Source organism: Patella vulgata, chromosome 8 (genome assembly GCF_932274485.2).
Source record: "Patella vulgata chromosome 8, xgPatVulg1.2, whole genome shotgun sequence".
Classification (NCBI taxonomy): Eukaryota; Metazoa; Mollusca; class Gastropoda; family Patellidae; genus Patella; species Patella vulgata.
In genome coordinates, this window is record NC_065886.2 from 9,959,047 (window position 1) to 10,031,135 (window position 72,089).

Sequence of the window (72,089 nt, forward strand, 5' to 3'; positions counted from 1 at the left end):
ATTGCTTTGTACAAATACAAAGAACCAGTGGGTCAATACCGAGTCAAGTTAAAATTATGCCACATTTGATACTATTTGGTACTATTTGAGGATGGAAAATAGCACAGGCACACTTGTAACACAAAGCAGTAAGCGTTCCTCTAAGATTCGCCAAATTTCCAAATTTTCTAGGGCTCGGGGGTATCCCACCTCCCCAGCCCTTAACCCACCCCGGCTTCAGATTCCTTTACAAAATACCCTGATTAACCTCAACCCATGTCTAAAGTATGAAACATCTACAGTAATGACCAACCTCAAGACAGAATCGTCTGTTTTTAGCAGTATGGACAGCAGCTTCCTGTAAACTATGACTCAGTTGTTTTCTCAAGGACGGATGTGACGTATTAATAAGGACGGCAAAATCATCTACAAAAAGAATAAAACAAAACTCCAAAATAACTTGAGTAAAGAAAGAAATAAAAAACAAAAAAAAAACAACGCCATTTCAGGACAAACATATGGTTCAATTTTATATCAATAATTCACTTGCGCGTAGGGGTTATTAGCAATGGGAGGCAATCGAAGAACCCGAAGAAAACCCACGAGGTCGGACAGGCGACCCAACTCCTTGCCACGTACACGCAGGAAATCGAAACCATACCAGTTGATTTAATGACAGACCCTCTGATCTAGTGAACACAATTTAAACCATTTGACCACCCAACCTCCGATTCAACAGCAAGGTAAAAATATTTTTTTTCTTTTTCTTACCTTCCAATATGGAAACCTTCTCCACACTGTATTTACTGGCTATTTCAGTGTGTATCACAGTAATACGCATGAGCAATAATTTCGTCATCATTTCCTTTATGACCTCCGCCATTTCTAAAGTAGATCTCACTAAAATAACTGTCTCATTTCTGAAAAATAAATCCAAATATTATGACATCATGCTTAGATATATTAATTCTGTGTTTGATTCCCAAATTATTTGTTTTTCCAAGTGAGCTGTTTGTATGTTAAACTGGACTTTCGGGACCAAAAAAGGTGCACGTAAGAGAACTCTTGATCGTTGTAATTCGAAATAAAAGTAGACAGTAGTGCCGCTGTCTGGGCAAAATTTCCCAATTAGCACACTGTATGGCGTATGCCCGTTTTCATTAGCCCAGTCGGAGCAGAACAATAGGATGTTGAACCCATTTATTATATTAATTTATCAATTGAAAATAACCTATAAATCTGCCACCACTGTACGATTATTATCGATGCAAGTCTTTCATTGCTTAAATCTATTTTGTATAATATATGCTTTTTCGTGTGCTTATAATTCTGTAAAGATGCATCATGGAAGATTAAGATAAAAATAGCCTAATAATGTAAAACAGAGAAAGAAAACTTAAAATTTAGTTTATTTTCTCGAACAAAACGAAATAAATACGACATGATCCTCTATTCTATATAAAGCCATAAAAAAAAGCAAAACAATAAAATTCAGACATTTTTTCGATGACTTGTTCAGATGATGAACTAAAGTTGAACAGAATGGAACAGTTAATCTAATTTAGTCTGGGTAAAACAGTGTTAATAATGTTTCTAAAAGCTTTGTCTCTTTAAATCCCCCTGCTAATTGTAGATGTGTGAGCTTTCAAAAGACCTTTTGTGCATTTATATGTTGTTAAGCCGCATAGACATCATCTGTATTATATGTCAAGTTGAATCATTGTACTTTTAAAAAGGATTATTCACTGAAAGGAAAGTTATTTATGGTTTAAAATGATGTTATTTTCTATAAATGAAATGGGGTTTAGCGTCCTACTTTTCTATAAGCCCGACAACTAAATCTCTAGGATTACATTTGGAGCACTTAGTAAGGCGGTTACTTAGATTACTAGGTCAATCATGGCATTGACAGAGAAAGAGAGAAAAATGGGGTTTAACGTCCACTCGGAAGGTCTGGAAAGAAACGTTCATTAAAATTTGGTACGAAAAACCGACGTCCAAATAATCTTTTAAATTTTGTATATGGTGTGTAGAATATGCATGTCGATACTAGACAATTACTTGTCCATCATTATTGCAATACTTTGGGCGATATTGTCAAAAGAACAGAGAGAGAGAGAGAGAGAGAGAGAGAGCGAGAGAGAGAGAGAGTTGGGATTTAATGTCTAATCAACACAAACTAGGTCATTTCGGGACTAACACATGGTTCAATTTTATTTCAATAGTTCGCTTGCGCATAGGGGCCTTTAGCAGTGGGAGGAAACCGGAGGACCCACAGAAAGCCCACGAGGTTAGACAGGCGACCCAACTCCTTGTCACGTACAACCGGGTAATCGAAACCACGTCAGTTGACTCAATGACAGTCAAAAGAAATGCCCTTGACGGTGCTTGTCTGTGATAAGTAGGGCCGCACAGTGAAAGCGCAAAAGTCCGGAAAAATATCAATATGTGGAAGCAATGTGCCCGCCGCCTCCTCTATTCACTGCCATCAAAAATTCTTATATCTAGAATGACCTAATGGAATCTTAGGAAAATCTAAGAACAGAATTTTCCATGTTTTTCAAAATAAGCAAACATCGTCAGTCGGTTTATTATCAAGCCTCTCAAATTCTACAGATCACGTATTCATGTTTATACAGCGCCAGGCAATATTTAACATTTATTTCAATTCAACGATTTGGTAAAAAAAAAACCATGTAATAAAACGACTTTCGGAATAATAAGCAGACGCAATTTAATCTTGCACTGAAAACATTTAAGAGGGGATAATCGTGATGTTATCGAATCCAATTTCGTGCAATATATATATTGAAATGAAATGTGTTTTTACGTCTAACTTTTCTGCACCAACGGGGATATTGAAGACGGAGAGACAAAGTATAGTCTTTCGGATGGGACGAAAAACCGTCATCTAATGTACACATTGGCGTGCACGTAAAACAATCTTGGAATTCGATATGAGAGTAGGCCTTAGCGCCGTTGCCTGGGCAACATTTCCCCTCATATCACACTGTATGGCGTATGCCCGTCTCCATTAGCCCAGTTGGAGCAGACCAGTAAGACGTTAAACCCCATTTCATTTTTTCTTATTATTATTCTTGGGACGATGCTTTTGGTCTGCACTTAATATCATAAGCCTTATGACTTGGAGAAGGAATAGGATCGTCTGTCTAAAATCGAAGATTTTGTTAAAGAGGGGTGGGCGCGATGCATCATACGGTCTGTCATTGAGTCATGTGGCGTGGTTTCGACTCTCTCTCTCTCCCCCCCTCTCTCTCTCTCTCTCTCTCTCTCTCTCCTTTCTTTCTTGTACTATTTGTTAATACATGTATATGTATGATGGAGGACGATGAACGGAAGATAAACATATTTACAAGAAGCCATTAGTATGTAATCTTATTAGACGAGATCATTTGTTGTCTTATTATATTATACACATACGTCATGCTTTATACACATATATTATTAAAGAGGAATTGCCATTTATTTCTATTCACATTTTTTTAATTGCCATTTATTACGCAATTTTGGTGTTTTATTGTGATGATATAGATAGCGACTTTATTTTGAGACAATAACTTGATTTGCTAGAGGTAGCGGCAACCTGATCGGCATTGAGGTGTGCCTCGTACCTCGGATCTCCCGTAAATATTTCCCCTTCCTTTTAAATTTGAAAATTGCCACAGTTTGCAAAGTGATATCCGTTCACGAACAGCCCCCCCCCCTCCTCGTACTACATTAAGACGCTTCATCAGATGATTGCTGACAAGGTTTTGGTGCCAGGGGACTTTACTCTAAAATATCCGGTCTACCATTATGGTTTCGAAGACTCTTATCCTTGTCACGTATAAATGGCGTATCGATAACGAGACTGACGAGTACAGAACGAAAAACCGAAGTACACCCGTAATTAAAATATTCTTACACTACATTGCACACGTGACGAAAAAAACCACGTTTTAGTCTCAAAAGGACCGAAGTAATGTGTTGAAAATCTGTAAAACTCTGTTGTTTTCCTTCGTTCTAAAGGGACTCAGTCGTCTAATATTGAGATTTGTTCTACATACTGTTAATGTCTGTACTTTATAGTAAGTACTACGTACTTAAAATAGTTCCCTATCACTATCTCTGGCTAATGAACAATGAACATAATTAGATGGACGATCTCCTTTAAAGCGGCATTATGTAAGATTAGACAGTTGACAGTTAATATAATAGTTAATAAATAAATAATGTAAAGGGAATATGTTGAAAATTACAGTAAAATTACTTCAATCTGAGCCGAGAAATCCTCATTTTAATAACACTATAGCCTCGAGTGTCAATTGCTACCGAAGTCTAGGTTATCCATTTTCACGGTTAATCATCAACCTCCGTTGAACCGCAGATCGGATTTAAATATGTTGATGGCATCGAGTGCTGATTATGGTCCTGGTAAGTTAATTAATGTCTAACTAATAGTTATATAAAATTTAAGGCATAAAGAACGACTTGCAATAGAGAGAGAGAGAGAGAGGGGGGTTAACGTCCACTCGACACAAACTAGGTCATTTCGGGACTAACACATGATTCAATTTTATTTCAATAATTCGCAGGCTCTTTAGTAGTGGAGGAAACCCACGAGGTTGGACAGGCGACCCTATTCGAAACCACGCTAGTTGACTCAATGACAGACCTTATGATACAACGTGCACTGGGTTTCACATCAACGCTACACAAACTATGTGATTTTGTATAAACAAAATGTATTGTAGATTTATTTGCCTGGAGGGAAATGATTGATAGACGAATATCATAAATTATATTACATCGACTACTGAATAACCTTTATAAAAGTTGATAAAATGAAATTATACCACTCACAGAACATCACATTAGAAGTTAATGGGTACAGATAACTTAAACAGGCATTATGTAACGGCTAAATCTACCTATTGCAAGTCGGGGGGTGGATGGCCGAATGGTTAGCACGTGCGTGCCGTATCATAAAGCATGTCATTGAGTCAACTGGCGTGGTTTCGAATCCCCGGTTGTACGTGACAAGGAATAGAGTCGCCTGTCCAACCTCGTGGGTTTTCTCCGGGTCCTCCGGTTTCCTCCCACTGCTAAAGACCCCTACGCGCAAGCGAATTATTGAAATAAAAAAAATAAACCGTATGTTAGTCCCGAAATGACCTAGTTTGTGTCTGTCGAGTGGACGTTAAACCCCATTTCTCTCTCTCTCTCTCTCTCTCTCTCTCTCTCTCTCGCCCCCTTCCTTTGTCTTTCTGTGGTTCTATGTTAGAATGTTTTTTTTAAAAGTAGCAGTTATTTATTAAAAAGGCTATATTCATTCTTATTGGGTCAAGGAGCCACGGTCGCCCACGTGTTCCTGAAGCAACGACCACGAATTTTAGAACATCTAGACGTTGCTAGATGGTCTGCAATTCCCGAACTTATAGCTAAGTTATCTCCCTTAAAGACAGACAGAGCGGGACTTATCACGAGGACGATGGCTGTAATGAATACAATATGATATGTTATGTTCCTGTGTGCTGTATTGGTTGTTATGTAAGTCGTGGAAAATGTGTTATATTATAAAACATACAATTTTTTAATGACGAGCAGAGATATTGTACACCATTTTTCTATAAAATTGTTTTGAGAAAGAATCAGCGCCGCTCTCATTCTGCTCATAGAGAACTATCAACTCTACTTCTAGAATAGATCTTGCCCTAAACGGCCGCCATATCAAACAATTAATATTCTGTCCTACTCCGGTTCACATATTTTATACATAATAAGGGCAAATTTAACCATTTTCAATTTCATTAAATGAAAGTAGATTAAAATATACATAGTGTTTTCGACTAAAATTGTCGATTTAGGACCTAAAATGTCGGTCAACAAGCTTAGTGGCTGTTTTCAAGCTGAGCTAATTGTAGACAAACAGCGTACGTTTAGTATGATTCGCTATTATTAGCAAATTGAGAATTGGATAATATCAGCTTGTCAATATCTTGTGGATAAAAAAACAACATTTCTATAGAAGGACATCGCGTGAAGAGAAACAATATATCGTGAGGGAATATATATATATATCATTATTAACATGGTTATGAATGGGTTACACCACGACAAGACCTGTCTCTGTAAATTGAGAATTATTTAATTTACATGTTAGATCACAATTGTATTATAAAAACTTCAACCAGTCTGTCTTTCATCATTTCGTGTTACAACCAAATCTCTATTCATTTTCACGGAAATGACATTTCCAGAATAACACAAATCTATGTTTTTCATCCTTATGTATTCTGAGATTGTGATTAATGTCACGGACATACTCGCAACGACATGTTGTCGTCAGTAAAAAAACATCTAACTGAGATAGCGATGGCAGTAATGAAGATAGGCACGAACAATAAAAAGAACCATTTTCATTGAAATTTTATTTCAAATGTTTAGGAAAACAACCGCGGATAAAATGTTTGCAAATATGCGATAAATCTGAAAACTGACTAAAGAAATAAAGCACGCTTTAAAAGCTCATTATTTCTTTTTATTCATTTTATCACTCTGTTCATCAGTCACCAGTCAAACTAGTTTATTTTATTAAAGGAGCAAAACCTCCAACTTAATATTATCCATTATATTTGAATTATAATTCAATATCGGTTCATTTCAATCAATTTTGATGTCGTTGTCTTATTTGATGCTAATATTCAATATTCACTACATAATGAACAATTTATTATCAGTACACGAGTCCTGTATTGTATGGTTTCGAGCTCCATTTGTAATGAAAAAGACAACATATCCAACAAGGCAATGCGGAATTAATTCGTATTGCACTGAACATAACTGATTATACATTGACAATCATATTACATGAATATGTGCTTTTAGACCCATTTTCGTATAATTATTGTAATGCTTCAAAGAATAGAGCCACACGCCCTTTAAAGAGGGAAAGCGAATATACCACGCAGAATAATTTGTTATATTAATCAGCTATTAATCATGCTAATTGTTGGATATTTATATCAATTTAGATATTCTAATAGTTTATGCTCCGTTAATTATAGTATTCGTGAATAATGTCCATTGTGTTTATCCCTATAACATAACTTTCCGTATACCAACATTATTATTGAAGTCGACCAATTTAAAATTCAGAGGAATGTAATTAAATGAAACAAAATGGAGTTTAACGCTCTACTGTTCTGCTCAGACTTGGCTAATGAAGATATAGACATTTACCATACAGTGTGCTATGAGGGAAATTTTGCCAGAACAGCGGCGTTACGGCATACTCTTATATCGAATTCCAACTGTCAAGGGATATTTTACGTGCACGCCAATGTGTACACGAGACCTCCGTTTTCCGTACATTCCGAAAGACTAGACAGATGGCATGTCATGCCCCCGTCCTGCACCACTAACAAGGAGACACCTCGGTGGAAAATCCCGATGAACTTTCTCGTCCAACACCGGAAGCGAACGCGCGACCTCCAGGCTAGCGAGACCACTGTAGATACCGAGGATGGTGTAATAATGTTCTAGTTGTAAACAGTCTGGACATAACGTTCCGTTAGAAATTGTTTTAGATATTCTGCTGAGTAAAAAGTAACCCATCAAGAATTGGTAGGATACATAAGTTAACACCAAGTTTTACAATGTAATAAGTTACCATGAGCCACTTGAACGTGACCTAATGTCTACTTAACATTCTCTCTGAATATCCAGTTCCATTAGAAACCTTTCAGTATTGGCTGTAGTTAGGTTTCTATAATCAAATCAGGCTGTTTATTTTACGTTGAGTGGGTTATACTACGGGCTTCTACTTGTATTCTACGATCGCTATTGACAGGCTTTTTACTAACATTACGTATAATAGAGAAATGACCAAAAATAGAATTAGACCAGGTTCTCAAGTCCTTATAATACTGGGTGGTTAGAGTCAAAGTTGATCTGTTTCATAAAAAATTATAGTTAGGCCTAAGGCTTATACCAACAACATTCCTCTCCTTCTAAACCCTGACTTAAGAAATTAATTTGTCCACAGTATCTGGATTGTTATCATCAAGTCGCTTCTAATCCAGAGAGGTGTCACGGGGTACACTTAGAATAATGACTCCACAATAACTTCCGAGCATATGTTTTCTCTTAGGACATTGCATGGTAGAAAGTTAAACCCAAGTTAATTTGATTCCATTTCAAATAGCATAACGGATTGGGAACATTATATAGCCTCAAATCATTGACCCCCAACAAAAGTCTATTCAAAATGGGATTTCACCAGCTATCGTAAAGCACAAAAAAAATCAATATGAGAAATTCTCGCATATCAATTTAAAAATATCCTCAAAACACCCGACATCTTTTAATATAATGAGAAATTTAATACCTATAAAGGCCACTGCTTTAGGTCATTGGTGGTCTTAGCTTTGATTCAGTTGCAAAAAATCAGCCTTAAGAAGCTTAAAGATCTCAGTTTAGAAACGTGACATCGTAAACGAAGGCTTTCTTAGGATTATATAACGAAAAATGAACATCTAATTCGGATGAATTTCACACACAAAAAAATCTTTAATTAACTTTTATAAGACTGATATAGAGATATAAGAATCAGCCTCGAGACGATTAAACGTTTTTTATGTTTTTAAACTAGATTCGTAATGATGTTTTATGTCTAACAATATCTGTTAGTTTATGTCGAATCTTTTTACCAAATAAACATCTTTGGATCTTTTTTGGTATTCAACTGAACTGAACCAAGCCATAATGCATGTGCTTTGGTAACTCAGGCTGGTTGGTGAATGGTGAAAACTTAGATTTTCTGAAGAATTCCCATCTGCATGATAGGTCGGAAAAATAAAACAGTAAACCCCATTTCATTTCTCTCTCTCCCTCATATCCTAACTTATTATTTCGGGTGCATATCTAAGGTTATATAGATTGCGTGTTTGTAATATTAAATTTAGTATTTATTTATTTGTAATTTTTTAACAATTATTTATGTTTCATATTATCTACAACACGATTACAAGACACGCCATCCTTGTCTTTATTTACCCTCACTGTACAGATAGTAATTGTGTAATTTCCTGCTTCAACAAAGTCTTTCAAATCGCCTTCGACCTATTTCAATTACTATAATCAGCTTCAACATCAACTTAATTTATACACATTCCCGGTCCAAGTGGACTCTACAACACGGGACCAGTGAAATGAAAATGACTAATTAAGATGTTACATAGGTTACGTCAAGGACTGTTCCTTGAGGATAATAATAGTATAGCCTATTCTTCAGCGAATTCTAACTAACAAGGGGCGCTTTAAGGTGTGGGGGAAGGGGGTTGGCCGAATCTTTAACGCGTGCGCGTTGCATCATAAGGTCTGTTATTGAGTCAAGTGGCATATAGTTTCGATTCACCGTTGTACGTGACAAGGAGTAGGGTCGATTGCCCAGCCTCGTGGGTTTTCTCCGGGTCCTCCGATTTCGCCCCCCCCCCACTACTAAAGACCCTTACGCACAAGCGAATTATTTAAAAAAAAAATTTGAACCATATGACAGGCCCGAAATGACCTAGTTTGTGTCGAGTGAACGTTAAACCCAATTTCTCTCTCTCGTGAGTCCCACCCAAAAGACTAACCGCTTCTCTTGTCAGATCCCGCACCTCTGTCCTACACCAACGACGACAGGGAAACCAGGTGAAAAAATACCGATGAGCTACGGTGGTTCCCCGGGGCCAATGCATAGATCTGGGTTTTGAATAACTACCTGATACGACTTTCTGTTCGCCCTTTCAATATGAAATATAGGTTCTTGTTTACCTAAACATATCTGTCAGGAACAATACCATGGTACGTCATCTCACCAAATATTTATGACTGGTCCTGGGAGAGTAATGAAGAAATTAACTTGGCTATTTCCATGGATATGTTTAATGCAAGGAGTCCATCATAAATCGTCTTTATGGCGAACATCGTATACGAGTAATCTACCTTGATTGCGCTGTCGTCTAAACTTGTGATCGCAATATGTCGTAAATTATTCTTCAGTCCGGTGGCCAAAGGAATGTTTTATTAATGGTTGTCGTAATTTTAATTAGCTCATTCCGCGAGGTGTAAAATTGACCTACATCTATTTTACCCCCAGGAACAATTACTGTAACTTGTCTTCCGGGTCTGGGCTGCTATATCATAAAATTTGAAGTTTGAAGTAATGAACAGAATTGTTATTGTTATCTACAGAAATATCGCTGCCATAAAATAACTTGTTTCAAAGAATCTAAAATAGCAACCACACTCCATCAATCCAAACACGGAAATTGCCTTATTTTGGTGTTCCGGAACTAATCTTTTCAACTCCCTGAATTCTCGTTAATCTCATTTCTCGCGTGATTCGATTACGGGGATGGGCCATTAAGGGGATAATGCGAGAGTTTAGATTAAAGCTTATTCAGGTCTGATGTAGGGATGTATTACACATTATCTTTATCCGATTTAAGGCTGGATATTAGAGTAATGTAAAGTATTTAGTCGCCAGGTAGGCTGGATAACAGAGCAATATAAAGTATTTAGACACGATGTAAATGAGTTTGGAAAGATAATGGAGTTTTCTTCTTGGGACAAAGACGGTAATGACATCGCTCTGATCAACGATTCATTCGCCAGACCAAACACCCTACTTTCCCTTTAGTTGACCAGATCAGACACTCTACTTTCCCTTTAAAGGCGCTAAATCGCTATTCTTTGGCACCTAGAAATGACACAGATGGGTTGCAACGCATATGATAATGTAATATGAATGTATATAAACTGATTTATATTCATTCGTTTCTAGCATTCTGGAATGCAATTCGTGTGCCAATTTTAAAATTGTCAGAAGCCCATCATTTCACGGTAAGATAACAACATCAATGTTGATTTAAATTGACCAATAAGTCATGTTTACTATGTCGACGACTTGAGATGAAATTGAATTAAATACTTGACTCCTTTAATCGTGTTTATTCCACCAGGACGTTTAAATACGTTCAACGGGTACACTACAGCCGTATTCAATAATTAATAATCGTGTTTATTCCACCAGGACGTTTAATTACGTTCAACAGGTATACTACAATCCTATATGATAATTTATAATCGTGTTTATTCTACGTTTAATTACGTTCAATAGATATACTACAGTCGTATGTAATAATTACGTTCGATGTAATAATTACGTTCAATAGATATACTACAGTCGTATGTAATAATTACGTTCAATAGATATACTACAATCGTATGTAATAATTACGTTCAATGGGTATACTACAGTCGTATGTAATAATTACGTTCAATAGGTATACTACAGTCGCATGTAATAATTACGTTCAATAGGTATACTACAGTCGTATGTAATAATTACGTTCAATAGATATACTACAGTCGTATGTAATAATTACGTTCGATGTAATAATTACGTTCAATAGATATACTACAGTCGTGTGTAATAATTACGTTCAATAGGTATACTACAGTCGTATGTAATAATTACGTTTAATAGGTATACTACAGTCGTATGTAATAGTTACAGTCAATAGGTATACTACAGTCGTATGTAATAATGAATAATCAGCCGTTCATTCTCACTATTTATTTCTTGGGTCGAGAACAATGTAAACTTTTGACGGGAAAACGCGGTCATATGTGTAACCAAATTGATCATGATTTGGAGATTTTGCAAAGCATAATGCTGGAAATACACAGCAACATGGTATTTGGTATGTGAATTATCTCATGACGGGAAACGGTAGAATAAGGAGGTGTAAGCATTCCCGGGTTGGTAGAGGACAACCATTACTACTCAAAACTGGGGCCAATTCCAAACAGTAAGGCTACCTGCAGATTTAGTCAAGATGTAAATAGGTTTAGGGCACGTGATTGTTGATGAGATTGTGGGTTAAGGTGGCCTTAATATTTAGTCCTAACCCCACAAAACTAGTGGCACTAGACAAACTTAATTAAATGTATTGCTATAGCCAACTGTAACATCGGTTTACAAGTGATAAGTGTTTTACAGCGAATATGTGTTACATAAGTGTGGTTTAATGGTCGAGAGCGAGATATTATGTAATATACATCACGCGGGTCCAAATAGTATTAATAGTATAAATAATGTATGCTTGGCACATTGCCCGTACCATCATTTGAAATAATGGTACGACAACATCAAAGGATGGCGTCACATCTGTATTTTAACTTTATTTAACGTCCGCTTCCACCGAAGTGATATCGCAGACAATGGCGGCGAATAACAATGCCTTGCCTCTTACACGACGCCTCGCACAGCTTACTACTTACATCAGATTAGAGCGATAATTTGTACCACGATTCCAGTAGCCTGCGTTTATTAGGTAGAGTATAACCCGACCATACAACAGGATAATTATTGGTGTGTCTAGGATATTAACTGACAGAATACATATTCTGGCTACATGACGATGCGAATCTACGTTTCGGCTACAGCAATAAATGGGGTGCTCATTAATGGTAACTGGTCATGATTAAAAATCTATATGTAGCTTATTATAACTGGACAAGGTTAAAAATATCTATATGGCTAACTGGCTAGGGTTAAAAATATATATGTGGCTAACTTGTAAGGTTTAAAAAAATCTATGTAGCTAACTTGTTAGGGGGTTAAAAATATCTATGTAGCTAACTTGTTAGTGTTAAAAATCTATATGTAGCTAACTGGTTAGATTTAAAAATATATATGTAGCTAACCGGACAGAGTTAAAATTACCTATGTAGCTACTTTGTTAGGGTTAAAAATATCTATATGTAGCTATCTTGTTAGGGTTAAAAATATCTATGTAGCTATCTTGTTAGGGTTAAAAAATATTTATGTAGCTAACTTGGCAGGGTTACAAATCTAAAAGCTATCTATGTAGCTAAGTGGACAGAGTTAAAAATATATATGTAGCTAACTGGTTAGGTTTTAAACATCTACATGTAGCTAACTGGATAGAGTTAAAAAATTACCCATGTAGCTACTTTGTTAGGGGGTTAAAAATATCTATGTAGCTACCTTGTTAGGGGGTTAAACATATCTATGTACCCAACTATCCGCTGAACCATAAATATAATATTTGTAAAACTTATAGCCTAGTTTTGATTCATATTAAATGTACTCTTATATTTTGGAAACATTTGAACCATCACTATTTGGTATTATTATACCATCACTAGGCGGTAAATGACCGTCCACCCACGATACTGTGGTATATTAATCGTGTAAACAGTCTAGAGGGAATATTATATCGTCATATATCGATTGTACACTTAACGATTTTCTTCTATTAAATAACCATTTGTTAACAAGTGGTAGACGGGCAATCTGATAAACGTCACGATTCCAGTTACCGCTTGTTAACCCTTATGGCAATTCGCTCAAACAACCACAAATTACCGTCAGGTGGCACGTGACCTTTTGAAAGGTTGCAGTACGTTATTAAGGTTGTCTTATTAAACAAAATAGCTTGTTCGTTACCGTATGATTCATATAACGTGGTTATAGTGCAAATCTTTCAAGAATCATCTTGGAGAATATAATAACCTAAATCGATGTATACCATAACCGTCTTTTAAACGTTAACAAGGATTAGTGATCAAGTGTAGGTAGGGCGCTAGCAGTCCATTATGGGTGTGTGCGGCGTGGAGGTGGGAAGGCTGCGCTTTGTATCTGATTTGTCTTTCGTTCCTATGGGTATTTCTTGCACTTCTCTTGAATAATAGAAACATAAGTGAAATGGGATGTTAACGACCGACCAGGAGAAAACCCACGATTTTGGACAGTCGACCCTACTCCCTGTCACGTAAACGCGGGGAATTGAAACTATACGTCACATCGGCCAACCCCCTTCCCGCCACACCTTAAAGAGCCCCCTGACAGTTTTATTATTATCTTCATGAAACAGTTCTTGACATAGCGTATGTTACATCTTAATTAGTCATTTTCATTTCACTGGTCCCGTGTTGTAGAGTCCACTTAGACCGGGAATGTGTATAAATTAAGTTGATGTTGAAGCTGATTATAGTAATTGAAATAGGGCGAAGGCGATTTGAAAGATTTTGTCGAAGCAGGAAATTACACAATTACTATCTGTAATTGTTAAAAAAAATAAAGATAAATAAATACTAAATTTAATATATAATAAACACGCAATCTGTGTAACCTTAGATATGCACCTAAAATAATGAGAGAGAGAGAGAGAGAGAGAGAGAGAGAGATGAAATGGGTTTTACCGTTCTATTGTTCCTACTAATCATACAGACGGGATTTTTTTTCCCACAAATCTAACTTTTCACCATTCACCTACCAGTCTGAGTTAGCAAAGCGCATGCATTATGACTTGATTCAGTTCAGTTGCATACCGAAAACAATCCAAAGATGTTTATTTGGTAAAAAGATTCGACATAAACTAACAGATATTGTTAGACATAAAACATCATTACGAATCTAGTTTAAAAACATGAAAAAAACGTTTAATCGTCTCGAGGCTGATTCTTATATCTCTATATCAGTCTTATACAATTTAATTAAAGATTCTTTTGTGTGTGAAATTCATCCGAATTCGGTGCGTTTTTAGTGTTCATTTTTCGTTATATAATCCGAAGAAAGCCTTCGTTTACGATAATCCTTTAGTGGCATTTAGCAATTGGAAACATAACAAAACTATACAGTTATATGGGACAACAATCACTGGTTTATTATACACAAGCACAACGTTTCGATAAGTATTCTCTTATCGTTATCAAGCATATAACTGTATAGTTTTGCTTCGTTTACGATGTCACGTTTTTAAAATGAGATCTTTAAGCTTCTTAAGGCTGATTTTCTGCAACTGAATCCAACCTAAGACCACCCATGACCTCAAGCAGTGGCCTTTATAGTTATTAAATTTCGCATTATATTAAAAGAAGTCAGGTGTTTTGAGTTTTTTTTAAAATTTGCTTGTCCTACAGCGGGTTTTTACGCAAACTCCCATATGTACACGGGTGGAAGTTAGTTTGTCGTCCCTTCCGAAGGACTGGGCGTTTACTCCTTATCAGGTCCCCCATCATGCACCATTGACATGGTGAGACCAGGATAGCAAACTCCGTCTTCCATAGGGCGCTCGCTACAGAAACAGAGGACGTTAAACCATATTTCATTTCAAATGCACTCAAATATCCATCTATTTCAATTATATATTATTATTATTATTACCGGTGATATTAAACCCCCATTATAAACCACTTTCATCTATATATTCTGAAACTATTTGAGAGTTTTTCAAACAAAGAGCCACGAGAAATTCTTTTTATGTTTTGTTTTCAGATGTTCTTCAATCTCCGCAAACCATAATTATTCTAAAGGCAACTGCAATTCATCGCATTGGTCCTAAACATTTGGGATTTATCTCTAAATCTGTAATTAATTAACTGGCTTACATTATCAACTATTTCTATTTCAAAGAATCTCTTTGCCGTTATAGCAACAATAACCCCAGTCCATTAAAAAGATTCGAACATTTGGCTAACGTTTATCATAATAAACCGTATCATTCTTTTGGGATTGACATAATATAATGTAACTTTATTTCAATCGTTCGCGTAGGACTTTGGCAGTGGTGAAAACGGGAGAAGCCCTAGAAACCCTACTAGATTAGGCAAGCTATTTATTTTCATGCACACGCGAGTGATCCAAACTACGAGACATTTTGACTCAACGCTTTAACCACTGGGATACCCACCTTCGCCACCATTTGCAAATACAAACTTCTGTTTGGTTCTTTCTCCTAAAAAATCTGTTCCCGCATACTTAAAGGACAATATTGGTGTCAGTCATTATCACATATAAGATAGAACTGGTTCAACAGGTTCCAAATATAATTTTACCACAGAGATCATTGCTTCATGAGTAATGAAGATTCTTAAAAAAAACGGAAGATTAGAAAGCAAAAGAAAAACACGAGTTACCCTTCTATACTGACTGAAGTGACGAGTGATACCAGATACATGGGAGAACCTCTGCTGACTAATAATTCCTTCGAAGACTAAAAGTTGTTATGTGAGGCTGTGAGAGGATATCCTGACAATTCATAAAAAATAATTGACTGTCACTAAGAGAAAACGAGAAAAATAGAAATAGCCCGTAAATTCCCTGTTTTTATTCATTCTAGGATTAATAAAAACATGGTAATATACGGACTTTTTCTATTTTTTTCGATTTCTCTTATCTTGTAAGTCAATTATTTTTATGAATTGTCAGATACCCCCCCCCCCCCCAGTCTCATATAACAACTTTTGGTCTTCGAAGGAATTATTAGTCAGCAGAAATTCGCCCGTGTATCTGTACTCGTCATTGTAGAAGGATAACTCGTGTTTTCCTTTTGCTTTCGTCACTTCCGTTTTTTGAAATCTTCATTACGCATCTATCGTAGCAATGATCTCTGTGTTAAAATTATATTTGGAGCGTGTTGAACCAGTTCTATCACATATGTGATAATGACTGACACCAATATTGTCCTTTAACTAACTCTTTTTGCATCGTTGCAGCTGGTGATTATTCAAAAGAGTACGTTTGTCCTGTATTACGCCAACGCCGCTTCAGGCGTTGGTTACTTTACAACAGTTTAGACATTCAAATTGGCGATATCTAAATACTGAACTGAATTCTAACGAAGCTGTGATTCTTTAACTCAATTAATAAAGAGTATTTTTGTGTGACGGATGCCGTGGGAATACATAACTAGGGCTCAATTATATTCTGATATTTATTAATACGAAACTGCGACTTAACGACATTCTAAATTTCATTAATGAAAGTGGCTTAACGTGTAAAGAATAATTTAGGAAATTTGTTTCTGAAAATCAAGCTATTTTGTTTTTCCCCCAGTTATAGATTCCATGATTAATACAACTATAATGTATCTGTAAAAGAGTTTCAACGCTTTGAGATTCAAATCAAAAACTGTTTTTGTCGAGGCAAGATCCCCAAGCTCCCAACAGAAATGACTTATAGACAACATACATGTTAGTGCGATCGATTTGTTTCGGCGAATCGCGGATCAATGGGAAATAAAAAAAAGATTTGAACGTCCTTCTTGTGTACACCATCCAGGCTAATGACGATTTGCTATGAGGGTAATTTTACTCGGAGAGAGAGATGGGGTTCAAACGTCCAATCGACACAAACTAGATCATTTCGGGACTAACATATGGTTCAAGCTTATTTCAATAATTCTCTTGTGCGCAGGGGTCTTTAACAGTGGGAGGAGACCGGAGGATTCGAAGAAAACCCACGAGGTTGGACAGGCGACCCTACAACGTACAACCGGGGAATCGAAACCACGCCAGTTGACTCAATGACAGACCTTATGATACAACGCGCACGCGCTAAACATTTAATATCGAGAATTAGTATACTAGGCTTTGGGGAGGAGAAGGATATATCAGAGAACTTCATGGAAAATTCGGTGATTCGAGGTTTTTATTATTAAGTCTTTCTTCGCTTCAAGTCTGTGATTCTCATTTTAGAGATTGAGGAAGCCCTTGAAAAATACGATATTGTACAAGATGGATCTTTAAAAGCGTTGTCAGTATCAAAAATGGTCCAATTTTGTTTAGTTTTTACAAATTGAAATCGACAACCTCTACAAACGATATGGTCAAAATCCTGCATCACTTATAATCTTGGCTATAATCCTTTGATGGGGGGGGGGGGTAGATGGCTGAATGGTTAGCGTGCGCGCTGTATCATAAAATCTGTTATTGAGTCGACTGGCGTGGTTTCGAATCCCTGGTTGTACGTGACAAGGAGTAGGGTCGCCTGTCCAACCTCGTGGGTTTTCTCCGGGTCCTCCGGTTTCCTCCCACTGCTAAAGACCCATCCGCGCAAGCGAATTATTGAAATAAAATTAAACCATATGTTAGTCCCGAAATGACCGAGTCTGTGTCGATCATGCTTATTAAAATTGGTGAATAAATCAGATTAGAGCTTGGGTGGTTTCGAATCCCCGGTTGTCCGTGACAAGGAGTAGGGTTACCTGTCCAACTTCGTGGGTTTTCTCCGGGTCCTCCGGTTTCCTCCCACTGCTAAAGACCCCAACGCGCAAGCGAATTATTGAAATAAAATTAAAACCATATGCTAGTCCCGAAATGACCTAGTTTGTGTCGAGTGGACGTTAAACCCATTCCTCTCTCCCCTCTCTCTCTCTCTCTCTCTCTCTCTCTCTCTCTCGTTTGATAGGCCTCTTGTCAATCCTAGTTGGGTGATAATCAATCTATCGTTGATATTTTCATTTTGTTTTCTTAATTAAATGTTAAATAGTCAATTTGGGTACGATTTAGCATGGATTAAGCCGTAGGAAATTGGATATCTTCTGATAAATGCAAATGCCGGTCACAGACTTTTAAAGTTGACTAATGTCGCACAAAAACAGCCCTAAGGTTCCGGTTAATATCGCAAAAATCAGTTGTGTGAAAAATTAAAGCTAATGACCCATACACACGTGATAAATAACACACATTGTAGCTTTAAGGGCATAATATCGTCAAAAACCACGATGCTCAGGAGTAATTACTGCTTTCGTCAATAACAAACCCTACTTAGCCTACATTAAAACACACGGCTGTCATTTATTTTAATAAACGTTTATAACTTACTTTGATTTGTTTAACACTATTCATTAGAAGTTTAGAATCATTTCAAGTTATAAAAACGCGAGGCGATGGCAGAGAGTCAATTCTGTCTAAATGTCAATTCCTGTATTGGTTGAATTGTTATCACTCTCAAATGGTAGGTAAATTGTGAAATTTCGAGCTTGAAAATTACTCAATGTAAAGACCTTTGTTAGCAGAATAAACACAACGTGACTGTAATGCCTTGCCGTAATGCCCTCGTTAAATGAATGGTTGTGGTATTTTTTTAGCAAATGAATGAACGACATTGTAATTAATGTTTAAATCCCAATGTATCCAAGTATTTAAAGCTTCCAGTATAAATCGATATCGTTCCCGACAAGGAGGACTGTCTAGTCCTTCGGGTGGAACGAAAACCCGAGGTCCCGTGTACACATAAAATTGGAATTCGATATAAGAGTAGGGTTTAGCGCCGCTGTCCGGGCACAATTTCTCCCATAGTACACTGTATGACGTATGTCCGTCTTCATTAGTCTAGTCGGAGCAGAACAGTAGGACGTTAAACCCCATTTCATTTCGTTTTGTTGTCGTTTTTCTTGGGGACGACGCTCTTTGAAAAACAAAAACCTTAGGTTCCATCAATTAATGTACGATCGACATGAAACGTGGCATTATTTTTCCTTGGACAATTGCGCATCGAATATTGAATTTGTATATAACGTTACAATTCCAAGATGGCTGTTGTACTTCCATTAGGTTTCTTTAAATTTGTTGGCGGTTAAAATTCGATCGTTTTGCATCTTAGACAATTTTTAAAATAACCGTTGGCAGTTGGAATTTGAGATAAAAGTAGGCCGTAGTGCCGCTATCCGGGCAAAATTCCCCAATAACATACTATATGACGCATGCCCGTCTTCATAAGCTGAGTCGGTTTACAAACATAGTTTTCATGGGTTATCTTTAAGAAACAGGGCCCTGTTTCACGAAATCTTAACTAAAAATAAAATCCAAATTTTAGTAGATACTTCAGTTTTGATTGGCTAAGCACTAAAATCAATCTAATATTATCCAATCAAATTACTAAAATTTGGATTTTATCTTAGTTAAAATTTCGTGAAACAGGTCCCTGATTGGTACTTTTGTCAAAATTACTTACTTTTGCACTTGGACCCTGATATCCTTATCAGGGGTCAGATCCGAGAGGTCAAGAACGAGCTGTCGATCAAACTGAATACAGCCACTCACTTCAGAGAAAAATCTATGTAAACGCCCCGGCGAGGCTTTAAACTCCGCCCAAGTTAATACACGTATAGCTTCCATTGTGATTCCTGAAATATCAATAAAAAATTTATGTAGGTAACAAGAAAATATTGAAACAAGTATTGGGTACCATGAACCAGGAACAGGTCGTGGCGTCATTACAGCCATTTTGGAATTGTGACGTCATATCAAAAATTGTAATGCGCCAATCGATGCAGAATTGTCAAAGGAACAAGCCTGCCCCAAGTGTTATGTCGATCATGCTTATTAAAATTGGTGAACAAATGAGATTAGAGCATGGGGGGTTTCGAATCCCCGGTTGTACGTGGCAAGGAGTAGGGTTACCTGTCCAACCTCGTGGGTTTTCTCCCGGTGCTCCGGTTTCCTCCCACGGCTAAAGACCCATACGCGCAAGCGAATTATTGAAATAAAATTAAACCATATGTTAGTCCCGAAATGACCTAGTCTGGGTCGATCATGCTTAATAAAATTGGTGAACAAATGAGATTGGGTGGTTTCGAATCCCCGGTTGTACGTGGCAAGGAGTAGGATTACCTGTCCAACTTCGTTGGTTTTCTCCGGTTGTTCCGGTTTCCTCCCACTGCTAAAGACCCATACGCGCAAGCGAATTATTGAAATAAAATTAAACCATATGTTAGTACCCAAAATGACCTAGTCTGTGTCGAGTGGACGTTAAACCCCATCTCTCTCTCTCTCTCTCTCTCTCTCTCTCTCTCTCTAGGGCTTGGGGACCAATTCTCACGTTTCTGTTTATTGTGTTGGGGCGACGTTCAACCCAATTCCACCTCTTGTTTAGGTGTTGGTGGGGGATTCGCTTGGTCCAATGCATACGCTTTATATCAAAGTGTCTATCATTGAGTCAAGCGGTGTGGTTTTTATCCTGAGTTTGTTAGTAAACCTCATTCTTCCTCTCTCTATGTCTATCTCCCTATCCCTTTAACAAAACTTTCTCTCGCTCTCCCGTCTCTCTCTCTCTCTCCCGTCTTCATTAGTCCAGTCGGAGCAGAACAGTAGGACGTTAAACCCCATTTCGTTTCATTACATCTCTCTCTCTCTCTCTCTCTCTCTCTCTCTCTCGAATTAAATATAAAGAATATATTTTTTGTCTGTGACAATAACTTATATTACTTTTATATAGTCTTTTTTAGGTGTTCCATTACAAATTTGTTGTGTACACATAGCGATAAGTGAATTTAATCTGAGAAATGGTGGCTGTGTCCTTTCCAAACTAAATTATATTCATCGTAAATCTAATTTAAAGCTAAAATACATCATAACTCATAAGCACGCGTTGACAAGAATTTAATTTAGAACAGATAATACTTTCAAAATGTCCTCGGATTTTGAAATTGAATAGAGAATAGATTTATGTAACTAATCTCCCGTGTTACCAATAAATCAGAAACAACAAAACAAAACAAAACAACAAAAAAACAAAAACAAAAACCAACGTACACTATCAAACAAGTAGAATATGATTCAACACTATGAATCAGGAACCGACCAGTATCATTCATGACATCATCTAGAATTTCTGTCAGGCATTGTGCAGTTGTCCAACAAACACGCATGTCAACTTTGGTGTCGATCCACTTGACTGCAGAGCCTTGGGCATTTCTTGAAGAGAGTCACCCTAAGAGGAAAACAATTGCTAGTTCAAAAACCAAATTTGTTATAACCCAACCATATGCCGCCCATGGTGGATATAAACCAATCAAATTCCGCTAAATTTAATATAAACCAATCAAATTCCACTCAATATGATGTACACCAATCAAATAACACTCAATTTGAATTTGATTTAGACCAACCTAATGCCACTCTAATAAATTTAAACCAATCAAATGCAACTTAATTGGATTTAAACCACCGACATACCACGCCGTTTGATTTGAACCAATCAAATGCCACTCCATTTGATATACACCAATTGAATGTCGCTCATGTTCTTACGTTGACCGATATAAATAAACCAATATGTGCAGACTATTTTTAACAACATGGAACTTATTGGACGAACACTTTTTATACGTAAATAATGTACGGGTCAAGCTATGTGGTTTTTACTGCGAGCACTTCGCTTTTCCACATAAAGCCAGCGGATTCTTTTTTCCCAACGGGTTTTTTTTCTATTCGCTCTGATGACGCCAAACATCAGTCAGTTGGACCTCCTGTGTTAATCTTAGTATGACAAAGAGATAAGACGACCCGCCCTCTCTTCTCACGACAGCGAATTTATAAGTGTGCTTTAAGAAACTTTTGGTATCCGAGGACCTTTTTATTTTGTGTTTTTAACAATTTTCAAGTGTAAATAATTTAATCAAATCAACCTGTCCATAATATCATATTCATTGTATTGGACATTAAATCTTTAAGAAACAACAACAACAGTAGACTATAAAGTTGAGAATGTCGGTAGTAGATTAATTATTTGCCTGCCGCGAATGTTTTATTATTCTGTGGCCAGGTAAATCTGAGGCCCGTTGGTCGAGGGCGAGACATTGGGTAATATATTGTTATTGTAATATATTATATTATTCAATATATTACGCATTCTCTTGCTCGAGGCCATTAAACAACTCATTTTAAAAAATACAGACAGTATCATGTCGCCTACGTGCATTTAAATGCAATCGTCACGCGAGTCTCGTAGTTCACGACTGACACGTCATATCTGTATTTTAACTCTAACATGAGAGATCTTTGATCGACGACAAAAAGCTAGGGAATGACCCTTTAAACACTGGAAGCTTAATTTGTTGACATTTGGTGTCAATCTATAAATACTCTATCTCTGTAACATGTTGGAGTTGATACTGAATACAAATGATCCTCGTGTATTAACACTGGTGACACGTTGGGCCATTTTTGGTTCTTAAATCACGATGCTGCACATTCGATCGACCGAACCCATTACGGATGCATTAAAATACCACATGTTCGTTGACAGTGTCAGAAAAAAGGGTAATGGGTAATTAAAGGGACTCGACCACTTCTACGAATCTGATTTATATTTACTGTATTGTGCTTTGGTTAGTTGCGGAGACGCGGTGGTCATTCACTGAAGCTCTGTGCAAGTAAATAGTCCCAAGCGAAAGAATTTCAACACATATCATCAGCATTTGCATTAAAATAAATGTTTTTATCACAAGCAATGAACCATTACAATTGTCAACACAAGTGGCTATGACGCTACCACGTAGAATGTAGCAATATTGCTAGAGTTTTTGCTCTTATAATTAATGGTGGCATTATATTTTATTAATTAATGTCTTTGGCTGGCTATTGTTTGAGAATGACTTTAGTACTGTAATGTATTACGCTTGTATCTATGTATCCAGCTATGATATATAAAATGTAAAAACGAACTGTTGCATTGTTATTCCTGGTAAGACAAACGTCTTAACTACTGAGAAGACAAACATCTTAACTATTTAGATAAGGAGACGAGAATACACAACGTGAAGGGGGGGGGCGGACGACAAGTGAAAATACTAGACAACCACAAGGCTACTAAGATCTGTATTAAGAAAAGATGCATTGGTCATATATACGTAGGATGTGGCGACCGTTTTTTTTTGTGGTCCGCTCTCCACGTCTGGCAGAAAGGCCTATGGTACTACAAGAGGTAGAAGTTGGATTCTTCAAAATCACAGAATTATGCACTTAGGTTCAACTTTTATGGATTTGTTAATCATGAATTAAACTGTGTGATTACTAAACATGTTCAAAGGAAGTCCTTAGAACTATCTACTACTGTACGTAGTGAAACCATTTCTATGCTTTGGTGGGAATGAACGTGACTTACTAACCTGGGGATCTGGGGTTCCATCAAATTTATAATAGCAAGTCTTAACTCGACTCACGTTTAACTCCCTAAAATAACCACACTGATCAGCAGTGAATTTTCGCTAGGCCGCTACAATCACTGATAAGGATGACATCGATGCGACTTAATGAGCCAGAAATATTAAATTTTTTCCTGCGACAAATTAAATTCTAAAACATTTTTTTTTATGTATTGGAAAAATAAATAAAGGCGTTTGACGTATTTGTAGGTAAAAATTATTTTTTATTTAGTGTAAATAAGTATTAAAATCACTAAAAGGCAGCATTCCGCCCGAAGCAGTAACGTCTTATGTAAACAATGCACGCGCCATTCAGCCAATGATTGACGCCGCGTGCTGTGACGGCACGTGTTATGGCAGTCATCTTTGACAGAGATATTACTACTAGACTCGTAATTCTCTATGAAACAGATTATAAAATAACCGCATCTCAGCTTCTCTTTCAATTTGGACTTGCACCTTAACATTGTTACAGGAAGGGTCACATTCTGTCACTTGTCCTGTATTTTACATGTATATGGTAAAGCTCTTGGAAACATTCAGTAATAGTATAAACTCCTATTTAATAGGGTATGTATTTGTATGTATATATTATTGAATTATCTGCAAACCAAGTCGCCATTTTATACATTGCTTTGTTTCAAATCAATGATTTCCCGCCAATATTTTAAATATATGTATATAGTGTAAACTATTACTATTCTTGATTTTTATAAAAATAAAATAAAACCAAGTACGAACAATCCAAACCATTAGGCAAAATTCGAAGTCCTAAAAAAACGGTATAGACAAAATAGTGTAATAAAGCAAAATAGTGTAATCAGCATAATACACAAAATACACGACAAACAGTGGTAACAGGTGTCCGGAAGAGTAAGCTTACCCTGCCTGGCGCCGCACCCGCCATAGCTGCATCTAAACTATTAGGCGAAATCTCGGTAAAATAGCGTGATTGGCCAATACATTTCTTTATGTCTTTCAGAGTTTTTGGTTTATCTGTATGCTTAATCGCCGATCCACAATAAAATCCTGAATCCTTGATCTGGTGTATTGTTCCTTTTTGAATAGAACCCTGCTACACGAACATAAATATGGGACCTCGGTATTTCATCCCATACCTCGAAGAGAGCGTGAAGATATAGTACTGTCTACGATATCTTGTTGATATAAGATGAAATAAAATCTCGAGGTTTAGAATTGCATTATGCAAAAGCTAAAATCTGTCTTTCTTTGAGTCTTAAATGTTATATAGATTATTAATTAGACAATTATTAACATGCCTAGACCGTAATTAACCATCGATGTCCCCGGATCCTCTAGATTTTCCACGCATTTAAACACGATTGGCGGTTAATGACTTAATTTTAAAAAAATGATAATCGCGACTAACGGAAGTAATGACAAACGAGACTCGAATATTCTCCCCAAACGTCGCTCAAAATGGAGTAATTTGACCGAATTTTACATTATCTATTTTAAACGAATAGGGCGGGGCGAGAACTGTCAGCTCTTTATCTAAATTTTACATATTGCATCTTTAACTGAGTTTCCAACCTTATTGTTCTGATCTGTTAATATAAAAGAGGATTCGAAACCACAATAGTTGACTCAATGGCAGACCTTATGATACAGCGCGCACATTTTAACCATTCGGCCATCAAACCCCCCGTTAATATAAAAGTTCTAGCGTATTTGTAACATTTTGAGATATAAAATTGTATTTACGATAATTCAAACCTCTTTAGTTAAGTGTGCCACTGGGAATGTGATCTTAACAATGGTGTATCCGGTCTGTTGTCAAATGATAAGAGTTTAATGAGGTAATGAGAATATCACTGTACTGCCCAGCTCTACGCGGACGAGCACTTTAATCTGGTTAAAGTTCACAGTAGAAACTATAAGCCAGGAGCCATGTGTCTCAATCACACCAAATCTACACATCCATAATTTCAACCTTAAGGTCTTCGCACACCAAAGATTATTTCGTGTCAATCATCCGATTTCTTATCGGCCGCGACAATATGTCGGCCACGCTGACTGTGCACACCGGATAGATTTTCCTTTACCCGTTGCTTACCATAGATTTCTATGTTTCGTCCGCGATGTTACGACATCCATTGTTTTTAGCTCATAAAGTTGAGCCTTCAGGTCTTAGCACACCAACGATTATTTCGTGCCAATCATCCGATTTCTTGTCAGCCGGCGACAATATGTCGGCCACGCTAATTGTGCACACCGGATCGATTTTCCTTTAAACATTGCGTACCATAGATTTCTACGTTTCGTCCGCGATGTTACGGCATCCATTGTTTCAGTTGTAAAAGCGTGTATATGTGGACGAGGGATTGTCTGAAATGGTATGAAATGGGCGTTAACAAGCTTAAAGAAAACGGGCTATTTTGCCCAATCAGCGGTGTTCCCGTTTACTTCCCGTCGGGGTCAGTGGGCCAGAACCTTACCCAGCCCACCAGCCCAACTGCACCATTGTAGCTTCCATAATCGATGAAGGTCATAGACAATCTGTATTAATTTCCAAAGGCTAATGTTTATTCGTCGGTGTTGGGTTGGATCGCAGATTGGTTTAACGCTTCAGAATACAAGGTCTATCATTGCGATCCCCCGCCAGCATGTGGAAAGTGATAGAGTCGCCTGTCCAACCTCGTGGTCAAGTGGTTGCGATCCCCCGCTAGCATGTGGAAAGGGATAGAGTCGCCTGTCCAACCGCGTGTTTTTTTACTGGGTCCTCCATTTTCCTCCAACTGTTAAAGTTCCTACGCGCAAGTGAATTATTGACGTAAAACTGAATCATATTTTAGTCCGGAAATGACGCAGTTTGTGGCTAGTGGACGTTAAATATCACTTCTCTCCCCCATTCTCTTATTGGTCGGTGACGGAAAATCGCCAACAAATAATCTTTGGTGTGCACCAGTCTTAAGACCAGTACATTCAAACAAATATGTTGTGTGTGACCGGACCTTAAGACGAGTATCTTGTATTCCAACAAATGTTGTTTCTTTTATATAAAACATTCGTTTAACGCCTCTTGTCTCATTAAGAAAACTAACGTGGGAACATATCACATAAATTATTAACACCAAGAGTTATCGCTATATTCCATACACGGATTCTTGTCGTCCTATCTCGTTTTTTAATATCTATTGCCAGTTATCATCGTTTATCTGTTAGAAATGTCATGATTAATTTGCTAAATTGGTCATAAATGAGCAAAAAAAAGCGATTGTTCCCGCGTGACATATTTAGATATCATGTTCATAGTCAAAAAAAACCCATGGATTTATAATCTGGAATCACGTTACAGGTCGTAATATTGTGCTACTCGTGAACTTGTATCGGTAAATATGGCGCTGGCTCACTAACCAGAAGGTCGTGGTGGCCGAGGTTTGGACAAGCAACCGTAATACTTGTCATGTACAAGCGGGGGGGGGGGGGGCTAAATCAAACCTCTTGACTCAATTATAGACTTTATGATGTAACTTACACGTGTTAAATCACAGCCCCCCCCCCACACACACACACACACTCCCACACACACACTCCCACACACACATTACGTGTCAATGGTGCTGGTTGAAGAACCTGAAAGAAAAGGCGTTTAACTGTCTGTAGGTGACGACAAACATAAGTCTACATATAGAACATTGGCAGCAATTTAAAAATCACTTGAGAGATAAAAATCGAAAGTAGGTCGTACCGCCACTGACCGGACAAAGCTTTTACACTGTATGACGTATGCCCGTCCGTATTAGCCCAACTGGTGCGGAAAGAAGCAAGTCAGATCCTTTTCCATTTTATTACTATCGCAGACGTACATTTAAAATAGAAATGTGGGTGTTATGAATTCCGGAGCACATTTTCCAAGATGAATACAGCATTTTCATTTTGTCAAAAAGTGAGTTTGGACTCAATATCCTCTCCGCTACTACATTTCTTTGTTTGATTTGAAGAAAACTGAGACAAGTGCAGCATTAGCATTGGTTGGTTCAAAGAGTACTTGATCGTTATGTTCGAGACGAATGCAGAGTTAGCTATAGTTTGATTTTAAGATTACTGACGCGATATACTCGACACGACTGTAGCATTGGACGAAGGTAGCATTAGCATTGTCTTTTTGTTAAGAATACTAGAGCTCTTTGATTGGTTTGATTTCAAAAATACTAAAGGTCTCTGTCCGAAACGATGGCAGCGTTAGGGTTTAAGAATACTGGTGAGCTATGTCCGGGACGAACATAGCATAAACATTGGATTTGTTTTAAGATGACTGGACAAATTCAGCACTAGCATTGTTTCAGAACTGCTTTAATTGGTATTTAGTAATTGAACAGTAACACTCTAACAAATATTTATAGAATAACAACTACTGGTGTATTGACATGTAAGGTTGTTGTTGTTATTGTTGTTGTTTATTACAAATTTAATGTCCAATACAGCAAAATAAGATATTATTGACAGGTTGATTTAAGTTATTTACATTTAAAGGCGTAAAGGATAAAATGTGACTCTTTCGTTCGTTCGTGTAGTTTAACGTCCCCTTCCACCTAGGGTGATATCGCAGACAAGATAACATATGTCTGTGTGAAATAGTTTTATTTAAAGTCCGCGTCCACCGAAATGATATCGCAGATAATATAACATATGGTTCGTTTGTTCCTGGAGTTTTACGTCCACTTCCACCAAGGGTGATATCGTAGACAAGTGTCAGAAGAAGCCACACAAATAGGCTTGATCCAGCTTTTTGGGTAAGACTCAATGTATTTTCAGGGAAGCGCCCAAGGTAAAATTTATTCATTCAAAGGAGAAGTCCCGGGTGTTAGAAATGAAACAATGGCGAGCGTGCGCGTGCGCGGTCCGACTCGCTTTGCCATAAATGCTACAATGTCAGATAACGATTGTAAATTTAGGTTTGACTGGCAGCTAGCAGTAACCCTCAGGATGATCACTTGTGCATTCCGTCCGTTGGGTCTTGGGGTAAAACCTCAAGTCTTCAGAGGGTAAAACACTCTTTTCGTCCCTCCGGGGTCACATCATAATATCCGAGACAAATAGCACAGTAGCCGCTTTATACGAGACGAATGCAGCATTAGCATCATCTGCTATATTTATTGGATTTTGATAAGAGACAAGATAATGGTGGATGATTAATTTGTTTGCAATCTAGCTACAACAATACATTACATTACCATTAAATATAATAGCAGTAGCTATTATAGCCTTTACCATCTGAACAGATCAACATGTCTCTCCTGTCACAATAATAATCACAACAATGATTATGGAAATTGGAAATTATTTCCAACATATGTATAATGTTGATAAATCGTCTAGAATCTGTAAAGTTGAATGTAAGTGGTATATTGTGTTATTTTCAGTGAACATTAAGCAGATTTGTTATACACCATTACTCTAATGATTACTACATGGTTAAATTATTTCATCTTTTTTGATTGGACTGAAAAGAAATGAAATGGGGGTTAACGTCCTACTATTCTGCTCCTATACTGGGTTAATGAAGACGGGCATACGCCATACAGTGTGCTATGATGGAAATTTAGCCCGGGCAGCGGCACTATCGCCTACTCATTATATCGAATTCCAGCTGCCAAGGGATGTTTTACGTGCATTCTAATGTATGCACGGGACCTCGGTTTTTCGTCTCATCCGAATGACTAGACAGCTGTCTATGTCAGGCCCTCCGTTCTGCACCACTGACAAGGGGAAACCACGCCGGAAAATCCAGATGAACTTTCTCGGCCAATGCAGGGATCGAACACCCGACCTCCAGGCTAGCGAGCCAGCGTCTTAACCACCTAGCCACCGTGGCTCCCTTTTTGATTGGACATTACACATAGATTATGCAAGAGCTAAATCTGCCTATTGCAGGTCTTTATTTGGGCCTGAAATGTTATATCAACCAGTTAGAGTTTTTGGAAGATCATTTCACATTTTAGCTGCTGTGACGGAGAAAGCATATTCATCAGAACGTTTATTATATATATTTTGGAATCCTCAAAATGCTACGGTCAGCTGAAGAACGAAGGTTGGATCGCCAGGGAGCATAGAAATTAAAGAGGTCTTTTAAATAATTGGGTACAGTGTCAGAATAAACTGATTTAAACACTTTCACAAGACCTTTAAATTGAAACCCCGCTTGAACTGGAAGCCAATGAAGTTTCTGTAACTTAGCTGCTGATATGTGATAAAATTTCCGTGTTCTAGACGTGTGAGACGTGCATCATTGTTTAAAAGCTAGAGAACATTGTACCTTGATAGGAAAAAGTCGGTGGTAGGGGCTTAAAGGTTGAATCTCTAATAGCGATATAAATCCAATTTCCGTCGATCTATGTTGATCATTATTAAAAAGACAGTCGCCATTTTTATTTGCTGTGAACGAAATTGATGGACATGTTAAATAATCAATCTTGAGTAATATTAGAATGGATTACGCTCTGAGTAATTTAATATTTTCCGAAAATGCAAATCATGTATCATTACTTTACAACTAGTACAATAAGAAACCAATATTACTTTTCTGGGGGGCTGGATGGCTGAATGGTTAGCGCGTGCGCGTTGTATCATGTGGTCTGTCATTGAGTCAACTGGCGTGGTGACTATTCCCCGATTGTGCGTGACAAGGGGTAGGATCGCATGTCCAACCTCGTGGGTTTTCTCCGGTTTCCTCCCACTGCTAAAGACCCCTACGCGCAAGCGAATTATTGAAATAAATTTGTACCATATTTTAGTCCCAAAATGACCTAGTTTGTGTCGACTGGACGTTAAACCTCATATCTTTCTTTCTTTCATTAACTGTGTGATGGTGTTTGTATAGTACACATCCACACCTCTCAAAGTATATGACCGATTCCTGTTTTCATTAGCTCAGTCCGTGTACAAAAGTAAAACGTTAAACTTCATTTTATTTCGGTGGCATTCAGATCATTTTCATTTCAGTGGCAAAAACCGGAACAATATATCTTGTTTACAACTGTTTAGACGATCTAAAAACCATTACAGATTTAGTTATCGTACAAATCGCCCATTGAAATGTCAACATACTTATATAAAACATTTTACACCTTATTAACAATCCCTTTTGTGGTGCCATCGCGTCCTGGGAATTAATACATTATTAACATAGCGTAGCGATAAATGTAATCATAGCACACCTAATATTTTAAAATGTCGTCTAGGCGAATCCATACAATAAACAACCAACAGAACAGGAATATAAGTAGGGGAGCGGCTTTTATTCAATTATCCAGTGCTTGTTTTGTCATCCAACACCGACATCTATCAGCGTTTAGAAGTTTTATAAAATACAGCGAGGTAAAAACACACGTATTAGGTTTACGTCGATTGGTGTGAATCATCGTTTTGTAGTTTTATGATTTACTGTATACCACGAGGTAAAAACTCGTGGAATTGGTTAATACATTAGTTCCACTTCCGGCGCAATTCGGTCGCTCTCACAAAAATAATGGGGGTACTCGATTGAACGTTCCGGAATTAAATTCTCTCAATTCCGAAAATAGTGCGAATCGAGTGAAAAGGAGAATTTCGGAGTACAACGCATGTGCCGACTACATAAAAAATACCTCAACCAATCATGGCAGCTGAAACATATTTGTTACTTAAAATACGTCACGATTCTACTCACACCACCTCAGCTGGCAGAACTGTGACATCGCTGAATTCCGTATCACTTGATTGCAATTCTGTCAATTCGGGACGTTCCGGACTGACAATCGAGCCCTCCCATGATTAGGTTTACTTCGGGTGCAATTCGATTGGTGTTGATCATCGTTTTGTAGTTTTATAATTTACTGGATACCACGAAGTAAAAACTCGTGAAATTGTTTAATACATTAGTTCCACTTCCTGTGCGATTCGGTCGCTCTCGCAAACATAATAAAAAAAAACGTCGTCACTCGTTTTCTGACAACTTTTACTTTTCGGTACCAACTGAGCTAACGAAGACAGGCATGTATAGCGACATTTCTACTCTTGGTCAAATATTACCAGAAAGTCAGCATTTACAAAGCAGTTTTCTTTAATTTATATTTCTCGAAAAACTAATGATGCTTCACAGAATAAATGTAGAGATATGCGTCGCTGGTCAGATCTGGAAAGCCACTTTGCCAAAAACTGCCCACAGCCGACGTGTGACACAAACTCTATTCTGTTACTCTATTCGAGTCTGCTGATATAACTTGTTACCTCTTCCCCCTAAAGAATCTACCGGGTGTCTCCGGCGTGTCGGATCTAATCATTGCCAGTGGCTTTGAGACAGCCCCGTCAATGATTTAATTGGACAAATATTACGCAATTAATTATAATGATTGGTTACTAAGCCTACGGACGCCGAGAAACAACTTTATATGGACAGTGGAAACCATAAAATACACGACTCGTGCACTGATTTTAATATCTTCAATATTTGATATTAGAATCATAAATATTTTCACGGCAAGAAAACAACATCAATAGTGATTGAAATGGGCCAATATGGAATTCTAATTTTATTTCATGTTTTTAATTTTGTATATTATGGCAAATATTGATTAAGAGGTTTAACACGACAAAAGCTGATGATTTCCGATTAAATGATTAACAGTGATTGTCATTTTAAAGAATCTGTTTTAACGAGGTTCTACCGAGTGACATAATTAACCTCATATGGGGAAATCTTTAAAACCAGTGCACGGGAGATTATTGGATAAGGAACTGTTCCCCAAACGTTACTCATCTTGTGGTTATTGTGGTACTTAGGGTGGGGGGCTAGGGGGCGCGCTCTTAGAAAAACAGCCGAAGGCCTGTTCAATTCAGATAGGCCTGACAGGCCAATCATTAAAGTTTCGTGGGCAACAAAATTGTGACGAATAGCTAGTAAAATATGTTTTTCTTTGTTCATTACAAATAACCCGCCAAACCACAGTATACACGACTCGTGTATTAGTAATAAAGTGTTCATTTGGTTTAATCATTGGATATTAGGAATTTCATATTTTCACGGCAAGATAACAACATCAATATCGATTGAACTGGACCAATATTGAATTATAATTCGTGTTTTTAATTTCGAATATTATGGATAAAATTGAATTAAAGGTTAAGCTCCTTTCATAATCATGGCGACACATCTCTATAACACGGCTTTGTCGGTCTAATAATGTAATGTTCAATCTTCATGGTGACGGATCTTTATAATGCGGTTTTCAATAGAGGTCGTTAATCAGTTTGCGTTGTATAATTATCCCTGTAACATTCATTGATATATGGCGATGAAAACGTATACGGATATATTTTTTTTATTTATTATTAGTTTGACAATAACTCCGACTGGAAACAAAATTCATTTATTACATGTCTGGGTATAATCTTTTTTCATAAAATCCTCTAATGGGTATTTATATATAGCCATTCTAGTGCGTTTGAACGGCGTGAAATTAGAAAATTAATGTTGATGTATTTTACCCGAGTTTATCAGTAACTTACATTCCATTTCTATGTCTGAGTCACGGTGGCTCAGTGAGTATAAGGCGCTGGTTCATTAACCTGACGGCTAGAGTTCGATTCCGATGGGGGTCAAGAAAGTCCCTCTGAATTGTCCATGTTAGAGGGTGAAGGATGAGATGCCTGACAAATAACAGTCTCTAGTCATCCGGATGACGTGCACGTTAAAAACACCTTACATATTAATAAACCATTGACAACTAGAATTTGAAAAAAAAGTAGGTCCTTTCACATTACATGTATTTGAAATGACCAGATGGTCAGGGTTCGATCTCGGTGTTGGCTAAAAATGCCCCTTTTACATCACACACATCATTGCATCATTTCTTACCGACGACATCGAAAGACTGCAAATTCGTAAATCGTTGGATAACTATATAGCATGGCGGCATCTATATGTTTGTTATTAACATCCTCAATAACTAATGTTTTAAGTATGTTTTCACCTGAAACAATCTGATTAAAACACAGAACCTTTGCTTGTTATTCACATCTCGTCTTCATTAGCCCAGTTTAGGAGCAAAACAGTAGGACGTTAAACCCCATTTTATTTCATTTCATTTGTTATTCACAACACTAAGATCTGGAAGAGTTGTTATATAACAGGCGTTCGGCTTGATGTAAGGAATCAGCCGCTGTTACGGCGAGTTCTTGGCGTGCTGTGCACGAAACCGTGGGTAAACCTCTAGACACATCAACGCTGATTGAGGTCTGAAGTCATAGGGTCAAAAGTCGCTCGTATGACCTCTGACGCGACCTGCCACTACAACTGGTCAGACCTTCATATAGATCTGTATTTTAATTAGATTGGATTATAACGTTACAATTGAAACATTGTGCATTTGTCAATGATTGAACATAGTTCCAGCAAGCTTACTTTATTATGCACGACTCGAATTCACGAAGGTGGTGTCCAGTATCATAGAAAACGACAGCATTTTGTCATGTGTCGGAAACAATAACTGCTGGCAAACTGGAATTGACAGAAAGACCAAAGTTTGAACTAACTGGTCTCTAGGGTAGGCCGAGCATCGATACAGGATCAGTTGATGACGTGTAGGGACATCTATCTAGAAGATTTGCCGAGTCTTCATAATTGTCATCTTGGGAGTCTAGCGCTAGTCTCGAGAAAAATAATCTCAATCTAATGGACTCAACGACGTCCGAGACGCAATAATTCTTCACAAAGGTGTCTGAAGAGTGTCCGATTGACATTACTGAGATTACAAATTAATGAATTCATTTAGAACATCGTCAATTCATTTTGATATCACAAAATTAATGATTGGTTTCTCTAAAAAAAATCCAGCTCCAAAGGTTAGACTTTAAAGGGCTAATCCCAATATTTTTTGGAGAATAAAACTGCTTAAATATGGGTTAAAATCCCTTAAAATCATCTAGCTAAGGGCCAAGCAACTAACTCAATATTTGTGATAAGTTTTCAAACAACTTTAACCCGTCAGTCTTCATCTGGAAATGGAGGCCGGTGTTCCAAGCTGTATTATGCGGTGTCTGGATAAAACCTCTGTTATTTTATAAAAATAATGTGTAGGTGAAATTTACCTTTCGCTATAAAGTAGAGCACATGGGTCATTCACTATATAGACCTCTCGAGGAACGGGAATCGATTACCAGGTCACCCAACGAAAAAACTGACTCGAAATCTTAAAAGGGTTACGTGTCCGGATAAGCAGTTTTGACGTTCACATCCAAACGACTAAATATTTTGAGCTGGAATTTTGAGAGAAGGTAAATACACCATTCCTCTATATTTTGGTGCTTAAATTTTATACGTACTCAGACTTTTATTTTTGAGACGGTGTATGATGTAATGTAAGGACATATTGTCCCGGTGAAACACATCGATCGCCATATGTATGATGTAATGTATGAGTAACTTTGAATTCCTCGCCCCGAATTTCTCTGCGGGATAGGGTCTCTCGCTCACTTTAAAAACAATAAATAGTGATGAACGTGGCATACAAGACATGGCTTGCTTTGAGAATACAGCGTTAATAATAAATGTCGTTATACGATATTTGTCAATTAAAATATCATGTTACATATTGACTGTAGAGCAAATTTCATTAATTATTAAACAATGTAGAGAGAATGAGTCACTGCGTTCTCGGATGCAAATATGCCCTGAATGAAATGAGAGAGAGCGGGGGAGGGAGAGAGAGAGGGGGAGGGAAAGAGAGAGAGGGGGAGAGAGAGTAGCAAACCAGGTCACTTAGAGACTAATGCATGGTTCAATTCCATTTCAATAATTCGCTTGCATGTAGGGGTCTTTAGCAGTGGGGGGGGGGGGGGTCGGAGCACCCGGGGAAAACGAAAGAGGTTGGACAGCGACCCTACTCCTTGCCACGACCCTTGACTCATTGTCAGACCTTAACATGCAACATGCACCATTCGGCCACCTACCCCCCCCCCCCCCATGTTTAATTTGATAGTCTTACAACTATTAAGGGTACACGTTTACATAATGTTTTACCAGATAACTCGCCTTTTAAGTAATGCCGGTGAGATTGCTTCAAGCAGGTTATGTCAAAATGAATTAAAATATACGTTGATGGAATGTTGAAGACATGTTTATTTTATAATTTAAATAAACTACACAAGCCTGGTATCTTTCTGTGACGAAAAGCGTTTACATTTGTGTGCGATATAGTTATATGTTGCTTCATCTGTGATAGAAAGCGTTCAGTCCAACGATGCCTTGGGAAATGTGAGAACCGGTAAAATAGACGAAATTTTGAAATCCGTGTGAAATCCACTCGGCACAAACTATGTTATTTCGAGACTAACATATGGTTTAATTTCATTTCAATAATTCGCTGGCATGTAGGTATCTGGATGTGGGAGGGAGCAACCCACGGGGTAGGAGAGACGAACATACTTCTTGCCACGCACTTTCGAGGCAAACATACTTCTTTCACGTACAGGCGAGGAAATCGTAATCACGACTCAAATGACCGACCTTACGATCTAAGGCGTGGCATTCATTTCCACTTTACTTCACATTTTCGAATTATTTAGTTTTTTAAATTTGCTGTATTGATTGAATTACTGTGCAGATATTGGGACTTAGTTCAATATTGATTTTATATTCTACACGAACGAAATCTAATCATAAAAGTTAAAAAAATAGAACATTGCTATAAGAAGAAAAAAAACCCCATAAAACAATTCCAGTGAGAAAAATCTGATTAGTGTAGGCTGGTTTTAATATTGATTTCAATTTTTTTTTAATGAATGGGAACTAATCAATGTAAGCTAGAAACATCTCCTTGTAGAGAATCGATACTCTTCATTGATTTACAATATTTTTAACACATTTAGAACATAATCCAACTTATTTCAGCAGCCGCGGTGGCTCGGAGAGTAAGAAGTTGGTTTACAATATTTTTAACACATTTAGAACATAATCCAACTTATTTCAGCAGCCGCGGTGGCTCGGAGAGTAAGAAGTTGGTTCGCTAACCTGAAGTCCCGTATGTGATCTCGGTTTGGACCAAAATTTTCATCGGGATTTTAGCGTGGTTTCCCTTTGTCAATGACACAGGACATTGGGCCTGGCAAGGGACAGCGTATAGTATATTGGATGGAACCGAGGTCCCGCGTTGGCTACACACTGGTCTGCATGTAAAAGATCCCTTGGCGTATTCCCGCCTTCAATAATCCAGTCGGAGCAAAACGGTAGGACGTTAATCCCCATTTCATTTCATCTCATTTCTGCTAAACACGGAGGACCTTATATCGTACCCGTTATACCAGAAATGGTGCGTGTCGTATGACGTATAATATAACGGCTATCAATGATAGTCCGTTGGTAAAACATTTTAGTGATTAAAGTCAGTGCCGGAACCTCCATCATAGAATCGGAATGAACGATAATTGAGAATGATGCTACTTCAATTTTAGTGATTAAAGTCAGTGCAGGAACCTCCATCATAGAATCGGATTGAACGATAATTGAGAATGATGCTAATTCATTTTGTTTCCCACGTTTTATATCTGATTACACATTCTAAAACAAAACAATCAAAATTGTCTAATCGACAAACTCGAGAGTTATAATTATTTTAAAATGATTTGTCTCATGAAACGAACCCCCGATATCTACTCCGAGTTCTCGATCAGTAAAAAAGAACGTATCACCATAATGACAGCTAAGTTTATTTCTCCAATCCGTAGAACCTAGGTCAGTCTGGAAATCACATTCTAAAAATAACCTCGACGTTGCAGGAATTGCTGACCACCGAACCGTCCTCGCAATAAATTCCTTCAATAGTGGCGAATCTAGGTGGGGGCCCGGCAGACCGACTCATTATTAAATTTCATTAAACATGCATTATGCAAGAGCTAAATCTGTCTGTTGCAGGTCTTTCAATAGGCCTTAAATGTTATATACACTATTAATTGGATATTTATTTACATGACAAGACCATGATCAAATCTCGGTGCCATCGGTTAGGTCCGATTTTAAGTAGATTAGAACGGTTGCGTCATTTTATGATTTAATCTAGAAATGGTGAAGCGAGGCTAAATCCCGAACAACCCATCTTGTCAAACTTTTAAAGGCTAATATCTTGGCTCAGAATAAAGTAACTTGAATGAAATTTTTAATATATTCATTTGCATTATCTCTGTTTGAACTATTATAGCGAGAACGGTCTTACATAATATGACTTCTGTACAGTGAGGATGTAGCCGATGAAATTTAATATTGTATATCCTATGTGTCCAGAAACCATTGACATTTCCATGTTTCAAAATTTTCTCGGTCGGAGCGGGTGAGGAATAGGGAGACGCCCCACCCAATCGCCTGCTTCCGCCACTGCAGTCAAGGAACCTGTTCGCAACTCTTTCTTCGGTTTTTCAGATTCAAGACGATAACCTGATACAGAGAAATAAATTTGATTGGGTCAGAGGGCTAATGGCTTTTATTGGTTGATTGTCATGAGAGGAAGTCATACATATTGCATTACAATTGAACGGTCTTGATCACCGAGACTTTAATTATCTGGTTAACAGGTCATAATGTTGACGAGTGACCGAGACCTTGAGGTTCAGCTCATGGGGTGTATCAAAGGTGAATGAAAACTCCATCTCTTGTTATTTCCTTGGTTATGATTCTTCTCATGAATAAATGCCATTGGAATCTATTGACAGTAACGCGGGAATAATCTAAGAAGATTTGAAATGAAATAGGTTTAACCTCCTACGCCGATTGGGAGAATGGGGATGGCATGCGTCATGCATAATGCTATGAGGTATCTTCCCGGACAGCGGCGCTACAGCCTACTCTTATATCAGATTCCAACTGCCAAAGGAATTTTGAACATTCACGCCAATATATATATACAGAACCTCGGGTTTTCGTACCATCCGAACGACTACACGTTGTCCCTTGTCAAACCCTGATCTGTTCTGAACCACTGACAAGGGCAAATCACGCAAATGAACTTTCTCGGTTCACACAGGGGTCGAACATGGGAACAAAACAGTCTTACCCACTGAGCCACCGGGGCCCCCTAAGAAGATTTACGTACTATAGACCCCAGGTTAACTAAAGAATATTGGGTTTGATAATGATTTACAATTGTTGTACCATATATATATAAAACCATGGTGATTAAAACCTGAAAATGGATGACTTGACCTCAGTGAGGGGGTCAATCATAGATTAACACAGCATGAACAGAGATAATGAGTAGATTTTAAAAAATAGAGAAGGATATTGGTGATTAATATTAAGTCCACTATAACCAATTTGGTACTTGTTTTGGACCATTATAACATTAGGAACGGAAGTTAATCCTGCACTTTAATGGTTATATACATCGGCTAGATCTATTTGATTAGGCCAACTTCAAGGTCACGAGATGTAAACAGGACTAGCGCTAATCCTTACTCTAGACCTAGCCCTAATGCTTATTCTAACCCTAACCTACAATCCCACCAACAATCACGTGCCCTAACCTTATTTACATCTCAGCGACCTTGACGAAAATTGATCCGGCCTTAACAAATAGATTAAGCAATATACACGTGTGTTCCATTATCACTAAAAACAAAATACAATCTGAGTAATCTGAAGTAATTCCTAGGCGTAGTAATTTCAGTCGGGATTCACCAGTCTTTATCCATAGAAATGTAATATACAGTGTCTATTTTTACGATTTATCTTAATCTAGCTTAAAAATACGCGGACGTATTTACCTGCAATTTTGCCCAGGAAGAGCGCTAAAATTTTCTGTCAGGAATCTGGTCCCCCGTCCCACATTAGTGAAACCAGGCGCAAAACTCCCGTGGAACTTTCTCGGCCAAAACAAAGATCGAACCCACGACCTGGTTATTCTCACTTGGCCATTTGTATTAAGGAAGTTAACATGGTTTTACTTTTACAGTTTCTTTAAACATGACATTAATATTAGAAAATCTTGTTGGGTGTTCAAAAGCTAGTGTTTGCTCCGAGAAAACGTCACCAAAACCCCCTCGTTGGTCATGGATGCGTTGCTCACCAAGATATACGAAGTAAAAAGCGGACATGAGTTTTAAAAAAAAATCATAACGAATCCGCAATTCAAATTACGCTACAACTTCAGATTCGATCCGAGAAATTCTAAGTAATCAGTTGCCTTAACAGGGAGCATTGATTAATCCGTATTTGACGATAAAGACGTTAAATTGACTAAAACTTTTATTGATGGTGATTGTATACGGGTTTATTTATGGGTTACCTAATTGCTGCCAGTCTTTAAATTGTTCATTACTGAAGATTGATTTTGTTCTCTTGTCACTTAACAGGCCAATCAAACCAGACTTGTTGCGCTCGTTTAACTTCCGTAAGTGATTTCCACGCATACATTCAAGAGGTAGACAAGTGGCGAATGACGAGGGTTAATTCGGGCTATGTTATTCGAAGGACTAGATTTGCTACTTTGTTAGGAAGGAGAGGAGAAACACAATAGACACAAAACAAAATAACAAACCTCCTAATAGTAAGTGCAAGAAAAACACATCACATATACACAAACATAGAGAAAGAGAGGCTTAGGTGACAAAAACTAAGTTACCCTGGGACTAACATACGGTTCAACTCTATTCCAATAATGCACTTGCAGATAACACACAAGATTGGACAGGCGACCCTACTCCCTATCAAGTACAAACTGGGAAATCGAAACCACGCCACATAACAACTGCCCTCATATAAACAAAGAGAAACCATTAAGATAAAAGGAGAACATGATCTAGGACACTATCCGCCATTTTTTTCTAAGAATGGAGCTCCGTCCAGTCGGTGAGAATGACACTGACAATCAAACCGGAATTCTAAAATATACTACCGTACCCCCGTCCCCCTCTCCCAACCTTTCCAACATTTAAATTATGGCACCATTTTCCCAGAGAATCAACATCCGAGTTTTTTATGCCACATTTTCACTTCTACTGACATCTTTTCTAACAATATAAAATTGGAAAAATCCAGGTGTTTTTGTTTCCGAAAATGTTTAGCATTTTTTTTTTTTGAAACTTTTGATCGTTTCTATCACGAACATATTGACCTTCTTAACCACGGGAAGATGGCAATCACAGTTTTAGCAACCTATTATTTGGTATTTCTTATGGGAGAAAGTTGTAGAAAATAATAATTTACTGATCCAACTTTCAAGTTAATTACGATGTGTAATACCTTATATTCGATCAAAAAAACAAAATAATTACTTTCTAAAGTACGGAAGGTGGACACGAAACAAGAATTTGTGTGATATATATGAACGTAAGCATTAAAAATTGTCTAAGATGCAAAACAATCGAATTCTAACCACCAACAAATTTAAAGACGGAATGATAAACCTAATAGATTTTAAGATTTTACTTTGAACTTTCAAATGCCTTCATAATTTAGCACCAAAGTATTTATCTGAACTTTTAGAATTATATACCCCAGACAGAACCCTACGGTCATCTGATAAATTACTTTTAAAGCAAAAAATTGTAAACCTTTCTAGTTATGGGACACGTTCTTTTAGTTATTTTATGGAATCAATTACCTTTTAATATTCAAATTTCATCATCACTAGTTAAAAAAAACAGACTAAAACTGTCTTATTTTTAAAGGCTTATAACAAATTTTTACACCTATTATTTTGTCTATTGTAGTTCTTGTATGCATTTTTAGAAATAATTGCCTATTTAATGTATTTTTAACATTTTTGATGTTATTTACTTTTTGAATGAATGTTTTTGTTACACTCTAAAGTGCCCTTCAACACATCTGTGAAAGACGCGCTATATAAATTTGCTAATAATAATAATAATAATAATAGAAGTACACCACCCATCTTGGAATTGTAACGTTATATACAAATTCATTAATCGATGGACAGTTGTCCAAGGAAAAATAATGCCAAGTTTCATGTCGACCGTACATTAATTGATGGAACTTAAGATGTTTGGTTTTTTTCAAAGAGCATCGCCCCCAAGAAAAACAACAACAAAAAGAAATGGAATGAAATGAGGTTTAACATCCTTCTGTTCTGCTCCGACTGGACTAATGAAGACGGGCATACGCCATACAGTTTGCCATGCGAGCAATTGTACCCGGACAGCGCTAAGCCCTACTATTACATCGAATTTCAACTGCCAAGGGATCTTTTACGTGCAAGCCAATGTGTACACGGGACATCGGTTTTTCGTCCCATCCGAACGACTAGACAGCTGCCTTTGTCAGGCCCTCCGTCCTGCACTACTGACAAATAGCGATGAACTTTCTCTGCCAACACTGGGAGTGAACCCGCGACCTATAGGCTAGTGAGCCAGCTTCTTACCAACTTAGTCACCGTTGCTCCAAAAACGAAAAGAGCAACAAAATGCGTTGCGGTTGGGCAACAGTTCCGGGTTCAAAAACATGATTATGCGATTATCAGAAATCCAATGATTTTCAAGAAAATGAAATAAAATGGGGTTTAACGTCCTACTGTTCTGCGCCGACTGGGCTAATGAAGACTGGCATACGCCATATAATGTGCTATGAGGGAAGTTTTGCCCGGACAGTGGCTCTACAGCCTACCCTTATATCGAATTCAAACTGCCAAAGGATCTTTTACGTGCACGCCAATGTATACACGGGACTTCGGTTTTTCGTCCCACCCGAACGACTATACGTTGTTCCTTGCCAGGCCATCTGTCCTGCACCACTGACAGGGAGCGAGCCAATGTCCTACTCACCGATTCACTGCTTCGTGTCATATAATATAATCAATCTTCTCTTGACATCGTAATTACACATAGACCAATAATTCTAGAAATAAACTTGTATGTTTTCTTTCTTTTTGTCCACGTGTTTTTCTTCGTGTCTATTATTTTTTATATACTATTCAAAAAAAGTAGGGGATATTTGATTTTTAAGTGTTATTAAAGTCACCTAATGAAACTGACGAAGAAACAAATGACAAAATGAAATGAAGTTCACATTCATCGATTTATTCCAAATGATCGTTAGACTAAGTAAGGCACAGACTGACCATTATAAGGGTAAAATGATACCCGGGGTCAAACAGCAAAGTTACCACAGCATCACAACCAAGTCAGTAACGGGTAAATCCTCCTCTGTTTGCCAAACAAGCATTGATCCGACGTGGCATACTCCTAATGAGACGTATAAGGTCATTTTGGTCCAGATTGTCCCATTCCTGTTGCAACGCAGCAGCAAGTTCTTGGACATTGGCAGGACGTTGTTGACGTTGACGTAACCTCTGTCCAAGCATATCCCAGACATGCTCGATGGGGGAGAGGTCGGGACTTAGTGCTGGCCAAGGTAATGTGGTGATGTTCTGTTGTTGGAGGTAACCTGTAACGATCCTGGCCCTGTGACATCTTGCGTTGTCATCCTGGAAGATGAAACGGCGGCCATGACGTCGTGCGAACGGCACAACATGGACTGCCAAGATGTTGTCCCGGTAGTACTGGCCTGTAACACGCCCTGCAACAACATGTAAAGCCGTTCTTCCAGCAACAGTGATGCCTCCCCACACCATAACAGAACCACCCCCAAATCGATCATGTCTGATGACGTTAACGTCTTGGAAGCGCTCGTTTCGACGACGTCACACCCTCCTACGTTTGTCCAAAAAATCAACAGTGAACCTTGACTCATCTGAAAACATCACATTGCTCCAGCGTCGATTATCCCAGTGTTGACGATCCCTACACCAACGACGTCTTGCCTGAATGTGATGATCTCTCAAACAAGGGATCACGCGAGGACGTCGGGCGCGAAGGTGACCCCTATGTAGTCGATTCCGAATCGTCTGGCCACTCACTCTCACACCAGTGTCTGTTTGAAGACGAGCGCTGATCTGATTTGCTGTGATGACACGATTTCTCAAGGCCAAGGTACGGATAAATCGATCCTGGGCTTGAGTTGTCGCCCTTGGTCGACCTGAGCGTGGTCTGTCCTGTACAGATTGTGTATCACGGTATCTGGACCATAGCCTGCTTATGACAGACTGAGAAACATTCATCGTCCGCGCCACAATCGCCTGTGTTGTGCCGATCTGTAGCATGCCAAGGGCACGTAACCTTTCATTTTGGGTAAGCCGACGCATATCAAAATTGGTTTTCTGGTCACTAAAACAATTAAACTGATGTTTCCACCCTGGAATTCAATGCCACAATGACTGTAACATTCAAAGTCAGAGTCGTGCAAATCTTGGGTTGGACCCCCATGATGATCCCAAGCATCACCTGCATTTCATGCGGTAGCTATTGGTGCGTTTGGGCGTCACATGTAACTGGAAATGTTTCTTCTGTTAGGTTCTATAGTGACTTTTTTCGTAGTCATTTGCATATTTTAGTATTATGCCCCCAAAATCAAATATCCCCTACTTTTTTTGAATAGTATATTTAACACCATACTTTATATGAAAACATATTGTTATTACTATTTAAAAATAGAAATAAAGTTGTATTTTGGGATCAGGAATAGCAAAGATATGTTACTTTAGTTAAATGAAAACTCAACTTTGTATGAAATCTAAAAGAAACGTCAATGGATCTGAAAGTGATATTTTTGACAACAGGATATAGAAATTATATCTGCCCGTGAAATGGTGTAATACAATACATGACGCTGGATAATACCCACTTTAATGCCATTCCTAGACAACTCTATTCGTTAATCCCAAGTGAGTATACTTAGTTGTCAGAATCCACAGACTTAATCCCACTTGTCGGCAGCAACTGTAAGGGAAAACAAGTTCTGAGATTAAAGGGAGAGCTCAAAATATTTTTTATTTCATTATCAATTTTTGCCATGATATATATTTTTAGAGTTAACGTTGTTTTTACTTGATATTTTTGAACAACAATTCTGGTTGTTAAGGGCCCGTGTTTAAGAGGGTGCATACAATAGCTAAATATAGAGACCCGCCTACTCATCCAATTGCAACTGTTCAGGGTTCTGTTCATAGCACGCTGTCCCTTGCCAGACCCACACTCCTGCAACTGGATATTGGAAAACAAGTGTTAGCATCCCGTGCAAATTTCTCGGTCAACGCACGAATCAATCGTAGGACATCTTTGTTACTGAGAACCATCATAGCCACAAGGACATTTCAGATATGTAGATAAATTTGTGAATATTTTAAACATTAACTACAAACCTTACCTTTAACGAATGTACAGATCATATCTTTAACAAACATTAATTACAGACCGCGCCTTTAACAAACATTAACTACAAACCGTACCTTTAACAAACATTAACTACAAACCGTACCTTTAACAAACATTAATCACAGACCGAAACCTTTAACAAAGGTTAACTACATACGGTACCTTTAACAAACATTAACTACAAACCGTATCTTTAACAAAGGAACAAACTGTACCTTTAACAAACATTAACTACAGACCGTACCTTTAAAAACATTAATCACAGACCGTACCTTTAGCAAACGATTGATTAATGAAGTGAGAGTTGGTGTCATCAATTCGTGATGTAGAATAAACTGTGAAAATCGACAGTTATAGCCCAGACTTTAACTGCGCTAATTAACACATTCTACGTCTTTTCCAAGCCCGATTGTAATTGCAGGCAAAATTTCCCTCATACCACACTGTATGGCGTATGCCCGTCTTTATTAGCCCAGTCGGAATCAACAATATGTTTTGGATAGAATAGAGACTGTTGATACCAGATTAACTTAGCAGGATAGCTTTCAAATTATCTCAGATTTTGATTACCTCTTTGGTTAATCGTGACCTAAGCTCCACGGTCTTTCCTAACTGTCAGGCCGCCATTTACGCTGTCTGAACTGAAACCGTCATGAACAGTAAAATCTCGTACATGTACCCCGTCTTCAGAAAAGTAGTTTTCAATTCAACAAAATATCTTACATTAGCCCAGTCTGTTCAGAAAAGCAGGACGTTAAAAACTCCATTTAATTTCATGATTTATTCTGAGAAGTATCATCAGTTTTTCGTGAAATAGAAAGAATATCGCTTCATAAATATTGGCATTCAGGTAATATTCCATAAAATGTAGGTGTATAGGTCATTACATGGCGTATGCCTATCTTCGTTAACCCAGATTGTCCAGCAAAGTAAAGGTTGTTTGAGAACGAGTGTGGTCGTTTTGTGTTTTATGTTAGGTTCCCACTATCACGATTGAAATTATGGTCAGTCGTAGCAATCGTGTTGATCGTGTCGAAACGTATCTGCACGTACCAGATCGTGGACTCAATGGGGACAATCCTATCGTAACACATTGCATGACAGTGGGAACCTAGCATTACGTGTGTGGGCGAATTTCACCGGAAGTACAACTAATACATTTGTTTGTACCTCGCTGTATTTTATAAAACTACTAAACGCTAGGCAGAAACTATCCCAATTCAACAAATGTTTTACAAGGATAAGATCTTTGGTGTGCCGAATTCCGGAAGCATCAGATATTTCGCTACGGATTTCACACGCATTTGAAATTTCGTCTATTTGACCAGTACTCACATTTCCCAAGGTATCGTTGCACAGAAGGCTTTCTAATACAGATGGAGCAACATAACTATATAGTGCACAAATGTAAACGCTTTTCGCCACAGTAAAGATATCAGGCTTGTTTAGTTTATTCAAATTAGAAAATAAACATGTCTTCAACTTTCCATAAACGGATATTTTACTTCATTTTGACATGAACTGCTTGAAGCAATCTCAACGGGAATACTTAAAGGCGAGTTATCTGGTAAAACATTATGCAAAAGTGTCCTCTTAATATATAGTTCTAAGACTATCAAACATTAGGTGGCCGAATGGTGAACGCGTGTGCGTTGGATCATAAGGTCTGACATTGAGTTAAGTGGCGTGGCAGGAAGTGGGGTCGCTGGTTCAACCTCGTGCATTTCCCCAGGTCCCCCGCTTTCCTTCCACTGCTAAATACCCCTAGCGAATTGAAATACAATTGAACCAATTCTATTTTCGACAAGGACCCCCCTCCCCCCAATGTCGAGGTCGAGTAGGAGATTTAACATATAACAGATACACGATTATCTATAAGCTTGGTGCCGACATGGCATAAAACTAAAGGATTATTTTAAAGATTAAATGGTTATTACACAGAATTGGTAGACCTCTTCATCTTAATTATAAAGTTCTTTGTCTTGTCAAACTCAAACGTAATTTTGTTCCCGTCTGAAATATATAGCCCTATAATTTGCTTATAAATCACCTCCTCTGCTTTCCGATTCACCACGTCCCCTGTGTTATGTAATATATGTTCTGTGTTATTTAATATGTCTGTGACTATTAAACTATATATACTACCATCGCTTAATCTGGCCTCGTTTATCTCAACATTTGTTGTGACAGACTTACTCTTTGTAGAGTGTCATAGTTGCGAAGGTAGCATTAATCGTTATTGTTGAGTGGGCAGCCGTACACTTTATAGTTGCGAAGGTAGCCTTAGGCTTTTATTTGCATAGGTAGCCCACTATTTATATTTGTGGAGGTAGCTTTGCTCTTTATACTTGTGGTCGTAGATTTACCCTTTATAGTTTTGGCGAAGGCTTACTGATAGTAGTCCTACTAATTATAGTTGTGGTGGAAGCTTACTGATGGTAGTCCTGCTAATTACAGTTATTGTGACGGGGGCTTACTGGTGGTAGTCCTACTAATTATAGTTGTGGCGAAGGCTTACTGATGGTAGTCCTACTAATTATAGTTGTGGTGGAAGCTTACTGATGGTAGTCCTACTAATTATAGTTGTGGGCGAGGCTTACTGGTGGTGATCCTAATAATTATAGTTCAGGTGGAGGCTTATTGGTGGTAGTCCTACTAATTATAGTTGTGGTGGAGGCTTACTGGTGGTAGTCCTGCTAATTATAGTTGTGGTGGAGGCTTACTGGTGGTAGTCCTACTAATTATAGTTGTGGTGGAGGCTTACTGGTGGTAGTCCTACTAATTATAGTTGTGGTGGAGGCTTACTGGTGGTAGTCCTACTAATTATAGTTGTAATGGGGGCTTACTGATGGTAGTCCTACTAATTATAGTTATGGTAGAAGCTTACTGGTGGTAGTCCTACTAATTATAGTTATGGTGGAAGCTTACTGATGGTTTTCCTACTAATTATAGTTGTGATGGGGGCTTACTGGTGGTAGTCCTACTAATTATAGTTGTGGTGAAGGCTTACTGATGGTAGTCCTACTAATTATAGTTGTGGTGAAGGCTTACTGATGGTAGTCCTACTAATTATAGTTGTGATGGGGGCTTACTGGTGGTAGTCCTACTAATTATAGATGTGGTGGGGGCTTACTGGTGGTAGTCCTACTAATTATAGTTGTGGTGAAGGCTCACTGATGGTAGTCCTACTAATTATAGTTGTGGTGAAGGCTTACTGGTGGTAGTCCTACTAATTATAGTTGTGGTGAAGGCTTACTGGTGGTAGTCCTACTAATTATAGTTGTGGTGAAGGCTTACTGATGGTAGTCCTACTAATTATAGTTGTGGGTGAGGCTTACTGGCAGTAGTCCTACTAATTTTAGATGTGGTGGGGGCTTACTGGTGGTAGTCCTACTAATTATAGTTGTGGTGTAGGCTTTCTGGTGGTAGTCCTACTAATTATAGCTGTGGTGGTGGCTTACTGGTGGTAGTCCCACTAATTACAGTTGTGGTGGAGACTTTGTGGTGGTGGTCCCTCTAATTATAGTTGTGGTGGAGGCTTACTGGTAGTAGCCCCACTAATTACAGTTGTGGTGGAGACTTTGTGGTGGTGGTCCCTCTAATTATAGTTATGGTGGTGACGTACTGGAGGAGGCTTACTCTTTCTAGCTGTGGTGGCGACGTACTGGAGGAGGCTTACTCTTTCTAGCTGTGGTCGCAGTCTTACTCTTTATAGTTGTGTGGGTGGCTTAACTCTCTATAGTTGTGGAAGTAGGTTTAATACTGGTCTTCACTGTGTAGTTGAGTTATCAGAAAGATATCAGGCTTGTTTAGTTTATTCAAATTATAAAATTAACATGTCCTTAAAATTCCATAAATGGATATTTTACTTCATTTTGACATGAACTGCTTGAAGCAATCTCAACGGGAATACTTAAAGGCGAGTTATCTGGTAAAACATTATGTGAACGTGTCCCCTTAATAGTTCTAAGACTGTCAAACATTAGGTGGCCGAATGGTGAACCCGTGTGCGCTGGATCATAGGGTCTGCCATTGAATCAAGTGGCGTGGCAAGGAGTAGGGTCACCTGTCCAACCACGTGCGTTTCCCCCAGATGCCCCGCTTTCCTCCCTAGCGAATAGAAGTAGGTTTGCTACTGAGGTTGTCTTCACTGTGTAGTTGAGTTATGGAGGTAACCGTTCTCAATATAGTTTATTATAAATATTCTCAAATTGACCCTTTAAACTATGACTGACACGGTTTTTCTAGATCAAAATTCCGAGAAATGATTAAATGTCATAAATAAAGCAAGATGCAGTCTCGCGTTTAATTGTTTCTTTAGATGTACCCGGGCTTGAAATTGTTGCTATCGTGAATCCAATAAATCCATATGAAGCCAGGATAGTTTATGACTATTTACCGATCTGTTTTTGTTAATCGAGAAGGATATCCACATGTCTCCGCTCCGACTACAAGGAATATCACTAAGGATAAAATAACATCGTTTGTGATTGTCTGTCTATTTTCGTATTGAGTTATATATAAAGCATATAATTTTAAAATTTTATGTTTTTATTTATTATATTGTATATCGAAAATACTGACATATAAATTGTAATTGTGCGAGTATGGCGGATAATGACCGGAATATGCCATCTTTTCACTGTTGATGCTAGGGCCTCAGATAAGCCCAAATGTCATGCAGTGAGAAATGGGAATATACTAGGCGAACTGCATGGGGTCCCTAGCTGTAATTCACTTACATCAAAATGATAACTAACAATCTAACGTCTTTTATTTTGGGCGATATTTAGCGACATATAAAAACTATCATTATGTACGGCATTATTCACTAAAAGGAAAAAAAACATTTGCCATCAAGACAAAAATCTCTTCTGTAAACTTAACAAGGGGGATGCTTAATTATTTGGGACATCAGGCTTAAGTCAATTTAACAAAATCCATAATGCGTAAATGGAGGAATCATTGATCGAGGCTGAATACAAATTTGGCGCTAATTCATCCTAAAAACGTTTCCGTTGAAATCGCAGTTGGGACAATAAAGGCTGGGGTAAACGAATAGCAAATCATCAACATTTAATAGGTCACTGTAAAAACATTTTATAACTATGCATTGTCTGTGTGGTCTATAACATGATATTTTGTCCTTGACCGCGCCATTACCTAATCCGCCTCTGATTTCAGGAACCAACAACGTGATGACAAATTTATTATCTGAGATGATACAAAAACCATTTTAATAACGTTAATAGTTTTGATTACGTCGTGATCTAGGTTCAAGCCGTAAAGACAGTACAGATACAAATGAATAAAAAAATATATATATAAATCCTTACTGGGTAGATAGAAATAAAGGAAGTATGTTTTTTTATCTTAAGTCATAAACATTGAAATATTAAAACCCTTTATTGGTGTATTTCATGAAGCATAGGTAGACGGAAGCACAACGGAAGCATTAAGTTGGGTGACAATCTGATTAAAATACCAATCTATATTTCGTTTCGTTTTTTTTTTATACTTTCGATGGCCTGCACTTTCGATGGTACGAGCGGCTTTTGACATATAACGCCAGACATTGATTTTTGGGTGATCGGCGTTGACGTTTCTATAGGTTTACCCACAGACCGTTCCATTGGCTAATCCCTCACTTCAACCAAAATGCCGATAATGCAACATCTCATCAACATCCTAGTGTAGTAAAGATAAGTAAAACGAAATTTTGAACTATAAAAAAACGAAACGAAATAGGATCTGTGTTTTAATCGGACTGATTGAATGGAGAAAGGTATAAGTGATATGAAACATTAGAGACTTTTGGCAAACGTAAATTCCTGGTCCGCATCGCGCATCCGTAACGATTTTGCGTGTGACGTCATCAATGCGTGTGTATTTCTCATACGTGATACGGCACACGGATACGGCAGCACGTATCGAACAGCTTTCATACGGAAAAGGTCCGTATAACATCGTCGTCTTTTTACCGTATATTTTGCTACATTTAGACGCTGAAATATTGTGCCGTAGCGTTTTTATGAATATATGTATATCCTAGAACACGAAGGTGTATATTTGACGTGATTTTAACCATGGCAAAGACGACTTCACTCCCTTCAGGAATTTATAGGCTAGGTACTTGACTAGTACTGATGTTGATCTTGGTAGATAACTGCCATTATGCTGTAATAGAACTACGCTCAGCTCAGCTACCCATACGTACGCGGCGCGAAAATCTGCCAAAACTCTAAAACTAAATTAACGCAACGTATCAGGTGACGATACGAATACGTTATACGGATGGGAAAAATTCCATTTGCCAAAAGTCTCTATTGACACGTGGCACCTATCAACAATATGGTGGTGATAGTCATAGAACTCAATAATCTCACTGAATAAGTCTTTGTTCGACACATTAGTACACGGTAATCCAAGTGAACCGAATTACTTAATGGGGAGAAAGAAGAAATAAAATAGCTGAGTTTGGTAAATGTAGCGTAGTTTTTCCCGTATCAGAGCTTTTAAACGTTAACTCGATTAAATAAGTTGATAAGGAAAAGAAACAGTAATGGCTGAACAATCCCGACAGAAAAATCGACTATGTTTTAACTCTCGACCATTAGAGACTTTAAAGATATTTTTGACGTGGCTTTAAGATCACGAACAATAATAAAGAAAATGCTTTTAGGAAATTTAGCTCCGTGCATTTGTCCATTATCATCGGATTCACTTAAAGTTCAGATCCCGTAGCGTGGAATTGATGGTAACATTTTAATGTTTTTGTAAGTTGTGACGTAATCCATATATCTGTAGGGTATTGGTTTGGTGTCATGACCATAAACCAGAAGTAGAAATTACACGGAGTTGATGGAATCAGACTAGTTATTCTCACCCTGATTGACGTCCATGTTAAATCCATGACATTTCATCTATAACATTTATTTTTAACATTCTGATAATCATAATCTTTATAACCATAAAGACCCCAAATATGATAAAAAAAAATGTTGAAAGCGGCTTATACCATTTAGATATTTTGTTAGCCCTGGTTACAGATAAAAGAAGCTATCGGAAGTGACGTCATTTTAGTAGGCGACCAGCCTAGTTTATGACTGTATACTTCTTGATCCTGCAGCCCAAAATTCATGAATATTCACTAAAACCTGGCATAACAAGCAAAAAGGGAAAAGTGGCAGGGGTGATTGCTATAAATAGAACTGTTATGAGATCAGGGGAAGCAGCAGGGTGGGTATGGGGAGGCTAAGCCCCCTCCCCCCCCCAAAAAAAAAAATCGAATTATCCCCCCCCCCCCAAAAAAAAAATATTTTGCAGACAATAATGATTTTTTAGGAATGTTCGAATTGGTAGGCGACCCGTAGGCTCGCAGCATCGTCCACCGAGGCCTGCTTATCATGAACACCTCCTGATCCTCTTGTCTTGATACCATACGTGCGTTGTACATAACTACTGTGAGGCGTGTTGGTCTACTGTCACTGAACACGTGTACTCGCTCATCACACTCACGTACTCGCGGCTCCTCTCGTCTCGCGTAGTGCTACTGGCCTAACATCCGACTCGTGTCCAGTGTTGCCATTTGTACTGGCAGAACATTTTTGAACGTTATGAGATTGAGAATTCGATAGCGACGAAGACAAGACGATGGATGTAGGCATAGGCGTAAGGGGAAATTTTTGACTGGGGGGGGGGGGGGCTGGCGTGGTGGTTGGTGCCCAAAAAATGTAGTTAGGTGCTTAGTATGTTACATAATAATAATAAATTTGCTGTTAAATTGGACACATTCAAGAACACAATATCTTTTTTTATACAACTTTTACAAACTACAATTGTGTGCCCCCCCCCCCCCCAGCCCCCCAGCTCGTACGTCTCGTACATGTATAACGATAGATACAGTACAGACAAAGATATTTTGTTATTTCTTTTTATAAAAAAACCACGTTAATAAAATTATGTACACTCAATTACTTACAATCAATATTCCATTAATAATTCAATTTCTGATAATAGCAACTAGACTAGGTATTTGTTTTCATTCTGGCTTGTCGTCAAGAATATAATAGTGTTAGGTATATTCTATTTGCGATTTTATGTAGAAGAAGAGTGAGAGGGTGTGGTTTATGTCAATCTGTTTAAAATACAGATCTATATTTCGTTTCAGTTTTTTTTATTCTTTCGATGGCCTACGTAGTAAAGACAAGTAAAAAGAAATTTTGAACTATAAAAAAAACGAAATGAAATAGGATATGTGTTTTAATCAGATTGGGTTTACGTCCACTCGACAAAAAACAGGTCATTTCCAATGTTTGCTGTGCAGTTGATTTATCAGAATGTCAGTGAAGGATGAATATAAGTTACATAGCGGTGTTCCGGAAACGATAAGCTTAAATTAGGGTGCTCTATAATATATATACACATGCATTATGCAAGAGCTAAATCTGCCTATTGCAGGTTTGTCTTTAGGCCTTTAAGGTTATCTAAATTAATAATTTGACATTAATTAACTTATCAAGCCCATAATCAACCCTCGATGCTAAGGTTAGTCTGCGATATTTAGTGGATTTGAATACGTTTTGTGATGACCATGTAGACATTTTAGCTGAAAGGCGAGAAACTGGGTATTCGCGATGATATTTTCTATCCAGGAATCTAAGAGGTCCCCAGCTGGTTCAGTAGCCAATCGAAATTAGTGACGAAATATGCAGGGCTTGATAAGATATACGGAGTTACACCGAGATCACCTTCTACTGAAGATGTCCTGCACTGGAGAGAGAGAGGTGGATAGAGAGAGAGAGAGAATTGCTATAAATAGATGATCTATCGAGATGCAGACCATTTAACGATGGTCTGCCTCCAACAGGATTAAAACTAGTACCTGTTTCCCCTGATCACATGACAGCTCTATCCATATCCCCACCCGGGGATTTAACGTCCACTCGACACAAACTGGTTCAACTTTATTTCAATAATTTGCTTGCGCGTTGGGGTCGCTAGCAGTGGGAGGAATGGGGTAGGAAACCGGATGACCTGGAGAAACCCCACGAGGTTGGACAGACGACCCTACTCCTTGTCACGTACAACTGGGGAATGGAAACCACGCCAGTTGACTCAATGACAGACCTTATGAGGGGTTTAACGTCGTCCACTCGACACAAAATATGTCATTTTGGGACTATCATATGGTTCAATTTTATTTCAATAATTTTCTTGCACGTAGGGGTGTTTGACAGTGGGAGGAAACCGGAGGACCTGGAGAAAACCAACAAGGCTGAACAGGCGACCCTACTCCTTGTCGCGTACAACCGGGGATGGAAACCTCAATGACAGACCTTATGATACAGCGCGCATCTAACCCCCATGTCCTGCACTAAGAACCAGTCAATGATTATAAATACACAGTTTGATTGAATATAATAGATCGATATTATATACATCACTATAGGACTGTGATAGAAAGTTTATTATATTAAACACATATCGCTTCATTGCTTAGGGAATTGTATTGTTGTTACTTTTAGAACTTATCTCAATATTGAAAAGCCAGAAATAGAAATATTTACGAGCTTACTTAATCGAGCATAGCTAACCCGGGCAGTTGTCTGTACATGTTAATACATTTTATTATCGTACTGGCCTGTTCCTCGATCCTTTCGTGAGAATAAAAATATCCGTTTATATATAAAAAAAAAAAAAAACAAGTATCATCGTACTTATGGACCAAGAACTGACTATGACGTCATCACACATTTACGAGCTTACTTAATCGAGTATCACAAACCCGGGCAGTTGTCCGTGCGTGTTAATACAGTTATTACTGTACTGACATACTCCTCGATCCTTTTATGGGAATAAAAATACCCGTTTATAAAAAAACCCAAAAAGGGTATAATCTTACTATGGACCAGGAACTGACTATGACATCATCGCAAATATATGCGAAATTGTCGAAGAAACAACAATGAGAAGTTCCATCACGATCGTACAACAATCATACTACCCGCAGTGTTACGATGGATTAGAGCTAATCCAACTAAACACTGCTTTAATGGAAGCAAATTTCTGTTCCAAATTATGACTGGTCAATAGCCCGATTAACAACCAATAACTAACTGTGTAACAATATGATCACGCTTTAAACAGAGCTCCAAATTGGACCAAATATGTTTACATAACGTTACGTCATGACTCACGATTTTAGTATGCCCAATTAACCAGTGCATAGCAGAATATTGCAGAAAAATTAATTGCGTGACAAACGAGGCTGTCAACATGATTACAATGTAAACAATACTGTATGAAGCCGAACAAGACTTTCACTGTTTTTAATACCTTAAATCACTGTCTAGAGATTAAACGAAGGGCTGTCATGGTGCTGTACGTAGGATGGATTTGATTGAACGGGAAGAATAGAACACTCCCTCAAACGCTCAAGTATTAGAAGCCAGTCCAGCAATGGGCAGTAATACGATAAAATTTATGCTTGAAACCGCTTCAAAATATTTGACCAATCACAGGTACTTTCTTACTGATCAGCAGTGAATATTCGCGAGGCCGCGACAATCACTGATAAGGATGACACCAATGCGACTTGATGAGCCATAAATATTAACTTTTTTCCCCCGACAAATTCAATTCTAAAACATTTTTTTTTATGTATTAGAAAAATAAATAAAGACGTTTGACATATTTGTAGGTAAAAATTAATTCCTATTTAATCTAAATGCGTATTAAAATGAGTAAGACAGCATTCTGCCCGAATCAGTAACGTCGTATCTAAACAATGCATGCGCTATTGAGCCAATGATTGACGCCGCGTGATGAGACGTCACGTTTTGAAAGTAGTCATCTTTTACAGAGATAATAGAAGACTTTCATAATCCTCTGTGAAACAGATCGAGTACTTTTATGTAAACCTCTACTCACAGTGACCGTTCTTTAGGCGTAATAGCCACGTAGGCTTACCCAGGTACGGAGGATGTTACGACAAATACCGATTACACCCGAGGGATATAGAAGCTGTTTATTCGGCTACTTAGTCATTATTACTGTAGACTTCTACACGTTTAGATATTCCTGCAAAGTTATACAACACCCAGACGTATTCTGATTAATAGTCTCGGTCAAGCCAGCCTACGTTGTCGCCATTTCGACAACATCGAATATTGGCCAAGATAAATGAAGACGGATTATGTGGACGGTAACTGGAAGTCTGGTTGTTCGCGTATACCCTTTACGCAATGTGAAATATTTCCGCTCTGAATGAATCTTTAAACATATTTAGATCAGTCCTGTCTCTGAGATTGCATACAATCGATTGACGCATAACCTGCATTTTGTGAAATTTTCTACGAGGTCACTCACAATTGCATGTCCATTTTTAACAATGCTGCCATCTTTTCCATCCCAAAGTAACACTGTATTTTGGCTTAATCATCAACTTTAAGTGCTATTTCGGGCTCAAACGGCGTCCCTTTTTTCACGTGAAAACGACAATATAATCTGATTGGTTGAATTCGCGTTAACGCGTCATGATTGACGTCGGTGATAGTTAATTGAAATAGACATTCTGACACTTGTAAAACCATAATCACTGTTGTTGGAAATAAAATCTGACATAATTTCCATGTATCCAACATTTATTCATAAGGATAAATATCTTTAAATTCCCGAGGTATTTGTTAATGTACGAAACCAAACTGTTTCTGACAGACTTCTAACTATTAGCATTGGACATAGCAGGACGACGGGGTTTTCTTTATATAAAAGAATAAAAGGAAATTGTAACTGTGAAAATAAACCGTGTTTTTGTTAGGAGAAAAGGGCGTCACACACTACGTATACTTTTACCGCAAACGAAAATGCTAACTTTATATATCTACCTAGATTGTTCAATATCTGACAATATTGGTGTCAGTCATTATCACATACGTGATAGAACTGAAGTGACGAGTACAGATACACGGGCGAATTTCTGCTCACTAATAATTCCTTGGAAGGCCAGAAGTTGCTATGTGGGGCTGTTAGAGTATATCTTATAATACAAAATAGTAATTGAATGTCACTAAATAAGGGAAAAGGAGATAAATAGAAATTTTCCCTACATTTTATAATTATTAAAAACATTGTAATTCACGGAAAATCGCCCGTGTATCTGTTATCACTCGTCACTTCAGTCAGTTATGTAGAAGGATACCTCGTGTTTTTCGTTTGCTTTCGTCACTTCCCTTTCTTGAAATCTTCATAACTCATCTATCGTAGCAATGATCCATGTGTTAAAATTGTATTTAGAACGTGTTTAACCATGCAGTTATATCAGTCATATATGATAATCCGTCATATATGATAATGACTGACACCAATATTGTCCTTTAAACCGTGTGATGGATGGGGTGTGTGAGGCAGGATAGGGTAGGCGTACCGAAATAAAATGAAATGGGGTTTAACGCCCTACTGTACTTCTAAACTGGGCTAATGAAGACGGGCATACGCCATACAGTGTGCTATGAGGGAAATTTTGCCCGGGCAGCGGCGCTACAGCCTACTCTTATATCGAATTCCAACTGCCAAGGGATCTTTTACGTGCACGCCAATATGTACACGGGACCTCGGTTTTTCGTCCCATCCGAACGACTAGACAACTGTCCTTGTCAGGCCCTCCGTCCTACATCACTGACAAGTGGAAACCAAGCCGGAAAATCTGGATGAACTTTCTCGGCCAATTCAGGGAACGAACACCCGACCTCCAGACTAGCGAGCCAGCGTCTTACCCACTTAGCCACGTGACCCTCCAGTAGGCGTACCCCTTCTAAAAATATGACATCATTTCTCATTGCTTTAGTTATCTATAGAACACCTGATGCCACCTCCAATTTATGGAGTTCCCGCAGCTAACAGACGAGTGGTGTACTTTGAGATTTATAAAAAAAAAAATCAAAAGTATTTTAATTGAAATAAAATGAAACACAGTTTAACGTCCTACTGTTTTGTTTCGACTGGACTAATGAAGATGGGCATACGCCATATGGTGTGCTATGAGGGAAATTTTAGCCGGACGGTGGCGCTATTGAATTCCAACTGCCAACGGTTCTTTTACGTGCGTCCCATCCTATCGACTGTACGTTGTTCTTGCCAGGTCCTCTGCCCTGCATCAATGACAAGGGGGAAAATCCCAGTGAACTTTTTTGCGCCACTGCCGAATTATTAACATATCTTTAACGTAGAATATAAAGTCTCTGTCGCAATCACGTCGGCTTTCATCGCTTGGCGGTTGGAATTCGATATAAGAGTACGCCTTATAAACACAATGTATGGTGTATGCCCGATTTCATTAGCGCAGTACAGGAGCAGAACAGTAGGACGTTAAACTCCATTTCATTTCATATATACCGGCTTTCTAGACCGAATGGGATGTCATGTATTTGAGAGAGAGGGAGAGAGAGGGGGAAAGCGAGGGAGGGAGAGGGGCAGAGAAAGAGGGGGAGATAGAGATAATTATGCTTTTGGTACTCGAATTCAAGGCGATTTGTGCTAAATAACTGCAATGGTTGTGCTGGACGGACTACCACACCACGCCCATTGTGTACAAGTTTTTAAGAATATGTAAGTTAATATGCCTACCTGAACATTGTATTGCGTAGTCTCCTGTTGTAACTGTTGTGTTATCCGTAATCAATGTATCAAACATTCATGACATGCAATTCTACTTGTCCTGGTAATTACTGTTTTAAGACGATTTGTGGTATAAAGGAGCTTTCCAGCCAGTCAATACGACAGCTGATCATTTACACAATCACCAGTTCCATATTAGAATTACACCCCACAATGCCAAGCTAGAACAGTCTTAAAGGTCCGGTGACGTGGGAAATCAAGCACAATGTTAAACTCTTCTCAAATAATCGAAATCATTGTATTAGGAAAAGTTTTTCACGAGAATTCAATCAGTTTTAAAGTCAATTTATTCATGAGAATTCAAGCAGAATCTTAAAATCAAATAGAAGTCAATTTATTTAGAAAAGCCTTTCCAAATTTCGCGCTAATAGTTTGTTAATACAACAATCAAAATATCATTCTTGAAGTATACATCGTTATCGGCAAATGGTACCACACGATTTTCCAGAAGACAGTGTTCTGGCGCAAACTAAGAGTACCTTTAACTTCATGTGTGAATTCATCAACCGAAATGAAATGAAATGGAGTTTAACGTCCTACTTTTCTGCACTCCGCCAACCGAAGTCAGGAACAGATTTTATAGTTGTGTTTTATTAACTGCCGACATGGAACCATTTCAGTGATGAAGTTTTGTCATCAACGGTGTTAAGAGAAAACGAATTAAAAGTTGTTTACAATTGTTAATAGGTTGGACCCAGGACACCAGACTGTTCCAGAATGGTCGTCGATGTACAAATTACATCAACAAAAGTCGGGAACAGAATTTATATATTTTATTAATTGTCGGTAGCAACAACGTCAATACTGAAACGACGCTTAATTTACGTCACCAATGGTGCAAATTGAATTAAAGATGTTCACTAAAGTTTCGCTTAATCACAACTTACCCCATTAAAACTTACTCAAAATATCCATCACATTTTAACATTCTCGGAAAATAAAATCTAACAGTTGCTGAAAGAGACCATGATCTAAAAGTTTAATATGCGAGACAACACAGTGTTGAACGTCTGTCCAAGAAATCAAAACGAGGTTAAATATCTGATAATCCAATAGATACAGACACACATGTTTACACCAAAGAAGTGCGATAGCCAATCAGATCACCTCTAACTTTTGTGCAATAGCCAATCAGATCACCTCTACCTTTTGCCGTATTAAACAACGCTAACTTTATAATAAAGACACTAGTAGATAAAACTAATTTAAATGTTGGTCAGTCAAGTGTTTCGCGAAACAATAAAAGTTGATTTTTTCCAGGATTTGGATAAGCCAGGCTCTCTCATTAGCTCATTTCATTACCAAAATATGCCAAATATTGGATTGATCCGAAATCACCTTCTGTTGCTGCGAGCTGCAGAATCACAGAATCACTGCCTATTGGTTTCTATGATAAAATGAGTAATTTTGCTGGAAGGCGTCCCCAAGGCATCACTTAGCTGAATAAGTTCATTTCATTTTGATGTAACACATATATATTGAAACCAATAGCCACTGAAATAAAAGCTTGCAATGGACTCCAGTTTTGTATTATTAAATAATGTCACAAGTTCGAGAAAAAAAACCAACCTGACCACTGTTACAGTTGATTTACAAGGCAGATCCGTCTGTTTAACAGCTTTCTGGGCATGGCACTTAAGTCTAATAAACCACCGTCGGATCCACTGACCATAAAGATAGCATCGTACTATAACACATAGATTGCTATATGACAGTGTGCTCTCCACGTGTTTTGTTTGGGGTACTGGGCTATCGAAGCTACTAGTGTCAACAATATTGATCGCGTATATATCGGCCTTATAAACCACACATTTCATGTATATTTGATTTTACTAAAACATATGATAGGAATGTGTTGTGCAATAACAAAACACACAATCAATCCATAATATTATTTTCATTATCTTTAAACATTAAAACCATCGCTGACATGGTATAACCGATCTGATAGGAATTACGGTTGTTGTACAATAACAAAACATACAATCAATCCATCATATTGTTTCCATTATCTTTAACAACATTAAAACCATAGCTGGCAGCGTCTAGTCCATCGGCTAGGATGAAAAACCAGGCCAATCAATTATCTTTAAACATTAAAACCATGGCGTATGTCCGTCTTCATAAACATATTTGGGGCAGAAAAGTAGAATGTGCATTCCGAAGTAGGACGTGAAATCCGATTTTATTTGATTTACTGTGTTTACGTCTGTAGTTGGAGGAAAGTCATCCTGGCTCCTGTTTCACAAAGCATTCTCAGACTTAAGTTACGAATTTACTTAAATTTTGTTCGCCTTACTTTAACCAAAATATAGCCCCTGATATTTTTATTTTGTATCAAATACATCAATAAAAAACTATGTGCAAATTTGAGTGTTTCTGGAATGCTTTGTGAAACTGGAGTCTGATTTGATTAATTGGTCGTCTGTAATCATTAGGTTGTAGGTCTTGTAACTTCTTTCCTAAATATTGATCTCTATTTAATCACGTGACTTGAAAAGACAATGGATTGATGTACCATGCGTCTGCGATATCAGGCTAGTGGGAATTGGACGTTAAGTCCCACAAGAAAACGAAGATTCATCCCGCCAATGTGGAAGAAGTAATTAAGAAAGATAGAGAGAAATGGGGTTTAACATTCAGCCGACACAAACTAGGTCATATCGGGACTAACATATTGTTCAATTTTATTTCATTAATTCGCTTGCGTGTAGGGGTCTTTAGAAGTGGGAGGACTCTCTCTCTCTCTCTCTGGTTAATTTCACATGGGGTGGAGTGCGGCCACAACTTCTATGGCCTTAAACATTCATGGGGTCATGCAGGTTAATTTGATACTACATATGCGGCTATGGATCGCGGTGATGAAGCCTCATGGGCGAACATACACATACAGACATCTTTGACTTTATTTATATAGATTACAATGTTTTTTTTATGATATAGACAAAGCATAATTACATTAATCTAGATTATGTAAGTAAATGAATAAATAGGACGTTCAACTCGCATTTACTTTCTAATCACATTTATCATTTTTAGCCACATTAATGTGTGGGGATATAACTACAGATTGGCAGACTTTGTGACGAATTTTAGAAAGTGCGACTATTTCCTGAGCAAATACGTCCATGGACTTTGTACAAACCCTCAGTTTTGCCAGTCTGTTTAGGTCTTCCTTTAGGTCTGAAATGTTATCTGAATTATTGATTAGACATTAATTAGCTTTTCCAGACCATAATCAACTCTCGATGCTATCGCTAGACTGCGATATTTACTGGATTTGAATCCGATCTGCTGCTCAATCCAGACTTTGTTTTTTTTTATTGTACCACCTTTAGTGATGATGATCAAGGCTAGGCCTAAAATTCAATAGCTAATACATCCTTTCATAGTGGAGCAATTTTCAGCATATCCCCTTTACATTATCTAGTTTTAAACTATCTAATCTCATATAATGTCCCTTTAAAGGATGGGTCGAAATAAAAGGGAATGGGCTAAGGAAGATCGGTACATACAGAAAATCATGCATCGACAGTGGCACTACGTCCTACTTATATTGCGAATGGCAACTGTCAAGCGTTTCGAGCAAAGACATTAAATTGTTTCTATAGGTTTATGATTAGGGTAGAGAACGTCGGTGGCCAAATTGTCACACATTCCTTTGAAATAAATACTCCTCCACAGCTCAGTTATTCTTGGAAAACGATCACCTGCCCACTGATTGACATTTAACAAATGAAATCAACAGCACATATAACATATCCGTGGCGGTGGAGTATGCATTTATTTTATACTCCACTGTGCATTCTAAGTTGTCCGCTGCCTATTGCTGAAATTGAAAGCAAACATAATGCAAATGGCAGATCAGATATAATATGTCACCAATATTGACGTAAAGATCAAAAACATGGAATGGCACTAAATCACTATTTGTCTAGTTCTAGAGTTCGCCTTTGGTTTCTATTTAAAAGGTCACGTTTTAAAGTCATTAGTTCTCTTGCATTAATTCGCTTGTTTTTGAAACCGGACACCTTGTGTCGTGGATATGCACCTCATGTAATATCCGACTTCACAAATTCTTTGAAGACTCTTGTTTGAAATTTCCTGTGCTAAGGTGCACGGAAACAAAGTTTATAAAAATTCTAATAGAAAATTAAAATATTCCTGAATTTCCGTGGATATAAAACAATATGTGTGCTATTCAACTGACTTTGAATTAAAGGAGCTAAAACTGGTGTGGAAATTTCCTGTGCCAAGATGTTCGGGTACAAAGTTGAATTAGATTTATAAATCTTCTAACAGAAATTAGCTAATAGAGATGGGGTTTAACGTCCAGTCGAAACAAACTAGGTCACTTCGGGACTAACATGGTTCAAATTTATTTCAAGAATTCGCTTGCCTGTAGGTTTCATTTGCTTTGGGGGGGGGGGGGATCTGGAGAAAAAACACGAGGTTGGACTGGCGACCCTACTCGACAGGGAATCGAAACCTCGTAACCTAGCTCAATAACAGACTTTATGATCTAAAGAAAGATTTAAAGAGCATATATCGAAAGAAATGAAATGAAATGGGGTTTAACGTCCTACTGTTCTGCCCCGACCGGGATAATGAAGACGGGCATATAATTTAGTCTGCTGTGGGGTAAATTTGGCTCGGCAACGGCGCTGCGACCTACTCTTATCTCGAATTCCAACTGTCAAAGGTTCTTTAAAGTGCACGTCAATGTGTACACGTGACATGTCACTCACCGAGCCCCCGTGTCTCGATAACTAAATCAAAGACAGTCTGTCTCTCGCTCTCATCCGATATTAAGGTATGAGTCGCTTGTCATCAAAGTAGGTTTATCCATCTTGATATCTTTTGATCGCGGTACCCCCCTTTATTAGCCCAGTCGGAGCAGAACAGTAAGACGTTAAACTCAATTTCATTTCTTTTGATGGCAACATGTAGAAGTAGTCTTTGTTGCTGATATATTCGTGACCTTCTTTGTAGTCCTTTATTAAACACCGTTTCTACGTGCTGGCATTGTTTATAGAAGCATGTATTTTATTTGATATACATAGAATGGGGTATAAAGTCAACTTTCTGCACTAAGTGGGTAAGATGCTGGCTCGCTAGCCTGGAGGTCAGATGTTCGATCCCTTCATTCAGTTTTTCCGAGTTGCCCCTTGTCAGTAATGCAGTACGGAGGTCCTGGCAAGGACAGCTGTCTAGTCGTTCGGATGGGACGAAAAACAGAGGATCCGTATACACATTGGCGTGCACGTAACAGATCCCTTGACAGTTGGAATTCGATATAAGAGTAGGCGGTAGTGCCGCTGTCCAGGCAAAATTTCTCTCATAGCACACTGTATGCCGTATGCCCGTCGTCATTAGCCCAGTTCGGAGAAGAACCGTGGGACGTTAAATCCCATTTCATTTCATTTTCAACTTTGTGCACCAGCTGGGCTAATACGCCATCCAGTGTGCAATGAGGATATATTTTCAACGACTCTACGGTCTACACTGTCAAGGGATCTTTTATGTGCACGACAATGTGTACACAGGGCCTCCAGTTTTCGTACCACCCGAACGACTATACGTTGTCCCTTGTCAGGCTCTCTGTCCTCTGCACCACTGACAAGTGGAAACCACGCCTAAAAACATCCAGGATCATTCTGGGCCAACACCGGGAGAGAACCCGGAACCTGCTGGTTAGCGAGCCAACGTCTTACTATGGATACATTATTCAAGAGCTCAATTTTCTTGTTGCAGTTCTTTCTTTAGGCCTTAAAAGAGCAAGTTCTCTAACACAATATTTTCCATAATATTCAAAATTAAACAACACGAAATAGAATTCAATATTGATCAATTTCAATCAATACTGATGTTATCTTGCCGTGAAACCATAGAATCCTAATGTCCAATATTTAAGACAATTAACATTTTATAATCCGTACACGAGTGCCATTTTTTAATGAACAAAAGAAAACATATCCTACAACACAATATGGACGTAATTATGAAAGGCTAAATAATTATGCCCTATAAACGACCGCCGTTCAATTTGAACTGTTCACATAATTGATTAGGGATTACCATATTTTTTTTTCAAAGATTAAATATAAATCACTCTACATACATTCATATTACTGTGTGTATTTAGAACCAGTTTTGTCTATTTCAAGGTTAAAAAAAATAGAGCCATACGCCCTTTAAAGATATTAAATCCAAAAATTAGTATCAGCTTTAGAATTTTGTGTGGAATTTGTTGAAACAAAACTAGCTCCAATACTTTAAAATTAAATTTCTATCGATTCATGACGTCACGACTCTATTTATTAAAACCATAATGCATTTAGAAAAACTAGTTATGACGCGTGAACGAAATGAAAAATGTTCTAATGTTGTGCTTTAGCTGGTCTTCTAGATAAATATTTGAATTTTCTGATTGGATATTTGGTAGAATGTTATTATTATCTGTCAGTTCTAAATAAAAACATAATGGGGATATCAGCGTGTGGAATTGGAATTTGGATTTTGCGTTTATAAATGTGTAATCATAAAACCGGATATCAATTTACGTCAGCAATGAATTGGGGGGTCTGACGCCCCGCTGCTCTGCTCCATGTAATTTACGGCAGCAAAGATCTTGTTCGGATTTGAGATGACATTTCTTGTTAAAATGGCTACAGCTTTTTGTTTTATGTGATAAATACAATTGTCAAGTTAATTAAATTCAATGTGTTTAACTCCGCAGATAAAGGAAAAGTTGAGTTTTAGTTTTAGTAACAGGTTTAGCAAGAACCCTTCGACTTTGGGTCTATCTGTCAACATGAATTGAACTTCTTGCCCTATCGCTGATCAAAATAATGTATTCAACTCACTTCAAATCTTTGACCAAAATCAAAATGTTAATTAGCTCATTTCTATCCACAGACTTGCCTTCAAAAACTATATAGCAAATCATATTTGCCATTGCTAAGGTCATTTTCACTTTATACGTCATGGATGACAACTGTCATAATATTACTGATAAAACTATTATGTAAAAGAAAAGGAAAGAAGGGTATAGAATACCTTCTTCCGAACTCAAAGTACCAGACACACTATCCAGCATTCGTTAGTGTGGACTGCAAGGGAAGACAACTATGCTATGAAAGATTGCATCGGACCATGTTTTGTGCCACAACAGTCTAAATGAATTGAAATTAGACGGGATTAACGTCCCACTGATCTGTTCCAGCTGGGCTAGTGCTATGAGGGGCATTCTGCCCGGACATTGGAGCTACGGCCTACTCTTATATCGACTTTCAACTGCCAAAAGGTCTTTTACATGCATGCCAATGTGCACATGAAGCCTCGTTGTTTAGTCCCATCCTAAGGACTATACGTTGTCCCTTGCCGGGCCTTCAGTCTTGCACCACAGACAAGGGGGAACCACGTCGGATCGGAAAATTCAGATCGAACAAGGTTAGCGAACCAATGTATTACTCACTGTACCACCGCGGCCCCAGAGGTTTAAAACATACAGATGATAACGCAGTATGTTCTATGGAATGGACAAGATAAACGTCTGCTACGTGCATCGAGATTTCTGTCACAGAAATTAATTCGGTGCTCACTGTTGTTAATAGGAACTAACTGTTGATAGTGTTAGAGGCTCACTGGTGTTAATAGGAACTGATTATAGTGTTCGATGCTTGCTGGTGCTAACTAACTGATGATAGTGTTAGAGACTCGCTGGTGTTAATGGGAACTCACTGATGATAGTATTAGATGTTCGCCGGTGTAACTAGGAACTGATTATAGCGTTAGATAATCGCCGGTGTTGATAGGAACTAACTGATGATAGCGTTAGATGTTCGCTGATGATAGTGATAAGGTTAGTCTCAATTTTATTGAAGTTCGATTTGAGATGACGTTTCTTGTGCACTTTATACTTGTGGATATATTGATGAGTGTTGTGTTCAAGTGTGTTGGACACTTTTGCTGCTCTGCATTTTAAGATGGTCAGGTATTTGAATGTCTGTGTAAAAACAGCGTACTATGTTCTAGGAACCGATCACGACGTCATCACTGCCACCAATAATCGAACCAGCATACCATGTTTCATGCCGTCCGTACTTGAGTTATTTTTTTTTCAACGAGCTTCGAAGAACAACTTGATGTTCGCGTAGAACATGGGGCTACGTGTCCAAAAATAAATGCTCTCTTTTTAATTACAGTTAGAGACTATATTTGAATTTGGACAATGATTCCGTATTGCGTCATAAATGACATTGACATATTTGCTTTCGTCATTCGGTCTCCTTATCTGTTAGAGAAACAAACAGTTACTTCCGGTTCTAATATTTGCGAAGACATGTCTGTGTGATCCGGCCAGTATTAACCTAGAATGATACCATTGTATCTCCAGTTCATAGATTTATAACGTGGGATTCGTGGAAGTAATTAAACTGTCTAAAATCCACCATTAACCTGGAATTAGACCATCGTTTCTTTAGGTCATGGAACGGTAACGGATGATACATGGACATGATTAAACTACTTTAAGTTTCTTAAAGTACAGCAATAGCCGTTTCAGAGTGCCTTTTTTTTATCAAATAATTGTCCATTGTCTGGTTTTCAATCGACATTCCGTCTTCATTAGCCCAATCGGTGCAGAACAGTAGGACGTTAAACGCCATTGCATTTCAATTGGCATCATCTATGTCAATTAGTATATTAGATTTGTTTAAAGGGACTATCCCGATTTGAACAGAGTCTCAAAAATAAAAGTCTGAGTACGTATGAAATTTAAACGCCAAAATATGGAGGAATGGTGTATTTACATTGTCTCAAATTTCAGCTCAAAATATTGAGTCGTTTGGACGTGAATGTCAAAACTGCTTATCCGGACACGTAACCCTTTTAAGATTTCGTGCTTTTAGAATAAAACCAGGGATTGTTGCCAATAAAAATTGTGTTCTGTTAATGTGTTTCCAAATCGCTAAATGTCACTTAGAGATTATGTCAGCACAGATTTATGCAAGCCAACTGACACTAGGTAATTGCGGGACTAACATATGGTTCGCTTACGGGTAGGGGTCTTTAGCAGTGGGAGGGACCCGGAGAAAACCTACGAAGTTGGACAGGTGACCCTACTCCTTATCAAATCCCCAGTTGTACGTGACAAGGAGGGGGGTCGCCTGTTCAACCTCGTGGGTTTTCTCCAGGTCCTCCGGTTTCCTCCCACTGCTAAAGACCCCTACGCGCAAGCGAATTATTGAAATTAAACCATATGACGTAGTTTGTGTCGAGTGGACGTTAAACCACATTTCTCTCTCTCTCTCTCGCCTACTCCTTATCACGTACAACCGGAGAATCGAAACCACGGCAGTTGACTCATTGACAGACCTTATGATACAACGCGCACGCGCTACCCTTCCCCCCCTCTTTCAAGTAGACGTGGTTTTATAAATACACTATATAATTTATTCGTAACCAAAGTGTTTAGGAATAGGTGAACTTATTGGGACACTTTTTGTAACAAGCAAGCAAAAGTGGTGCCTTGTAGCTTTCGTGAGCTTATAAGGGTTCGGGTTCGAAATAGGTCATCAATGCTTCAACAGTTTTTACGACGTAAATAATAAATCCAGTACTTACAGGTCAGAAACATTTCCTAGTATAATGCCCAATTACCTTTAACAAAACCCCACCCCACCACACCCTGCCACTTTTGAATATCTTTCTTATTACGTCTTTTTTTTTATTAGTCATTACAGGCGGCCCGGAACTGTACAGCGGACGGAACGCTAACGGCTGGCACCGGACCCGTTCACCTGATTTGATATTTGTCGTTTATTTCATACAATATCTATGTCCACAGGTTCGTCTTGTAGGCTTTGATTTGCGTGTAGCTCGGTTCTCCTAAACTTATTATTGTTAAGACTTGGTTGAGGTTTGAAGTGGTCGGGTTATAGAATAGTGGAACAGACGCAAGGACAGTGTATCAAGAACCAGTATGCGTATCGGTAGTACACTTAAAATATCCCTTGGCAGTTGGAAGACAGAAACACCCATTACCCCTTAACGTTCCACACGAAATAAAAGATAAAAAATGATCTAGTAAAATGTCGACGAGACATTAAAACCCAAGTAAGGTTTTAAAGTTTAGATGTTCTAATATTCCTACTGGCAAGGAACAGTGTGTAGTAGTTCAGATGGGACGGAAACCCGAGGTCCTGTGTATACATTGGCGTGCACGTAAAAGATCCCTTGGAATTCGATATGGCAAAATTCCCTTCATAGCACACTGCATGACGTATGTCCGTCTTCATTATAGCCCGGTCAGGAGCAGAACAGTAGGACGTTAAACCCTATTTTATTTCATTTCCAATATTTCTCTTAAACGATATTTCCGCGTTTCGTATCGTATTAAAGATGGGTTCCCAGAAAAGTATTTATTGGGTGGTAATTTCCAATAAAACCATGGCAATTTTGGTATATATGGAAAGTAGAGATATCCAATCTTACTAGAAAAATACTGGATTCCCCGAAAAACACTCATGGAGCGTATACAGGACAAAAACGTAAGGGTTCCCCTAATCAACAGCCCGACGATTAAAAACTTCTGCACGCGTTATGTCAAAGGTCACAAGCGAACATTGAGCGCTTGTTGTACAAGTTGATAAACTTTATGAAGAGTTAGACATACAACACTTCCTGAGATAAAAATGACGGAAAAAGACGTGGGTAGTGGATAATCCGAGAATTTAATTAGGATTCTATATTTGTAATAAATAGTAAGCGATTAAAGACAACATCGTCTTATGTATGCAATGAATTCTCCTCTGACTTCCAAGAGAGGCAAGTCACGTGACGTAAACATGACCTGGTTTGATCGAATTTTAATACCAGGGCATTCCTTCGCAATTACAATGTTTGAGAAGGATTTGAAGCATAATTATGAGAAATTAATTAGTTTGAATATGTTTTTGGTCCATATATGCCATTAAATCACCCAGTGTGTACGCGGGAACCCATCTTTAAGGGTATTGACATTATAAAATTTTCGATTTTGAGACTGATTATGAAACAAGATTAATAAACAATAACTCGGTCGATGTGAAGTATGTTGTTATTAGTCTAGAGACACAATACCCTCTCTTGAAATCCTACTTTCCATCGGTAGCTGTGGTTATACATTACTTTAAAGAGTTCAGGTATCTTACAAGTGTTTGCTAGTCAGGTAGCATTGGTCATCCGAGATAATCCTCTTCGACAGAACTGATTTTCGACCATTTAGGTTACACATGCGATAAGCAATGCTAAAGGAAATGAAATGGGGTTTAGCGTCCAACATTTCTACACCCGCCGAAATAATTAAGACGAGCCATGCAATGTGTCGTGAGTAAAAGTATGAACCCACCCGGCTTATCCCTCATCGAATTATATTTTTCAAGGGAGTACACGAGGCCTCGGTTTTCGTCCTACATGAGCACCCGGCTAAAAAATCCAACACTGACTAAAGAAATAAAGAAATGGGGTTTAACGTCTAATCGACACAAACTAGGTCATTTCGGGACTAACATATGGTTCAATGTTATTTCAAGAATTCGCTTGCGCATGGAGTTCTTTAGCAGTGAGAGGAAACCGGATGACTCGGAGAAAAACTATAAGATTGGAAATGCGACCCTACTCCTTGCCACGTACAACAGGGGATTCGAAACCACGCCAGTTGACTCAATGACAGACTTTATGGTACAGCGCGCACGTGCTAACCATTCAGCCCCCCCCCCCCCGAACAATATTCCCTGGTGCTATTTAAGACGTTCGTGTTAATTGGTTCTTTAAAACGTGTCTGTGTCAACTGAGGCTGATATCACAGACAATTTCGCTTACAAAACATCAAATGTAAGTCTCAACAAGTGATGTGCACAGTACTAGATTTTAATCATCCTTAGAATATCTGATAACAGTTATTCATTTCGAAAATTTAGAGCTAAGGGGTAGTCTGTCAGTTTTATGAATAAGACAATACACAATAATCTCGCGTAAGTCTTCATCGATTTTGAGGAAGATGTTCATCTTCTTCCAGTCTCCCATATAAAACTCAGAAGATAAAAACGGATGTTTTGATAAAAAATATAAAAGGGCTTCAGACAGAATCAACTGGCGTGAGAGCAAGCGATAAATTGAATGGTTTTTAAAAAATGATGAAAATAGACAGAAATTACCTGCTGATCAGAACCGGAAACGCACAAACAATTAACAGCCCAGTCTTAAAGGGACTAATCTATAATTATTGATAGTACAATCAGACAAATGGATCTAATCCAAGTTGGGATTTATAGAAGAAAGTTCGTACAATTAAACATAAATAAATATTTATATTGGGACCACATTGTAACAGATCCAAATGGAGCCAGTCTGTTTCTACTTTCTATACCCATATAGATAGTTTCGTCTGTTGTCAAGAAGAGAGAATGAGAAATGGAGTTTAACGCCCACTCGACACAAACGAGGTTTTTTCGGGATTAACATAAAATGATTCAATGGGAACACTCTGAGAAAACCCATGAGGTTGGGCATCGACCCTAGTCCTTGTCACGTTCAAGCGGCGAATCGAAACGACGCCACTTGACTTAATGACATACCATGTGATTGTACGCGCACGCCGTAACCATTTATCTACGAATCGGAAAAAGTTTGCATTCGGGACGATTCGTGACATTCGTAGCTCATGTGAAAGCTGGCCACTAACAAGTGTGATGTTTTATTTCACAAAACATTTGTCTTGCAGCACTGCTTCATGAACTAACTTATGCCACATATAAAGAAAGTTTAGAACTAGACAATAAATAAAATATTTTAATAAACTGCCACGGATGGATTTGAACTATTAATTGAATATCCGAAAAGGCGGCATAATTTGCATTTTAAACTGAGCTTGATTCAAACTAATCTAGAACGACTAGAACTAGACAATGAATAATACAATTTAAATAAAACTGCCACCGGTGAATTTGCACTTTACGAGTAAAATGTAATTAAATAATTTGATAACGTCTCCGAATTCCATCAAGGCGCTCATTTATAAGAGCCGTATTAAAACAGCCAATGATCAATAAATCCCCATTTTTTAAATTTAATCTTCAGATTTATATTGCTTCAGTTCGTGTCAATGATTCCATCAACGGTCTTATATGATAGATGTAAAAATCCTCCTGGTTTTTATCTTCCCTTAATCTTGTGTTTTATGGCGGAATTAACAAACCATGGTGCTTTGGTGATAGAATAAATAAATCTATAAAAAGAGAACCAAAGAAAGACATTTAGCTAGAAATCGGAAAGCAAAGTTAAAGATCTGGCAATTGGAAATAATATAGTCATCGAATGTCTGTTCCTGAAAATCATCCTTAGTTCTTTGGGATTCGACATTTTGCGGAGGTTGGGTACTATTGG

The 72,089-nt window shown here is 38.1% G+C and overlaps 1 long non-coding RNA gene across 1 annotated transcript; it reads right to left on the reverse strand.

Moving 5' to 3' along the window:
* Positions 1-292: 292 nt before the first annotated feature.
* LOC126831030 (uncharacterized) lies at positions 293-59,678 on the reverse strand. Its single transcript, XR_007684103.2, has 4 exons — positions 58,611-59,678; positions 19,796-19,967; positions 751-899; positions 293-405 (listed from the first exon to the last, which is right to left on the reverse strand). It is a non-coding gene; the product is annotated as an uncharacterized LOC126831030 (long non-coding RNA).
* Between the last annotated feature and the right edge of the window lie 12,411 nt (positions 59,679-72,089).